General features: G+C 45.5%; 2 protein-coding genes across 2 annotated transcripts; one reads left to right on the top strand and one right to left on the bottom strand.

Moving 5' to 3' along the window:
* Window positions 1–31,406: 31,406 nt before the first annotated feature.
* LOC140471302 (keratin, type II cytoskeletal 8-like) lies at window positions 31,407–51,304 on the bottom strand. The gene is made up of 9 exons (XM_072567295.1): window positions 50,882–51,304; window positions 50,117–50,325; window positions 40,708–40,768; window positions 40,452–40,547; window positions 39,850–40,014; window positions 35,932–36,057; window positions 35,552–35,772; window positions 32,679–32,722; window positions 31,407–31,745 (listed from the first exon to the last, which is right to left on the bottom strand). The coding sequence occupies exons 1-9, from the start codon at window positions 51,146–51,148 to the stop codon at window positions 31,597–31,599; spliced, it is 1,338 nt and encodes a 445-aa protein (XP_072423396.1). The 5' UTR covers window positions 51,149–51,304; the 3' UTR covers window positions 31,407–31,596.
* A 156-nt stretch (window positions 51,305–51,460) lies between these two features.
* Window positions 51,461–54,407, top strand: LOC140471303 (keratin, type I cytoskeletal 18-like). Its single transcript, XM_072567296.1, has 8 exons — window positions 51,461–51,923; window positions 52,126–52,208; window positions 52,450–52,606; window positions 52,937–53,101; window positions 53,277–53,402; window positions 53,543–53,763; window positions 53,892–53,914; window positions 54,182–54,407. The coding sequence occupies exons 1-8, from the start codon at window positions 51,552–51,554 to the stop codon at window positions 54,274–54,276; spliced, it is 1,242 nt and encodes a 413-aa protein (XP_072423397.1). The 5' UTR covers window positions 51,461–51,551; the 3' UTR covers window positions 54,277–54,407.
* Window positions 54,408–71,727: the final 17,320 nt, after the last annotated feature.

Raw genomic sequence — 71,727 nt, 5'->3', positions numbered from 1 at the left:
TGGAAGTCACTCCTGAGGACTTCAAAACAGTTAAAAGATACAATAAGGCACTTGGGATTAGCATTTTGCCTGAGAGTCAGAAAACCTCATATTTTCAAATGGGTATCTAGTAGGATGCAGGTGGAAACAGGGGACGATGAAACTGAAAGAGTCATGGTAGAGAGCACCAGAAGTTAGAATTTCAAGAGAAAGCAAAGGTAAGGGTAAAAAAGAGCAAGAGAGAATGAAGAGAGAGAGAGAGAGAGAGAGGGGCATGGGAAAGAGAGCAATGAGCAAAGAAAGAAGAAAAAGCATTTCCTGAAAAAAGTTCAGGAAAGGGAATCTGAACTAAGACAGTGTAGGAGCAAATTACTGCAGATATTGGCTTTTGTACTGAAAACAACAAATTCTGGTGATCACAGCAAGTCAGACAGCCTCCATGAGCTAAGACAGCACAAACTGAGGGCCAGGAATCCCACTGTGCCCCCTAAGAAGAGACCATTGGCTCAGATCTAAGGATGAAAGCCACTCAATGTGGTCATTTAATTCCTAAGTTTAGGGGGTAGAGGTGTATCCTTTTTGAGTAGCACACCAGTTAAAGTGGCCAATCCAGCCTTGGTCTTTATAATGGTGTAAGCTTCCAGGGAAAGAAGATGAGCTTTGCTCCCTCTTGTCTGAGAAAGCAACACTGATTATAAAGCAGTAAAAATGACTATCTTAAATGCATACCAGGTAGTGTGGGAGGTGTACTGTCAGGAACCCTGTCCCATCACGAAATGGCCTGACCAGACAACTGAAATTTGAAAGGTTTAGGCAGCCTGCTTATGACCAGTGTCTATGGACACTTAAGAAAGAAGTTACTAATGGAAACCTCTGCGAAAAAATTCTGCTGGAGGAGTTGAACAATGACCTCTCCTTCCCAACAGGAAGATCCCTGGAGGAACATTGAGGAACTGGCGCAGGGCAAGCTGCCACACTGGCGGATGCTGATGGGGTATCCTGTCTGGAGCTGCAATACATGGTGAATTTCACTGGGTTCCGTTAGTAACGCAGATGACACTCCAATGCTGTGGGGAGATAGTGCTGCACTGTCAGAGGAGCCATTCAATGTACAACTAGAATAAAAGCTCAGGAGATTTTTCTGATGTCCTGACTAACGTTTATTGAGCGAGAGGGGAGCCAATCTGTGGAATCCTTTGCTGCAGATGGCTGTCGAGATTGAGTCAATAAGTATATTCAAGGCTGAGATCGATTTTTAATCAGGAAGGGAGTCAAGGGTAATGGGGAAAAGGTAGGAAAGTGATCAGATCAGCTATGACCTCATGACATGGTGGAGCAATGGATTGAATGGCCAATGTCTTGAAATCTTAACTCTCAAGTGACATCATTAAACAGACATTATTTCTTTCTATCGCAAGAACACTGTGTAGCAAATATCATAAACAGCAATGTATAATTCTTTTTAATTCAGATCTGGGGGATAATCTTTAAAATGTAAATAAACTTTAATGCAAGAGGTGGAATGAATTGGTAGATATCATAACCAAGTTGCTGTTCATTGAAAGGTAAACCCTGCCACCTGCAGGCCAATAGTGAATCTAACAATCACTGAGTCTCACAATCCCTGTCTCGTTGCTGGAACAAGCAATTGCAGTTGGTTAATGTCTTACTAATTTCTTTTGATTGCAAATATATGAGTTGAGGAAGAAGCCTCACAGTCTGCAGACTTTGGAAAAGGTGACTGAAAATCAAGGAAAAATGTTTTACATTAATACAGCAGATCTCTCAAAGCACTTCACAGGCTATGAAGTAATATGTATCATAATAGCTAACGTCTGCACAGCAAGCTCTCATCATTGCCTGGCATTTGTATGGCATACATGTTACTTGTTACGTATTGGCATAAATCTGGATATCGTTCAGGGTTTACTGCATTTGAACATGGACTGCTTCAGTATCTGAGAAGTCGTGAATGATACTGGGGACATTGTGTAATCATTGGTGAACATCCCCCACTTCTGACCTTGTGATGGAGGGAAGGTCATTGATGAAGCAGCTGAAGATGGTTGCCTCTAGAATACTACCCTGAGGAACTCCTGCAGAAATGTCCTGGAGCTGAAATGACTGACCTCCAGCAACCATGACCATCTTCTTATGAGTCACGTATGACTCCAACCAGAGGAGAGTTTTTCCCTGATTCCCAGTGATTTCAGGTTTGCCAGGGCTCCTTGATGTCACACTTAGTCGAATGCCGCCTTGATGTCAAGGGCTGTCCCTCTCCCCTCCCCTCTGGAATTCAGCTCTTTTGTCCATGTTTGAACCAAGGCTGTAATGAGGTCAGGAGCTGAGTGGCCCTGGTGGAACCCAAACTGGGAGTCACTGAACAGGTTATTGCTGAGCAGGTGCTGCTTGATAGCACAGTGGATGACACCTTCCATCACTTTACTGATGATCGAGAGTAGACTGATGTGGTGGTAATTGATCAGGTTGGGTTTGTGTACCGGACATACCTGGGCAATTTTCCACATTGTCGGTTGGATGTCAGTGTTGTAACTGTACTGGACCAGCTTGGCTAGGGGAGCGGCAAGGTTGGGAGCACAAGCCTTCAGTACACTTGCTGGAATGTGGTCAGGGCCCTTAGCCTTTGCAGTATCCAGTGTCTCCAACTGTTTCTTGGTATCATGTGGAGTGAATCCGATTGGCTGAAGATTGGTTTCTGTGATGTTGGGGACCACTGGAGGGGGCTGAGATGGATCATCAATTCAGCACTTCTGGCTGAAGATTGGACGAAATGGTTTAGCTTTGATGTGGCAGGACTGCAGATCTTAGATCTGATCCATTGGTTGTGGGATCGCTTATTTCTGTCTGTCTTATGCTGTTTTGTCTTTTGCAACTTCACCAGGTTGACACCTCATCTTCAGGTATGGCTGGTGCTGCTCCTGGCATGCCCTCCCGCACTCTCCATTGAACCAGGGTTGATCCCCTGGCTTTGATGGTCATGGTGGAGTGGGGGATATACCAGGTCATGTGGTTACAGATTGTACTGGAGTACAATTCTGCTGCTGTTAATGGCCCGCAGTGCCTCATGGGATGTCCAGCCTTGAGTTGCTAGATTTGTTTGCAGTTTTTTTTCTTTAGGAACCTTCCAATGTGATGCGTTTTTGCTGGTGTGAACCTATGATCCCTCCACAGAATATTCTGGATCAATTTTTCCATCCCGCTTATGTTCTTGTCAGAGTTCTGTAATATCCTGTCTTTCCGTGGCCTGCCACCATTTCCTATATTTGCACATTGCTTTAATATTGTTCGAGGATTGGTGCATCATGTTGGACACCTACGTGCTTTGGCTAAATACATAAACAAAGAAACAAGTTCAAATTGTGTAATAAGCGAAATCAAAAGGTTGTGACTTCCTCAGTCAGCGCAGTGTTAAATAAACATGTCTCATTTATGCTAGAGGATGGAAAGAAAGCGCCCAGTCATTTTGCTCAATGGTGAGATGCACATGAAGTTTTAACCAAAGAGTTTTTTTAAAAAAAATCAAATGAAATCTGCTAAAAAGAACGTCAAATGCAGTTAAAATGATCTTTAGCTGTTGATTTGTGCAAACCCTTACATTTTCATGAACTGCTTCGTGAATGCAAAGTCTCTGTCACATGATTGAATTGACAAATAGCAGCTCGTCATGATTAGCTGGGTGTTGGAAACGCCCCACCCCTCCCCCCACTGTCTGCATGCAAATTCTGGGTGAGGCACCTATCTCCTTTGCCTGTCAGCTCGGTTTGGCATGAGCTGAACGTTGTGCACTCCAAGGGCGAATTCAGATTGCAATCAGCCTTAACCCTGCCCTAGGTGGTCTGTGTGCTGCCCTACTCTAAACTGGGTCGAAAACATCACTTTGGTCGGAGTGGGATCTTTTCAGTTTGTGCTGAGAGTTGGGTTCTAATCCATTGGAGAGTCTGGTATTCAATATCAAGTTGATACAAAAATTCACGTCAAAGGAGCAAAGGTTCAACTGGCAAGCTCCTTCTCCTTCTGAGGCAATCCTTGGGATTAGGGGTGACTTGGTTCTGCAGTATTGCAGTATGATGGGTTCTGAGGTGCCTGATGAGTACAATCTTCTCAAACAAATGGGAAGCAGTGTTCGAAGAGCTTGGTAGATGGGTTGTCCCCTCAAGTGAACCTTGGTTGGTCAGTCTCTCAGTCTCTGACCTCTTGAGTGGTCCTTTGAGAATCTCCCTTCTGTGGGTTCCACTTTCCTCCTGGGAATGTCCTGCTTTGTTTTGCAGTGCCTGTTGTTCACATTTCGGAGCACAGGGAACCCTATTTCCCAGTAAACCATTTCCATCGTCTGTGTAAACAATGCAGTGTCATCTTTCTTCATAAAGATTCAAGTTTAATCCAGATTGGCAGCATGTATGGAGAGAGAGAAACAGAGTTAACGCTTTGATGGTTTTATGACTGAAGAGTTTCTGAAGATGAGTCATAACAGATCTGAAAAGTTTGCTCTGATTTTCTCTCTCACACACAGATGCAGCCAGACCTGCTGAGTTCCTCCAGCATTCTGCATGTTTCTTTCAGATTTCCCAGCACCCGCAGGACTTGCTTTTATTCCAGTCTTGTAGTGATAGTTATGATATGTCACTTCAATCAAAGATGTTGTTTTTGCCACAGAGAGGCAGTATTGCTTAAGAAAACAGGGATATCAAATTGCTTTCCATTAATAGTTGTAGAGTCACACAGCACGGAAACAGACCCTTCGGCTCAACCAGTCCATGCCGACCATGTTCCCAAACTAAACTCGTCCCATCTGCCTGCTCCTAACCCACATCCCTCCAAGCCTTTCTTATTCATGTACATATCCAAACTGTACCCACGTCCACCACTTCCTCAGAAAATTCATTCCACACGCGAACCACCCTCTGTGTAAAAAGGTTGTCCCTCATGTCTTTTTAAAATCTCTCTCCTCTCACCTTAACAATGTGCCCCCTAGTCTTTCAATCCCCCATCCTGGGGAAAAGACACCAACCATTAACCCTATCTATACCTCTCATGATTTTATAGATCTCTATATGGTCACCTCTCAACCTCCTACGCTCCAGTCAAATACATTCCAACATGGACAGCCTTTCTCTATAACTCAAACCTTCCATACCTGGCAACAGCCTGGTAATTCTCTTCTGAACCCTCTCCAGGTTAATAATATCCTTCCTATAACAGGGTGACCAGAACTGGGCACAGTATTCCAGAAAAGGCCTCCCCCACGTTCTGTACAACCTCATGTTTTTACCACTGAAGTAACTGCCGAGAGGGCAGTATCCCGTCACCAGATCCCCCTTTATTTACATGTGGAGAGTCCTGATCCAGCTCCCTCAGAGCCAGCTCTCAGAGTGAACAGAACCTCTGACCCTGCTGTTTATTGTTTTTTTCCCTGATTTTTAAAAATTTTATTAAACAATGCACAGTTTACAAAAAAAAAGTGAACATTAACAGCTGTAGACAGAGAAACAGCAATTTTACAAGGGAGAGGGGCAGCAAAGCCAGACCCCAAACCCTACTGTTCAACCAGTTTACAGGGAAATGAGGACAAATCTCAAATCCCACTTTCCACAACACAGCAATAATTTGTACATATAAGACAGTCCAATGACATAAACAAACAGTACATACAATACAGACCTCCAGCAAGCCTGCTGTTCCCCCCCCCCCCCCCACTCCTGTTTCTATCTGTCAGCCAGAGCTCCCTGAGTAGACCAGGTTAACAGCCCCAATCAGGGAACTCACCGTCAATGAGGTCCATCGGTTAACCCCATTACAATCATGACATCCCTCCCCCCTCTAAGTCCGGGCACATAGGCCTGTTCTTTTTCGTATAGCCTCTCCTGGGGCGTTTTTGCAGCACATCTGGTTCCTCTGACTCAGACTCGGATACAGATGGTGAGTACTGGACTATAGCCCGCCTCTTGTGCTTGAAGCATCTCGGAAGAAATTCATCCTCTTTTTCAGGTGGTAAACTGGTCCAGGCAGTGGCATCTTCTGTGTCCACCTCAGATTCTGAGGTTTCTTTGGTACGAGAGAGAACCCATCCAATCCTTACAGTGTGGAAACAGGCCCTTCAGCCCAACAAGTCCACACTGACCCTCCAGAGAGTAACCCACCCAGACCCATTCCTCTACCCTATTACTCTACGTTTACCCCTGACTAATACATTTAACCTACATAGCCCTGGACACTATGGGCAATTTATCTTGGCCAATCCACCCTAACTTGCACATCTTTGGACTGCGGGAGGAAACCTACACAGACACGGGGAGAATGTGCAAACTCCACACAGACAGTCGCCCAGGGAGGGAATCGAACCTGAGTCCCTGGCGCTGTGAGGCAGCAGTGCTAACCACTGAGCCACGATTTCTGACAGTCTTTCCTCTGTTCTGAGGGGCCAGGTATGTTTTGCTCTCGCACCATTTGCAAGGTTGGACCTTTCATGTGGTCCATGTGGTTGATCAGGACTGCCTCACCTGCCCAAGGTTTGTACATCACAGGACCTGGCCTCTCAATGATCATGCCTCTCAGCCATTCAAGGCCATTTCCATGGTCCCTGCACCAAACATCATCCCCTGAAGTAAATTGTCTCTCTCACTTTGTGGAAACTTGTTTCTGGCCTTGGCATTCCTGATGCCATTTAATCCTCCCATGCCCAAGGTCTGGAAAGATCAGGTTTAACCTGATGTGAAGTCTTCTTCCCATTAGCAGCTCTGCTGGAGCTCTCCCTGTAGTTACATGGCAGATGGTCCGATAATCAACTTGGAACTGGGACAGCTTGGCATTGAGAGAAGCTGTAGGCTGTTCCTTCACAACTGCCTTCAAAGTTTGGAATGTTCTTTTGATGGATGGTATATGATGAATAGAGACAAAAGCAGAACTGCAGATGGATGGTATCCATGGTAGACTGGCAAGGAGGCTGGAAGAACACAGCAAGCCAGGTAGCATCAGGAGGTGGAGAAGTCAACATTTCGGGTGTAACCCTTCTTCAGGACCCGAAACGCCGACTTCTCCACCTCCTGTTGCTACCTGGCTTGCTGTGCTCTTCCAGCCTCCTGCCTGTCCACTTCTATGACGACTTTAGGAAATACTCAAATTCCCTGCTGGTAAGTGACGGCTGGCTATCTGTGAGCAACACTTCTGGGAGTCTGTGTATGGCAAAAGACGCCCGTAGTGTTTTTCTATCGTTGTCCTCGTGTATGACAAATGAACTCTATGTCCAACCACTTTGAGTGGGCTTCCACAATACCAAGAACATGGAACCCACAAAAGGGCTGGCATAGTCAATGTGTAACTGAGGTAAGGTTTACTTGGCCATTGCCAGGAATATGGAGACTTTGTCGGCACTCTGGGCAGTGCCCCACCAATGCAGCCACGTCTGCATCTAATCCTGGCCACTGGGCATAACCTCTCACCAATCTCTTCATTTCAGACAACCCTGGATGATCCTGCTGGAGTTCAGCCAGTATCTGGCAGTGACCTTTACTTGGGATAATCACTCTTGCTCTCTACAGTGACCTGGTCTCACCGTGTCCAAAAAGGTTTCATTTCTGGTTGTGATGGTCCTTTTATTTCCCCCATCACCACCAGTTTCATCAGGACCGGACCCTTTTGCACCCACAGGCAGATAGTGTCAGCGGTGACCAGAAGGATGTCCAGAAAATTGAAAAGCAGAATGGGGGGGTGGTGGAGGGTTGTTTTTTTAGATTGGAGGCCTGTGACCAGTGGAGTGCCACAAGGATCGGTGCTGGGTCCACTGCTTTTCATCATTTATATAAATGATTTGGATGTGAACACAGGAGGTATGGTTAGTAAGTGTGCAGATGAGACCAACATTGGAGGTGTAGTGGACAATGAAGAAGGTTACCCCAGGGTACAACAGGATCTGGACCAGATGGGCCAATGGGCTGAGAAGTGGCAGATGGAGTTTAATTTAGATAAATGTGAGGTGCTGCATTTTGGGAAAGCAAATCTTAGCAGGACTTATGCACTTAATGGTAAGGTCCTAGGGAGTGTTGCTGAACAAAGAGACCTTGGAGTGCAGGTTCATAGCTCCTTGAAAGTGGAGTCGCAGGTAGATAGGATAGTGAAGAAGGCGTTTGGTATGGTTTCCTTTATTGGCCAGAGTATTGAGTACAGGAGTTGGGAGGTCATGTTGCAGCTGTACAGGATATTGGTTAGGCCACTTTTGGAATATTGCATGCAATTCTGGTCTCCCTCCTATCGGAAAGATGTTGTGAAACTTGAGAGGGTTCAGAAAAGATTGACAAGGATGTTGCCAGGGTTCGAGTATTTGAGCAATAGGGAGAGGCTGGATAGACTGGGGCTGTTTTCCCTGGAGCGTCGGAGGCTGAGGGGTGACCTTATAGTAGTTTATAAAATCATGACGGGCATGGATAAGGTAAATAGGCATGGTCTTTTTCCTGGGGTGGGGGAGTCCAGAACTAGAGGGCATAGGTTTAGGGTGTGTGGGGAATAATTTAAAAGGACCTTAAGGGGCAACTTTTTCACACAGAGGGTGGTGCGTGTATGGAGTGAGCTGCCAGAGGAAGTGGTGGAGGCTGGTACAATTACAGCATTTAAAAGGCATCTAGATGGGTATATGAATAGGAAGGGTTTGGAGGGATATGGGCCGGGTGCTGGCAAATGGGACTAGATTAGGTTAGGATATCTGGTCAGCATGGACGGGTTGTACCCAAGGGTCTGTTTCCCGTGCTGTACATCTCTATGACTCTTCCAGTGGCAGCACTACTGGTGGAGTATCTCCCAATAGCACATGTAAGAGTGCCAGGGTGGAGGCCAGGTTATGTATGAACTCTCTGTAATAATTCGCCAATCCTAGGAAAGATCTAAGCTCCGGTACAGCCGTGAGAGAGCCGGGGCTCATTTGATTGCCCTCACTTTATCTTCCAAAGGGTGTAGCCTGGTTTTGTCAACTCTGTAACCCAAGCAGGTCACTTGGTGTGCCTGGAACACATATATTTCCCTTTTAATGTGTATACCCGGCTTGGAGAAAGTTTTAAGGATCATGTCCAAGTTCTCTAAGTGTTCCTTATTGGTCTTCCCTGTTATTTGCACGTCATCTAGAGAAATGGCAACCTGGGGTAGCCCTTGTAAAATATTCTCCATCGTCCGCTGAAAAATTGCCCTTCCCCTGCCAGCTTTGCATATAAACCCTCTATGTGAGAGATTGGGTATTTATCCTGTTTGTATAAGATCCTCACAAAGGTGAACCAACCCATCGGGCTTCACCATCAGTACACCCGGTGCTGCCCATTCCATAACCTGGACCGGTTTGATGATTCCTTCCCTTTCCAGTCTCCCTGATTTCTGCCTCTGTTTTTGCCCATAAGGCAAATGGCACTGGGTGGGCCTTAGAGAATCGTGGAACTGTGTCCTGGTCAACATGCAAGGTAGCCTTGGCTCCTTTAACAATCCCGAGACCTTCCTGAAAATCTTCTGGGTATTTAATTAGGAGCTGACTCAGGCAGCCATTTTCTAATTGGAAAATGTTGAGCCAATCACGGTGAATCAGCTTCACCCACCAAGCTTGGGCCTGAGCCTTTTACTATACTCAGTGGGAACTGAACCAACTGCTTCTCATAAGAGACCGGAACAGAAACTGTACCATTTATCTGGTATAGGTTCTCAGTCTAGCCAAGGTCTTATGCAAACTTAAGGGTTGGAGTCCAGACTGAATCTCGTTTTAGACTGGTTTCACAAACCCTGATACAGCCACGCTGGTATCAACCTCCATTAGAACTGGGTGACCATTTAACCAGGTGTGTATTTTGATTGGTTCTGATCTGGATGTTGCTAAGCAGTCTAACTGTTCCAAACCAGATGTAGATGGGTTTTCCAGGGTGCGCATTCTCCTGGTTACCAGCCTATGGGTTCTCTTACTCCATTTAGACCTCATGGCACTCTCTTGCTGTTTCAAGTCCGCATACTGGCAGTAACTACAATGGTTTGTCAGCCTGGATCCTGAAGAAACATTTTACCATTTGGCCGAGGCTTGGCTTTATTTTGGGGCTTTGCTGTGGGCTGGCCTAGAGTCCCTCTGTTCAGGATATATCCTGAGCGAGGCTACACAATTGCCTTCACTCAAGTGGTGTTCCCCAAGTTCAGTCAGTGTGGTGAGGGTGCCCACTTCCATCGGAATAGCCTATAACTCATATACACCACTTGCTGCATTTTCTAATGACAAAGCCAGTTTGAAGTCCAGTTGGGCTTCAGCTAGTAGGGTGCTTTTGCATGGTTACATCATTAATCCCACATACCAAACGGTCTCTCAGCATCTCATTCAGGGTTAAACCAAAGTCACATGCCTCTGCCAGGCGTCTTAACTTGGTCAAAAATCCACAACACAGATTCCCCCGGTTCTCGAACTGCTGAGTAAAACTGATAGTGTCTCAGAATTACAGGAGGCCTGGGGTTGTAATATGCCTTAACTAAATCTGTCGACCCTTGAAAGGTGTTTGTATCTGGTGCCTCAGGGGAAGTTAGGCTCTGAACAAGTGATAAAGCTATGGGTTCCTCAAGCTGTCGAGAGAATTACTCATTACTTTTCAATCTGCCCCAATGTCATTTGCCCAAAAAGAAATAACACATTCTTTCCACGCAGTGGGCCCAGTCACTGATAGCAGGATCGAATGAGCCAAGTTTCCCAAGTAATAACATGATGTCAGAAATGTTTACCCCAACTCAAAGATGACTGTTGCGAGTGATTTTCTTCAGGAGTGTATTTTCTTCTCTTGTCGCTGCAGAAATAACTCCATAGTGGCCTATGTCCCGTCACCAAGTCCCCCTTTATTTCGACGCTGATCCAGCTCCCTCAGAGTCAGCTCTCAGAGTGAACAGAACCTTTGACCCTCCTGTTTTATTTTTCTTTTTTTTAAGGATGTCTGATCCTCCAGTTCTTTTTTTTGCCCTTTGTGTGTGTGTGCAGGTGTGAGACACAGTGAAAGACACAAGGTGTACGAATCGTTATTCAATTCCCACCACCAGGAAGAAAGGAAACACCCGAGTGGCCAGGGACAAGCAATGCCCTTCACATCAAAGGGCAATGGTGTGTGATCAAAACAGGGAAGGGGAGAGTAGGGACTAAATCAGAATAGAGTTGGAGAGGGAAATAATGCACTCCACTCCCTGCGGCGCCCACCTCTCCCTGAACAACTCCAGGGTGTTGGTGGACACCGCGTGCTCCTTCTCCAAGGACACCCGGGCTCTAACGTAACCCCGGAAGAGGGGCAGGCAGTCGGCCCTAACGACCCCCTCCACGGCCCACTGCCTGGACCTGTTGATGGCCAGTTTGGCCAGACCCAGGAGCAGACCCACGAGGAGGTCCTCGGACCTGCCCTCCCTCCTCCGTACCGGGTGCCCGAAGATCAGGAGCGTGGGACTGAAGTGCAGCCAGAAACAGAGGAGAAGGTTTTTGAGAAAATCAAAAAGGGAGTGCAGACGCCCACACCCAATATATACATGGTCCACGGACTCCACAGCACCACAGAACAGGCAGTTGGGCTGGGAGTCCGTGAACCACCGCAATCTGCGGTTGCAGGGGACCGCTGCATGCAGCAACCCCCACCCCAGATCCCCAAGAGAAAAGGGGAGGACTCCCGCGTAGAGAGCCCTCCACTGGGGATCCCCACCGCCCGGTACTTTCCTGTTTTTTTTTCCAGCACCCATGGTGTGTGTGTGCAGGTGTGAGACACAGTGAGAGACACAAGGTGCATGAATCTTTATTCAATTTCCACCACCAGGAAGATACGAAAACATCCGAGTGGCCAGTGACAAGCAGTGCCCTTCACAAAAGGGCAATGCTGTGTGATCAAAACAGTGAAGGGGAGGGTAGGGACTAAATCAAAATAGAGTTGGAGGGAGAAATGATGCACTCCACTCCCTGCGGCACCCACCTCTCCCTGAACAACTCCAGGGTGTTGGTGGACACCGCGTGCTCCTTCTCCAAGGACACCCGGGCTCTGACGTAACCCCGGAAGAGGGGCAGGCAGTTGGCCCTAACGACCCCCTCCATGGCCCGCTGCCTGGACCTGTTGATGGCCAGTTTGGCCAGGCCCAGGAGCAGACCCACAAGGAGGTCTTCAGACCTGCCCTCCCTCCTCCGTACTGGGTGCCCGCAGATCAGGAGCGTGGGACTGAAGTGTAACCAAAAGCAGAGGAGGAGGTTTTTGAGAAAATCAAAAAGGGAGTGCAAACCCAATATATACATGGTCCACGGACTCCACAGCGCCACAGAACAAGCAGTTGGGCTGGGAGTCCGTGAACCACCGCAATCTGCGGTTACAGGGGACTGCTGCGTGCAGCAACCCCCACCCCAGATCCCCAAGAGAAAAGGGGAGGACTCCCGCGTAGAGAGCCCTCCACTGGGGATCCCCACCGCCCGGTACTTTCCTGTTTCTATCTGTCAGCCAGAGCTCCCTGATTGGACCAGGTTAACAGCCCCAATCAGGGAACTCAGATTCTGACTGACCTCATTACAATCAGTACAATCACCTTCAAAAAACAGAGTTCCGCCAAAGATGTCCCAAGGCTCTTCATGTGCAGTCACTTGTTGTTATGTTGTCAAACACAACAGCCATTTTCCACATAGCTTGTGCCCCGCTTACAACCAGACAATTGTGGCAGTCTTCACAGCAATATTGACCAGGTCACTGGGCAAACTCACCTCTAGTCTTCAGATAACACTCTGAGATTCCTGAGAATGTGAGAACTGGGAGGTGAGGTAGACCATTCCAGTCCCTCAAGCCTGTTCTGTCTTCCAATATGATCACGGGTCAATCTCCATCTCAGAGTTCCATTTCCCCTCCTGCTAACCCGTATCCCTTGAGTCACTGAGAAAAAAATCTGAATTTCTGAATTCAAAAATCGGTCTATCCCACTGTTATGATCCCAGCTGATGCTCTTACCAGGCAAATCAGATCCCAGACTAATGCTTAACAGTTTATATCGTGTTTATTTCTATTTGAAAAGGTGACTTTTCACTGAAATACAAGCGTGCAATGTTGCAGATTTGATTTCAACAATAAAACCAAAGTTTATTACACAAAGGAAGCAAAGATAACAGAATAAAATGAGCTATTTATATAAAACACAAGTTTATTATTCCACCTATCCCATTTATCTTTGCAGCACACCAACACTGGAGACTATTTTTTTCTCTATCACATCTATCGGGGTCGACAACTACCTGTTTCCAATTTTTGGTCTTGACAGTCTAATAGCTTCTTACTTGAGTAGTCACACAACTGTTTCAAATAACCCCTTCAGGGTTCAAAACAAATTTCTGGTCTGGAACTTTCAAACTAAGCTTGTTACACTGAGGTAATCTTTTTCTTCCTCCTTCTAAACTATCGCCCTTCTTTCGAAGAAACTGTTTAAACTATCCACCAGGGCGCCTACAAACTGAAACCAATAGGTTTTCCAAGCTATGGGTGTTCTCCAGAAGCAACAGAAAAAATTCTGGATCCAAAAACCTCAAACTCTTCAATGTTTACTTTGTCCACTTGTAACTATTTCAGCATAAAAACAAGGAGCAAAGGGAGGCCGATCGGCCCTTCCAGCCTGTTCTGCCATTCTATAAGATCACGGCTGATCTGATTTCAACCTCATCTCTACATTCCTGCCTATCCCCTGATAATCTTTCATCCCCCTTGGTCATCAAGAATCTATCTCCCTCTGCCTTAAACACATTGAAAGATTCTGCATCCACTGCCTTTTGAGGAAGGGAATTCCAAAGACTCTCATCCCTCAGAGACAAAAAAATGTTTCCTCAAATCCATCTTAAATGGACGACCCCTTATTTTTAAATAATGACCCCTCATTTTCCCTGGAGCATCGGAGGCTGAGGGGTGACCTTATAGAGGTTTATAAAATCATGAGGGGCATGGATAGGGTAAATAGACAAAGTCTTTTCCCTGGGGTGGGGGAGTCCAGAAATAGAGGGCATAGGTTTAGGGTGAGAGGGGAAAGATATAAAAGGGACCTAAGGGGCAACTTTTTCTCGCAGAGGGTGGTGCGTGTATGGAATGAGCTGCCAGAGGAAGTGGTGGAGGCTGGTACAATTACAGCATTTAAAAGGCATGTGGATGGGTATATGAATAGGAAGGGTTTGGAGGGATATGGGACGGGTGCTGGCAGGTGGGACTAGATTGAGTTGGGATATCTGGTCAGCATGGACGGGTTGGACCGAAGGGTCTGTTTCTGTGCTGTACATCTCTATGACTGCATGACTCTAGTTCTAGATTCGCCCACAAGAATTTGAATTAATTCTAATTAATTCCAATGAGTAATTCACCCCCATCCTTTTCACATCCACCCAGTCAAGTCCCCCTCAGGATTTTATATGTTTCAATTAATTCATCTCTGACTCCTTGAAACTCCAGAGGATACAGGCCCAACCTGTCCAGCCTTTCCTCACAGGTAGTCCGTTCATTTTGGGTACAAACCACCCACTGGAACCTCTTTATCTGCCACAGAAGTTATATAGTGTCATAGAGTCATACAGCATGGAAACCGACCCTTCGCTCCAACCAGTCTTCAAAGAACTCCGATAAATTATTTAAACACGTTATCTCTTCGACAAAGCCAAGTTGGTTCTGCCTGATTGCCTCGAACTTATCCAAGTGTCCTGTTATAATGTCTCTGATAATAGCTTCTAACATTTTCCCTCTGATAGATGTTAAGCTAACAGACCATCTCAGCTCTCCCAAAACAAACAGATTCTCACTCGTACCCCAAAAACCATTTCTCTAATATATTTTTCTTAAAACATTGCCTCAGAAAGCTTGATAAGTTAATCACTAAACTCCTTAATACGTACAGATGAAATTGCACATGCCACTAGTTAAAAGTCCAAATTCTAACATAAATTGTATTAAAATATAGATAAATCACATACCTTACATCACCCACCCTTAAACATATTCAATGATGAAGCATCTGCAATTCTCTAGGGTAAAAGAATCCAAACATTCACACCTTTCTGAGTCAAAAAAGATACTTTCATCTCAGTCCTACCTGATCACCTCCTTACTTTAATGCTGTGGCCTTGTGTTCTAGGTTCCATCCCAGTATTTACCCTGTCAAGCCCCTTCAGAATCTAAACTCCTTACATGTCTCAATGTGACCACCTCGTGTTCTGCTAAGTGCCAGAGAATATCAAGACACTTAAGGGGAGGCAATGGTATTATTGCAGGACTGTTAATCCAGAGACCCAGCTAATGTTCCGGAGATCCGGGCTTGAATCCCACCACAGCAGATGGTGGAATGGTGGAATTTGAATTGAATAAATATCTGGGGTTAAGACTCTCATGATAACCATGAATGCATTGTCAATTGTGAGGAACACTCCATCTGGTTCACCAATGTCCTTCAGGGAAGGAAGCTGCTGGCCTTACCTGGTCTGGCCTACATGTGACTCCTGACCCACAGCTATGGGGTTGACTCTTAACTGCCCTGTGGGATGGGTAAGACATGCTGGCCTAGCCAATGACACCCTCACCTTGTGAATGAATAAAAGACGAATTTGCTTAATCTCTCATGATGGGACATCATCACAAGGTGCCAATCTGGTGAAAGTTTGTAGGACTGCCTGTCAGATAAGTACATCCAAAACTAAACACTCCAGAAATGTGAAATCAAAATAATCTCCTGGTCATGACCATTCACCTCTTGGTCTCACAATCACCTCTGATCTCAAATGGAATGACTACAGCCTTCCCATTGCTTAAGGTCCCTCCAAGAAGCTCAGTTATTCCTTTTGTGTAAAACACTTCACTCTCCCCTCGGCAATTCATAACTTTATGGTCAGTGCCCATCCAAATCTCAGTCCTTCTCCTTCTTAGGCAGTCTCTTGGGATTGAGAAAGGCTTGCTGCAACCAGTTTTGATGGGTACGTCCAAGCTGAAGGCACTGCCACACGTCGGGCAGCTGGTACCTGGAGGGTCAGGGAGCTGGTTTGTTTGGAAGTTTCTGTGCTTCTTCCAACAGCAGGATATTGTCTCTGCCCTTCCACTATGAAGTCTCTATGATGTCCAATGCCTTCCCAAGTGACCCTTTCTGATTTAGGGTTGGTGTGATGAAAGGTGTGTGATTTATCAATATTAATATCATTTTTTTTAGAGATTGGACTTCAAATCATACGGGTGCTAGTTTATTTTTGTGAAGGGTTTAAAACTTACTTATGTCAGTCAGCCTTTCTAGAACCATGTTCCATACGTCAGAGAGCAGGTAACTGCTGTCCCCCTGAAGTGTTAATGGAAGATTGCTGATCAGGAGAAACAAGCATTGAGGGCCATTAGTTTGTTTTGGTTTGGGATAACCAAGGGTTGATTTCACCTACGCAACCCCAGAGACTGGAAGTTTTTGAGCAGTTATTGGAGGAGACAGGACTGGTCTCAGAAGCTAGTATAATTTCTCTCCTAGAAAAACATGTGAACAAACCAAACTAGTCCCGCTTGTTTTCTGAGATTACAAAGGGATCTTGATCAAACGGGACAATGGGCTGAAAATGGCAGCTGGAGCTCAATCGAGAGAAATGCGAGGTATTGCCTTTTGGTTCAACAAACAGGGGCAGGACTTATACAATTAATTATAGGGCCATGGGTAGTGTTGTAGGACAGAGGGACCTCAGAGTGCAGGTACACAATTGCTTGAAGTTTCCATCACATATGGACAGGGTGGTTAGTAATGCATTTGGCACGCTTGCCTTTGTTGCTCTTCCCATTGAGTGTAGGTGTTGATATGTTATGTTGAGGCTATACAGGAGTTTGGTGAGGCCTCCTTTTTTTCATAAAGTCCCTAGTGTGGAAGCCCATCAGCCCATTCAGCCCATCAAGTCCACACGGACCCTTCAAAGAGCATCCCACCTCCTTACCCTATCCCTGTAACCCTGCATTTCTCATGGCTGACCCACTTAGCCTGCACACAATGGGCAAAATAGCATGGTCAATCCACCTTAACCTGCACATCTTTGGACTGTGGGAGGAAACCCACACAGACACGGGGAGAATATGCCAACTCCACTACTTGAGGCTGGAATCAAACCTGGTTCCTGGTGCTGTGAGGCAGCAGTGCTAACCACTGAGCCATCGTGCCCCCCTCTCTTCTGGAGTACTGTGTCCAGTTCTGGTCACCCAGTCATATGAAGAATATTATTAACCTGGAGAGGGCTCAGGATGTTGCCGGATATGGAAGGTTTGAGTTATAAAGAGAGGCTGGATAGGCTGGGAATTTTTTCACTGAAGCATAGGAGGTTGAGAGGCAACCTGATAGAAGTTTATAAAATACTGAGTGGTAAAGGTAGAGTTAATGGAAGGTGTCTTTTCCCTAGGATGGGGGATTTCAAGACTAGAGGGCACATTTTTAAGGTGAGAGGAGAGAGATTTTTAAAAAGACATAAGGGGCAGTGTTTTTACACAGAGGGTGGTTCGCGCGTGGAATGAACTTCCTGAGGAAGTGATGGATGTGGGTACAGTTACAACATTTAAAAGACATTTGGATGAGTACATGAACAGGAAAGGTTTGGAGGGACATGGGCCAGGAGCAGGCAGCTGGGACTAGTTTAGTTTGGGATTATGAGTCGGCATAGGCTGGATGGACCGAAGGGACTGTTTCCGTGCTATGTGACTCTGTAACAGTGGTCCAGTATGGGACCAGTACATTCCTTTCCAAGTATTACTGTTTTCTTGTTACTGGTATTTACCTCTAGCAGATAGGAGAGTTCAGAGAAGCTCAGTTACAGTGGTGTAAAGGTTTAGCATGTGAGACCTTCCAGAAGAGTATGATTGGTTAAGAATCTGCAGATATTTGAGAGCTCAGGAAAAAAGACCTCACAGTTCACAAAAAAGAACTGGGAAGCATCATTTGAGTTGAACTTAAAAGTTTTGCGTTCAAGGGGCAAGCTGTCAGGATTTGATGCTGTCGGGTGATCGTGTCAGGAAGTGACTGGTGCTTTGCCTTCTTATGAGCTTTAACGATCTTTCAAATGGCGTTCTACACTGAGATAGCTTGTTTGCTTTTCTTTCATGTAATAAACATCTGCGTTACTGTTAAAGAAACTCTGCAGCTTTGTGCACTGAGGAGTCCAGAACAGATTCAAAGTCGAAGGACGTGGGGTAGGACTGAGGTGAGGAGAGAGGTCTTCACCCAGAGGGCGGGGAGCCTGTGGAATTCTTCACTAGAGGAACCAGTTGAGGCCAAACCATTGAATGTTTTCGAGAAGGAGTGAGATATAGCTCTTAGTGTTAAAGGGATCGAAGACGATGGGGGAGAAAGCAGGAACAGGAGACTGAGATGCATGATCAGCCATGATCCAAATGGCCTACTCCTGCTCCTGTGTTTATGTGTGTCTATAAGCATTGAAACAAGGTGGCGTATCTATTCATATCTGCACCTGTCATTTAGGTCCAACTGTCTTAAGGCTGCTTCAATATAGCAGCTTATCTTTCAACTCCATCCACTGCAACTGTAGCCACGGAACACAGCAACGCTCCCATGGCAACATCTCCTTAGCCTGAGTTAAACACTCCTTCCTGTGAGGGTAAAAGTAAATGAAGAGACAATTTTGAAGTCTCGTCTTAGGAATAAACAGGTTCACTGGAGTGATACCTGGGATTGAAGGGCGTGTCTTCTGAGGAGACGTACGACATTCTGTGAGGGTTGGCAGGGTGGATGCTGTGAGGTTTGTTTTTCATTTGAGGGGAGATTCCCCAACAAGGGGGTCACAATTTCTATGTCGGGAGGCACAGAGCACAATGGTTAGCACTGCTGCCTCACAGCACCAGGGACTCAGGTTTGATTCCAGCCTCGGGCGTCTGACTGTGTGGAGTTTGCACATTGTCCCCGTGTCTGCGTGGGTTTCCTCTGGGTGCTCCCATTTCCTCCCACAGTCCAAAGATGTGCAGGTCAGGGTGAATTGGCCATGCTAAATTGCCCATAGTGTTCGATGCATAACTCAGAGGGAAATGGGTGTAGGTGGGTTACTCTTTGGAGGGTCGGTGTGGACTTGTTGGGTTGAAGGGCCTGTTTCTACACTGTAGGGAATCTAATCTAAGGGAGCCTCCCAGTCAAGGCAGAGATGAGGAAGATCACTAGATGAGGAGGATCACGAGAGTTTGGAATTCTCTTCCCCAAGCTGGTCAGTAAACACATGCAAGACTCAGTTTGATCATCTGGGGAGTCGAGGATTATTGATGGCAGACAGGAAAGTGGAGTCGTGGCCACACTGAGAGCTCACTAAGTGGAAGAGCAGGTTCAACGGGATCCTAAAGGCAAAAATGGGTCAGCAGCAAATCCTGGCCTTGCCTGTGATGCTCACTTCCAATGAAAAAGAAAATGCCGCAGGTAAACATCATTAATAATAGCTCATAACTGGGACTCAATTTGTGATGATGGCACATGGAGTGGAGTGGCTCAACTTGGCTGTGATGGTGACTTAGTTTTAAATGAGTCTCCCCCACCCAAACTTACAGTCACAGAGCTGTACTGCACGGAAACAGACTCTTCGGTCCAACTCTTCCATGCTGACCAGATATCCCAACCTAATCTAGTCCCACTTGCTAGTACTTGGCCCATATCCCTCTGAACCCTTCCTCTTCATATTCCCATCCAGATGCCTTTTAAATATTGTAGTTGTACCAGCCTCCACCACTTCCTCTGGCAACTCATTCCACACACGGACCACCCTCTGTGTGAAAAAAGTTACCACCAGGTCCCTTTTCCCTTTCCCCTCTCACCTTTAACCCATGCCCTCTAGTTCTGGACTCTGCTACTTTGGGGAAAAGCCATTCACCCGATTTATATCCCTTGTGGTTCTATAATGTCACCCCTCAGCCTCCGACATTCCAGGGAAAATAGTCCCATTCTATTCAGGCTCTCCCGATAGCTCAAACCTTCCAAACCTGGCAACATCCTTCCAAACCTTTTCAGAACACTTTCAAGTTTCGCAACATTCTACCAATGGGAAGGAAACCAGAATTGAACACAGTATTTCAAAAGTGGCTATTGAACTGAACGAAGAAAGTCTCTATTCCTTCCTCTATCATGTGTTTATCTAGCTTCCCCTCAAATACATCAGTGTGACTTGCCTCAACCACTCATTGCAGCAGTGATTTCCACCTCCTATATACCTTGATGATACAGTCTGGCGAGGGAAATGTAACTTTTTATTTTTAACATAGACTGTGTATGAGCTCCAGAGAATTCCTACAGTGGGGAAGCAAGCCATTCAACCCACCGAGTCCACACTGCCCCACCAAAGAGCATCCCACCGAAACCCACCCCTTACCCCACATTTCCCATGGCTAACCCACCGAGCCTCCATATCCCTAACACTATGGGGCAATTCAGCATGGCCAATCCACCCTAACCTGCACATCCCTGGGCACTATGGGGCAATTCAGCATGGCCAATCCACCCTAACCTGCACATCCCTGGGCACTATGGAACAATTTAGCACGGCCAATCCACCCTAACCTGCACATCCCTGGGCACTATGGGGCAATTCAGCATGGCCAATCCACCCTAACCTGCACATCCCTGGGCATGTTGGGGCAATTCAGCATGGCCAATCCACCATAACCTACACATCCCCGGGCACTATGGAACAATTTAGCATGGCCAATCCACCCTAACCTACACATTCCTGGACACTGTGGGACAATTTAGCATGGCCAATCCACCCTAACATACACATCCCTGGACACTACGGGACAATTTAGCATGGCCACTCCACCCTAACCTGTACATCCCTGGACACTACGGGACAATTTAGCATGGCCACTCCACCCTAACCTGTACATCCCTGGGCACTTTAGGACAATTTAGCATAGCCAATCCACCCTAACCTACACATCCCTGGGCACTATGGGACAATTTAGCATGGCCAATCCACCCTAACCTGTACACCCCTGGGCACTATGGGACAATTTAGCATGGCCAATCCACCCTAACCTGCACGTCTTTGACTGTGAGAGGATACCCACACAGACATGAGGAGAATGTGCAAACTGCACATAAACAGTCATCCGAGGCTGGAATTGAACCGAGGTCCCCAGAGTTGTGAGGTAGTAGTGCTAACCACTGAGCCACCATGCCACCCAGAAGTACAAAGAGAATAAAGCCACAAGATTCTGTGGTTTTGAACAAACAACAATAGTAAACACTATGATGCAGCATTAGATCTACAATTCTGTTTGACAATATATAGACAACATATATTCTATCACCCAGAATTCATGTGGTAAATATGAAAGTAGATAGAGATCAAACACTCTACAGCGCACATCAAATTGTAAATACAATCAAAACAGATCCCACAGATTTCTCAGCAACTCCTCCCAGACATTAATGACACAGAGGGTACTGAAACCTCATTAAACCTCACAAGTAATCACAATTTTTTATTGTTGCCAATCTAGCCTTAAAACCCCCTCTCAAGCGATATTTAATCTTGAACTACCTCAACGACTGCTCCCTTTCTGGTTGACCTCCCCTCCTTTCCTGGATCCACACTCCCCTGGACTCTAAAACCACACTTTCATCCACATACATCAGCTTGACTTCGACAACCAAACTCACCGAGTCAGTTCTGGCCCTAACTCTTTCACAAGCCTCCAATTTTGCCTGGTCATATCAAGCAAATCCTGCTTGTGAGGTTTTTACACCACCTTAGCTGCACTGGAGTATTGATGATTTGTCTAAGCCCCTCACAGTTTCTTCCAGCACTGAGTCAGCAACCTTCCTACTTTGCCAGTCCCTCATGACTTCTTCTGAATCCTAATTCCAACACTTCGCTGCCTACTAACAGCTGGAAGCTCTCCTGAGTTTGTTCTAACAGCACAGCACCATCGAACTCTTCTTAACCTCTCATTGAGTTACCATGTAGTTCAGTTGCCTTCCCAACAGCACAGATTTTTAAAAATGTTACACCAAACATGGAAACTATTCTCAGTCTTCTTCTTTCTCTTCATCTTTTTGAATTTATTGATTTTTCTCCAAAAAATGACAGCAGAACGAGGTGCAATCACAAGCAATAAACACCTGTAAACAAAACCCCGCCTCACCCTCCCCACAACATACACCTCCCCCAAAATATAAAGGAATAAAATGACAAACACCCCTAATAAATACAAGCGTACACAACGCACAAGACCATAATAAATTGGAGCAACAGAAAGATAACTGCATTAGCAAAAGAAGAAGAAAAATACAAGAAATACAGAAGATACCTCAGTCTGGTGCAGTTAAAAAGGCAACACCCTTAACATATGAATAAAATGGGTTCCAGATTTTTGTAAATTTGTTAGAGGAGCCAGATAAGGATAATATAATAGAGTCATAGAGTCATACAGATGTACAACACGGAGACAGACCCTCCAACTCGTCAATGCCGACCAGCTATCCCAACCGAATCTAGCACCCGGCCCATATCCCTCCAAACCCTTCCTATTCATGTACCCATCCAGATGCCATTTAAATGGTGTAATTGTACCAGCCTCCACCACTTCCACTGGCAGCTCATTCCATATATGTACCACCCTCTGCATGAAATCGTTGCCTCTTACGTCTCTTTTATATCTTTCCTCTCTCATCCTAAACCTCTGCCCTCTAGTTCTGGACTCCCCCACCCCAGGGAAAAGACCTTGTCTATTTATCCTATCCATGCCCTTCATGATTTTATAAACCTCAAAAAGGTCACCCCTCAGCTTCCGATGCTCCAGGGAAAACAGCCCCCGCTTGTTCAGCCTCTCCCTGTAGCTCAGATCTTCCAACCCTGGCAACATCCTTGTAAATCTTTTCTGAACCCTTTCAAGTTTCACAACATCCTTCCAATAGGAAGGAGACTAGAATTGCACGCAATATTCCAACAGTGGCCTAACCAATGTACTGTACAGCCGTAACATGACCTCCCAACCCCTGTACTCAATACTCTGACCAATAAAGGAAAGCATACCAAATGCCTTCTTCACTATCCTATCTACCTGCGACTCCACTTTCAAGGAGCTATGAACCTGCACTCCAAGGTCTCTTTGTTCAACAACATTCCCTCGGACCTTACCATTAAGGGTATAAGTTCTACTCTGATTTGTTTTCCCAAAATGCAGCACCTTGCATTTATTTAAATTAAACTCCAACTGCCACTTCTCAACCCATTGGCCCATCTGATCAAGATCCTGTTGATTGGAAAGATGTTTCCGTGCTGTACATCTCTATGACTCTAAGTGGCTTTTAGGAACTGAAAACGTATCAACTAATTGTTGAAAGGATGCAAAAAAAAACACCATCAGTATATGAATTTTTCACATTAATTATTCCTAACTTAGCCCAACCACTGCCCACTAAAGAGGGGGGAGAAATATGATTTGCTGTCAACAGTGCATTTGTAAAAAAAGTGACTGAAAGCCAAAGTGTCGTCTAAATTGAAAATCCAAATTTTAAGACAGGATAAATTGGGGTTGAAGAAAGGAGAGGTGAATGCAATAAAGCCTTCAATGATACTGGGTGGGTGGAATTTGTCTCAATAGTCAACCATATTGGAAGAGCATCAAGGTTCTTATATTGGAGCCAATCGTTCAAATTTCTAATGTTTGCTGCCCAATAATAAAACAAAATATTCAGCAACACCATTCCATCTTCGACCTTTGTCACAACTGTTTTCATAACCTAGGATTTTTTTTATTCCAAATAAATTCAAGAATGAGACTATCCACTTTACAGAAAAACTAAAGAGGGGGAAAAATTGGAATGCATTGAAATAAATAAGACAATCGTGGAAAAATATTCATTTCAATGGAATTAATTCTAGCAGCAACAAACAAATTAAGGAGAGACCGTCGTTTGAAGTCTCATCTAATTTGTACCGTAGAGTTATAGAGAAGCAGACCCTTCAGTCCAACTCGTCCATAACGGTTTAAAACATTTCCTGTACAAATTACCTAGCGTACACCAAGATAAGCAAAACCAGAGTTGGAAGTTTTAAATGGTAAATTATCTAGTGGGTATTCCCTGGTAGACTTTATTGATGGCAAGTATCTCACTTGTTCTTAAATTCAATTTATACCCAGGAATCTTACTGAAAAATTATAAAACTGAAAGTGCGGCGGGAATGGAGAGAGCTAAGTTTGAGACAAATAGCAAAAGATCATCTAGGTAGTGGCCAGCCTTTAACTCCAAAGAGAAAGTGAGGACTACAGATGCTGGAGACCAGAGGTGAAAAATGTGTTGCTGGAAAAGCACAGCAGGTCAGTCAGCATCCGAGGAGCAGGAGAATCGACGTTTCGGGCATAAGCCCTTCTTCAGGAATGAAGCTGGTGGTGTAATCTAGGTATCTGTGGGAGTCGGTCGGTTTATAGTAAATGTCTGTGTTGATTCGGTCGCCCGAGATAGAAATGGAGAGGTCTAGGAAGGGGAGGGAGGAGTCTGAGATGGTCCAGGTAAATTTGAGGTTGGGGTGGAAGGTGTTAGTAAAGTGGATGAACTGTTCAACCTCCTCATGGGAGCACGAGGTAGCACCAATACAGTCACCGAGGTAGCGGAGGAAAAGGTGGTGCCAATACAATCATCGATGTAGCGGAGAAAAAGTTGGGTTCAATTACCGCTTCTTCCTCTCCCGCCGACCCAACCAGTACCCTTCCACTGACACCCTCCTTCGACGGACTGAACTGGTCCTCACTCTTAACAACTTCTCCTTCCAATCCTCCCACTTCCTCCAAACCAAAGGAGTAGCCATGGGCACCCCCATGGGCCCCAGCTATGCCTGCCTCTTCATAGGATATGTGGAACAGTCCATCTTCCGCAGCTACACTGGCACCACCTCCCACCTTTTCCTCTGCTACATCGATGACTGTATCGGCGCTGCCTCGTGCTCCCACGAGGAGGTTGAACAGTTCATCCACTTTACTAAAATCTTCCACCCTGACCTTAAATTTACCTGGACCGTCTCAGACTCCTCCCCCGCCTTCCTAGACCTCTCCATTTCTATCTCGGGCGACCGAATCAACACGGACATTTACTATAAACCGACCAACTCCACAGCTACCTAGATTACACCTCCTCCCACTCTGCCCCCTGTAAAAACGCCATCCCATGTTCCCAATTCCTTCGCCTCTGCCGCATCTGCTCCCAGGAGGACCAGTTCCAATACCGAACAACCCAAATGGCCTCCTTCTTCAAAGATTGCAATTTCCCCTCTGATGTGGTTGACAATGCTCTCCACCACATCTCCTCCACTTCCCGCTCCTCCGCCCTTGAGCCCCGCCCCTCCAATCGCTACCAGGACAGAACCCCACTGGTCCTCACCTTCCACCCCACCAACCATACATCGTGTCATCCTCCGTCATTTCCGCCACCTCCAAACAGACCCCACCACCAGGGATATATTTCCCTCCCCACCCCTATCAGTGTTCTGGAGAGACCACTCCCTCCACGACTCCCTCGTCAGATCCACACCCCCCACCAACCCAACCTCCACTCCCGGCACCTTCCCCTGCAGCCGCAAGAAGTGCAAAACTTGCGCCCACACCTCCCCCCTCACCTCCCTCCAAGGCCCCAATGGGATCCTTCCATATCCGTCACAAATTCACCTGCACCTCCATACACATCATTTACTGTATCAGCTGTACCCAATGTGGTCTCCCCTATATTGGGAGACAGGCCGCCTGCTTGCAGAACGTTTCAGGGAACACCTCTGGGACACCCGGACCAACCAACCCAACCGCCCCGTGGCTGAACACTTTAACTCCCCCTCCCACTCCACCAAGGACATGCAGGTCCTTGGCCTCTTCCATCGCCAGACCCTGGCCACACGACGCCTGGAGGAAGAGCGCCTCATCTTCCGCCTCGGAACCCTCCAACCACACGGGATGAATGTAGATTTCTCCAGCTTCCTCATTTCCCCTCCCCCCACCTTATCTCAGTCCCATCCCTCGGATTCAGCACCGCCCTCTTGCCCCGCAATCTTCTTCCCGACCTCTCCGCCCCCACCCCCTCTCCGGCCTATCACCCTCGCCCTCACCTCCTTCCACCTATCATATTCACAGCGCCCCTCCCCCAAATTCCCCCCACCCCCCCCCCCCCCACCTTTTATCTCAGCCCACTTGGCACAACAGCCTCATTCCTGAAGAAGGGCTTATGCCCGAAACGTCGATTCTCCTGCTCCTCGGATGCTGACTGACCTGCTGCGCTTTTCCAGCACCACATTTTTCAAACCTTTAACTCCACACCATTTCGAATAATGCCAAAGAAATCAGGATGAGTCTGTAGAGCAATAGACAGAGGTTCAATTACAATGGCAAACATCACTGGACTCAAAGGATAGCCTTGTCTAGAAATAATCAAAATTCATGTTATTGGGCCTAACTGAGGACTGCGGTGATGCAGTTTGATCCTTGAAATACATTTTTCCCCAAAGCCAAATTCCTCCAAAATAAAATAAACGATTCCACTCTATCAAAGGCTTTTTCAGCATCTAAAGATATCAAAGCCTCAGGAAGAGTGGATGGGGGAAAATTGTAAACAACGTTAAAGTCCCGCGTAGGATTAAAAAAGGAGTGCCTGTTGCAAATGGATCCAGTTTGATCCAAGGACATGATAGTTGGAAGGATGGTTTCCAAACGTCGGGCCAATAGCTTTGACAATCATTTAAAGTCAACATTTCACAAACTTATAGGACAATATGAACCACACAGTAAGGAATCTTTGCCTTTCTTTAAAAGCAAAGAAATTGATGTCCGAGTTAAACTTTGAGGAAGAGAGCCAGAATTAAACGCTTCAACAAACACATCTGCCAAAAGCAGCGCCAGCGTTTTCCAAAATGTTTTATGAAACTCAGCTGGAAAACCATCGGCTCCAGGACTTTTACCACGATGTAGTGATCCAGCCGCAGCCTCCAGTTCTATTGCGGTGACTGGTTTTTCCAATTCCTTTGCCACATTTGGATCAATAGTAGGAACATTATTTTTATCAAGAAAGGTCTCAAAATCTGCTGCAGCAGAAGAGCATTCAGATGAATAAAGTGGAATGTAAAATTCTTAATAAGTCTTGTTGATTTCTACTGGGTCTGACGTGACACCTGAATTAGCCTTAATTTGTGGGATTGATTGAGATGAAGACATTTGGCACATCTCATGTGCCAACAGTTTGCTAGTTCTACCTCCTCGTTCATAAAATTTTGACTTAGAGTGAAGTAAAAGCTTGGTGGTGGATTGTGACATTACCACACCATACTCGGCCTGTAGGGATATTCATTCTTTATATACTTCTGGGGACTTAGAGATTGCATAAACAGAGTCTAATTGAGACAAACGTTGTGTGAACCATGTCAATTTCTTTCTCCTAAGCCTATTCTAATGTGCTGCATAAGAAATTATTTCCTTCCTGATGAATGCCTTCAGGGGTTCCCACAGCAAGGAAGTTGCAATGTCTAGGGTTTTGTTAAACTTTCTTTAAAAATCTATTAATAAATTAACAAAACCTTCCTCTAAGAGTAAGTGTGCATTGAGACACTAAGGTGGATGTGTATTAAGAATGGTCGGAAAGCGAACATTCACAGAGACAGATGCATGGTCTGATAAAACAACTGAATCATACTTGCGACCAGAAATGGATGCAAGCAGTCTGTTACCCACCAAAAAGAAATCAGTACGTGTAAAAGTGTGATGGACGTGCAAAACAAAAAAATATTCTTTATTAGAGGGATGAACGAACTGCCAAGGATCAACAATATTAAACTCTTCCATAAAAATGTTAATTATTTTGGACTGGGCACTTGGAACAGAGGAAGAATGGTCTAAGTGAGGATTCAACCAACAGTTAAAATCTCCTCCCGAGATTAGCTGGTGTGAAGATAAATCCGGTTACATTGAAAGGGACCGTTTGAAAAAAACCTCTTCGTCCCATTTGGGAGCATCAACATTAGCCAAGATTAGGTCAATATCAAAAATCTGTCCAGTAAACATAATAAATCTGGCAGTAGAGTCAGAGATAGTTTTAGCATAGATGAGAGGAATAGATTTATGTAAAAAAAAGCAACTCCTCTAGCTCTGCTAGAAAAGGAGGAAATATACACTTGTCCAATTCAACCTTGTTTCAACTTAAGACTGTCTATATTTGTCACATTGGCTTCTTGTGAAAAGATTATATTAAGATGGCGTAAATAATGTGAAATCTTATTGTGTTTAATTGGGTTGTTCAGGCCTTTGCAGTTCAGACTGGCAAATTTAATGTCCCCACTTACCAAGGGTGGTGAAGCATTAACCTGTGTTATATGTAATAATCACACGTAAAATTCCAAATGTGCAATAATAGATAACCAAATGTAAACCTTGTAAAAGTGAGGTATGTGCTGCCCCACCCCCATCCCCATCAGAACAAAACAAACTCCACCACCTGCCATATCAGTATCTCCCCCCATAATGGAATTCCTGCCCATCAACTCCTCTCCCAACCAGCAGAACCCCCTCCACATGGGTGTGTGCTCTCTTCCCCCATAGTTAAAAAAAACTGTCCTCTTTTGTAGCTCAAGCAAACTACATGGTGACCTCAGGAAATATAGAAGTTAACTGTACAAAAACTACGAAGCAAAAATGAGTAAAAATGTAAATGCAATACAAAATACTGTACATAGTTAAACAATTAAACTCTACATTCTTTGGTACATCTGGACAAGTGCTAAGGGAGGTGGAGTGGAGTCAGGGGACCACTGGGCTCCAATGACTGAAGCATTAAGCTGCTTGAGGTGCTTTCGACAAAATAAAGTCTTGAATAAAAAAACATGCACTTCTTGGCGAATGAAGAATACCAAATCCAAGTCTCTAAACACAGCATACCATCCACCTTCATCTCTTCAGAGGGAAATGTAGTCTTTGTCCATGGTAGTGTAAAGCTAATGGCTAGTCGGCCTAGTTAGGCCCAACCATCAATTCGGCTCTGGAACCGCGAGCTTTTTAAGGTTTATATTCACAAAGTCCATAGCCCCTCCCGGGTCATCAAACCTATGAGTTAGGCCACTCGGCAAAATGATATGTAATATCGCCGGATAACAAAGGCCAAATTTAATGCTAGGACATGAGGGTAGCTCCTTCTTTACCTTGGTAAAAGCTGCATGCTGCTTAGCCAAAGTTGGGGGGAAATCCAGAAAAACATATACACTTTTTCCATTATATACAAGAGCAGAAGCATCTCCAGCACAACATAGAATGTGATTTCTCACTTGAAACTGGTTCACCCTGACAACCATCGGGCGATATAACTCGCCTTCTTTCAGTTTAGCACGCAGCGTGTGATGAGCCCTGTCCAACACGGGTTTAGCCTCAAGTCTGAGCAAGTCCTGGAAAAGTTGGGCCATAAATTCTGTGGGGCGAGGACCCTCCAATCCCTTCGGGTAAACCCACAAGTCGAATATTATTCCACCTGGAGTGGGCTTCCAAGTCTTTTATTTATATTATTTCTTAGAGACTCAATCGTCTGTTTTCCAGACTGTTAAGTTCAGCAATTCTAATTGTGAAAATTCTCACTTTGCCCTCTCTGGCCTTTAGCAAGCACCTCAAGCAGCTTAATGCTTCAGTCATTGGAGCCCAGTGGTCCCCTGACTCCACTCCACCTCCCTTAGCACTTGTCCAGATGTGTCTGAATACCATTTAATATATTTACACTATCTTAAAAACCTAATAGGTTATGAAACATCAGATCTCTGCCTTAAACCATGTTGACTCTGCATAATCACATTATAATCTCAAGTGATTTCTGACAGATATCTTAATAATGGGTTCCATAATTTTACCAACATTTTCTTAACCAGGTTAGAGTTCCTTCTTTTCTCGATCATCTTTTCTCAAAAGGGGTGTTGTTTCTGCTACCTTCCAATTTACTGGGACTGTTCCAGAATTGTGGGAATGTTGGAAGAACACAACCAATGCATTTCCCATCTCTGCAGCCCCCTCTTTTAGAACCCTAGACTGCAGACCTTTGGTGTAGTAGATTTGTCAGCTTCTAGTCAAATTAATTTCTCCATTTTTAAAAGAAATTACTAATGTCAGTTCCTCATTCTCATTAGTCCCTTAGCTCCCAACTATTTCTGGTATTTTTCTGTTTTCTGCTATGAAGACAAATGCAAAATATTCTTTTAAAATCTCACTCATTGCTTTGTCCCCAGTATAACTTCACCTCGCTCAGCTTTTAAGGGACTCCTGCTGACTTTTGCTATTCGCTTCCTTTTTATTGGTGTTTATCCCAACTTTTACAAACATTTTTATATTTATTGCTACTTCCTCACTATCAACATTTTAGTCAACATTTGATGATTTCGAAAATTTTCCCAAACTGCCATTTTATTACTCTGCTTGACATCATTACAAGTCTCTCTTTATCTAACCCTATCCTTAATCTTTCATCAGTCATAGATGGATCTGCCTTCCAGTGGAATCTTTCTCAATAAATCTATATTCCTTGAAAAGCACAAACTATTTCTCTAAATTTTCATGATCTATTGTCATATCTTTTAATCTAATTTTTCAACCTACCTTAGTCAACTCATGTTTCAAACCTATATAATTAGTTTTACATCTAAGGATGTGTTTTTGAACCCTTGCGCCTACTGAGCGTCAGTGGTGGAGGGAGTGAATGTTGAACATGGTGAATGTGGTGTCATTCAAGTAGGGGCTGCTTTGTCCTGGGTGGGGTCGAGCTTCTTGAGAGTTGTTGGAGCTGCACCCTTCCGAAAGGCAAGTGGGGGAGTATTCCACCGCACTCCTGACTCGTGCCTTGTCGATGGCGGACAGGCTTTGGGGAGTCAGGTGGGGAGTTACTTGCCGCAGTATTCCCAGCCTCTGACCTGCTCTTGGAGCCACTGTGTTTATGTGGCAAGTACAGTTCAGTTTGTGGTCAATGGTAACCCCCAGGATGTTGATCGTGGGAAGACTCAGTTTTAGTAATGCCATTGAATGGTCAAGGGCAGATGGTTAGATTCTCTCTTCTTGGAGGTGGTCATTGCCTGGCAGTTACGGTGTTATAAAGGCAATAAAACATTATTTCACATTGCTCCACTCTCCACAGAGCACCCCCTAGAATTTTGAAACAATGCAATCTGATTACATTCGATGAGATCTTTTGTAACTAATCTCTTAGACCTGGTTCTTCCCTTCTGAATCATTTTTTCAAACAACTTCCCCAGGACATCCCTGTGTTTTTATAACATGGAGGAGACAAGAGCTAGGTCACTTGGGAATTGAAGCAAATTCCCGAAGGGAATTCCTAAGTGATTGTCTATGATTCTGCACACCTACTATTTTTCAAAATGCGAGGGAAGACATTGTCCCTCTGATGGGAGTTAATTGCAAAACAATTCCCGATGATAGTAAACACACATAAAATGTTTCATCAAATTTTATTTCACGTTTGGTACCAGGAATGGTACAAAATCCTTCATTCTTCCTTATTCAAGGTCCTTTAAAGGACATTTGATGATGACTTAAGATACATTTTAACCAAGAACGGTTGAAATTCAAGAAATTGAAAATGATTGAAATGATAAGACATATTTTTCTCTAAAACACAAAGCTTTCATTTTCTTGGATAAAAGGGGGACTCAGAAAGTGTTCTTCCATCCTTGGTTTCGATGGTCTTGACAATGAGGGATTTGCTCACTCCACTTGTTTCCAGCCCACCACGGTTCAAGCTCTCGAGCTGGAGTTGTGGATGTCCATAACTTGCTGGATGGGGACGGATTTAAACACATGAGCAAAGAGAAAGAGCAACATTTGCATTGAACACATAACTTGCCTAAGCCACCCATTCATTATACTGAGCCTCTCAGCAGTTCCTGCGGTTGCAGATGTCTGCAGTGTTGCTAAGGGTTGGGGGACATAAATTGCGACTTTTTGTGTGGTCCATCAGATTGACAGATTCCGTCCCACACCTGACCAATCTTTGTTTGTGAGCCCTGGCAGTATCTGCAAAGAAGGCCTTTTGCTGTGGGATTAGATGAGGGCTGGAGGACAGGGTGTGTCGATTGGACCAAGCTCTCTGGCTCAATGGGGAGGGGGGAAAAGAGTGTGAAGAGTGTGTGTCTGTCTGTGTGTTACTGTGTGTATGTCTGTGTGTTACTGTGTGTATGTCTGTGTGTTACTGTGTGTATGTGTGCTAGTCTGTCTCTGTCTCTGTCCATGTGTGTGTCTGTCTGTGTGTATATGTGTCTGTGTGTATGCATCTGTGTGTGTATGTGTGTTACTATGTCTGTGTCAGTGTGTGTGCATCTATATCCGTGTGTGTGTGTGTATGTGCGTGTGTGTTACTATGTGTATGTGTCTATATATCTGTGTTTTAATTTTATCTTTGATCTGCAATTACCTGTTTGGCAGGAAATGTTGAGTGGATTTGGTATGACTTCAATATAAAATTATCCACTGTTTCTGGACTTGAGCACTGTATACAAATTTGGGAGTCACTAATCAATAAGGGAAAATGATTTTGCACTCTCCCCCCCTCAAACTCTCTATGCTTGCCACCCACCACTAAGCATATAACAACTTAACCCAGTCCCACTCTCAGCTCTTGACAGCGTCTGCCATGCACGGCAAAATGGATCGTGCTCTGCTCAAAGTGATTAGATTTTGGTAATAAAAATAACTTAACAGTTCTCTTACTTTTGACTGAATGATGATAGGTGACATTCACTGGGGTTGACAGCCTGAAATCAGAGACAAAAGAGTAACTGTTACTGGAATGAACACACAGGAACACCCAAGGCTGGCTTAAGGTAGCTCACGTCTAATCCTGCTGCTGGTGGATTCAACTGCACTTTGAAAAACTTTAAACTCCGAGGTGGGAAATTCCCTTGGAGCTTCCCCATGCTTAGTGTGTCTTAACTCTGCCAGAACAGCAGTGACCAATGCACTCCTGGTGTGGGTGAAGGGGGAATGCCTCGGAGTGCTCTCCCTGCCAAGTGCGTCAAACTCCAAATCATTTTAAGGTCGGGGTACCAGCATCAAATTTGTAATGGGCTGGCAGGTATGAGCCATGACTAACATATAGTGCCCACTTGCTCCGTGCAATCTGAAGAATCAGAAGAAGGCTGCTCAGCATTCTTACCAACAAGATCTTCAACCAGAGTCTGGCCCAAAAAAAAAAATTTGCCCCATTATTTTGTTCCAAAATTAGACAAAGTTTTTGGAATAAAGTGAAAAAAAAAACACATTTCAAAATGCGGTCACTTGAAAACTACAGAAGTTACTATTAAATTCAACCTCTCTCCATTCTGTTTCAAAATGCTTCATATTTACAATATATTTTCCATGTTAGGCATACAGCCCGAGGACAAAACATTTTAAGTTGCAAATTTCAGGAAGTATGATTGAAATAAGCTTATCTCTGTACACCATGTCCCACTCCAAGACGCCCCAGTCCAGTTCCAACACACTGGAATGTTCACAATACACACTCCCAGTCAGGTGTACAGTCCAAGGGGATTCAATGGTGTCAAGCCTGTCAGTGTGCTATGGATGGGAACCCCCTTCCCCACAGCTTGAGCATCCAGGGCCTTCCTTCTTCCTGGTGGATCCCACCCCCCCTCCCCCCCACACAGCCAACCGGAGTCGACAGCGTCTTGTTTTATTCAAGATAAGCATCTTCAGCCCAATGCTGGGTCCCAACTGAGCCAGGGGAGTGGGATCTCTTGGCATGGACTGGCACTAGCATTGGCTCTGCCTTCTGAGAGCTACCATGCTCTTGGCCATACTGTACAAAGCTCTGGTGTAGCCGCACTTGGAGTATTACGTACAGTTCTGGTTGCCACATTATTGGAAGGATGTGGAAGTGTTGGAAAGGGTTCAGAGGAGACTTACTAGGATGTTGCCTGGTATGGAGGAAAGGGTGTTAGAGGAAAGGCTGAAGGACTTGAGGTTGTTTTTGTTAGAGAGAAGAAGGTTAAGAGGTGACTTAGAGGCACACAAGATAATCACTTAGATGAGGGAGTCGAAGGGTGGGTCAGTAAATTTGCAGATGATACAAAGATAGGTGGAGTTGTGGACAGTGAGGAGGGCTGTTGTCGGCTGCAGAGGGACTTAGATAGGATGCAGAGCTGGGCTGAGGAGTGGCAGATGGAGTTCAACCCTGCCAAGTGTGAGGTTGTCCATTTTGGAAGAACAAATCAGAATGCGGAATACAGGGTTAATGGTAGGGTTCTTGGTCAGGTGGAGGAACAGAGGGATCTTGGGGTCTATGTACATAGATCTTTGAAGGTTGCCACTCAGGTGGATAGAGTTTGTAAGAAGGCCTATGGAGTATTATCGTTCATTAGCAGAGGGATTGAATTCAAGAGTCGTGAGGTGATGTTGCAGCTGTACAGGACTTTGGTTAGGCCACATTTGGAGTACTGTGTGCAGTTCTGGTCGCCTCACTTTAGGAAAGATGTGGAAGCTTTGGAGAGGGTGCAGAGAAGATTTACCAGGATGTTGCCTGGAATGGAGAGTAGGTCGTACGAGGATAGGTTGAGAGTTCTCGGCCTTTTCTCGTTGGAACGGCGAAGGATGAGGGGTGACTTGATCGAGGTTTATAAGATGATCAGAGGAATAGATAGAGTAGACAGTCAGAAACTTTTTCCCCGGGTACAACAGAGTGTTACAAGGGGACATAAATTTAAGGTGAAGGGTGGAAGGTATAGGGGAGATGTCAGGGGTGGGTTCTTTACCCAGAGAGTGGTGGGGGCATGGAATGCGCTGCCCGAGGGAGTGGTAGAGTCAGATTCATTGGCGACCTTTAAGCGGCATTTGGATAGGTACATGGATGGGTGCTTAATCTAGGATAGAAGTTCGGCACAACATCGTGGGCCGAAGGGCCTGTTCTGTGCTGTATTGTTCTATGTTCTATGTTCTATAATCAGAGGGTTAGATAAGGTGGACAGTGAGAGCCTTTTTCCTCAGATGGTGATGGCTAGCACAAGGGGGCATAGCTTTAAATTGAGGAGTGATAGATATAGGACAGTCGTGAGAGGTAGGTTCTTTACTCAGAGTGCAGTAAAAGCGTGGAATTCCCTGCCTGCAACAGGAGTAGACATGCTAACTTTAAGGGCATATAAATGGGCATTGAATAAACATATGGATGAAAATGGAATACTGTAGGTTAGATGGGCCTCAGGTTGGTTCTACAGGTCAGCAAAACAACGAGGGCCAAAGGACCTGTACTGTGCTGGGATGTTCTATGCTCTGTGGTGTCGTTTGGCTTGTGTGAGGTAGGCGGAAGCTCTGTCCCTGACAAGGCTGCCGAGGCTGAATTGGAAACGGCAGGAACCCAATGCAACTCGAACCTCGGCTGCTTCCTGCTGGGTTCCATTCGACCTACACTGGAAGCCCAACAGATATGTCTCTCTTGCTCCCTTTCTCTCTCTCTACCCAGCCCAAGGGTCATATTATGCAGTGCTCTTAAACAGGATCCATCTTTTGTGTATCCCAGAACATAGCCTTCTAGAAAAGTGCCAAACTTAGTCAACGCAACCAGATAAAGAGGTACTCAAAGCACTAACCTGTTCTCTTCGCCTTCCAGCAATTTTTTGTAAGTGGCAATTTCGATGTCCAGGGCAAGCTTAGTGTTCATCAGGTCCTGGTACTCTCGTACCTGGCAGATCATCTCCTTATTAGCGTTCCCTATGGCTTCTTGCAATTCATTGATCCTTTTCGTAGCTTCTGAAAGGGCCAGCCCTCCACGGCCCTCTGCTTCGACAATGGCTGCCTCTAGCTGGTCTTTCTGTAACACATGGGAAACTGTCAGTACTAAGTGAGCCAAACCCCAACTTACAGTAAATGGATAGGATGCACTGCACATACTGTTGGGGGGGGTAACATTTCCGTCAAACCAAAAATACAGCGGACACAGGACTTATGATTCTCTACAAATCAATCTTACTTGTTTGTTCAGAGCCTGGATTTCAGAATTAAGTCGCCCAACTTGTCTTTGCATGTCTGAAATCTCAGTCTTCATTATGCGGAGATTGTCTGCATACTTTCCAGAATTTTTCTTCATGTCACTGAACTAAAATGAAGAAGCATTATTAACATAACATTCATAATTATTCTTTAATTGCGTCCAACGCAACAATAAAAGGTGGTCGGTCAGGAGCTCCGGTGGTACAACGGTAGTGTCCCTTCTGCTAGACGGGAGACCTGAGTTCAGGTCTCACCTGCTCCAGATGTGTACAATAACATCTCTAAACAGGTCAATGAAGGAAACATCTCAAGGTGGTCAATGAGCTAACAGTTGTGATGGAGGGTCTGCATCTAAACATCACCATATTTTGTTCTTTGTTGGTTATGGTGGATCTGCATTATCTGTGCTGCTTCGAATTGCAAATATGCCTTTCCTTTTCATTCATCCTAATGATTTTCTTAATTACTTTCTTTATTGAATGGCCATGGACAATAGAGCAGGAGGTCATTAGGGCTGCTTCCACACAAAAAAAAACAAGGCAAGGGAAATCAAAGGTTTTGCTTTTGGAATGTCAGAGGACAATAAAATGTAGGAAAGCACAGAGTTCTGGTTGTGGGAGGTAACTTACAAACTGAAAGTTAGTAGACAGTGAAGGACACTTTCTAAGATGACAACGGGATCTTGATCAAATGGGTCAATGGGCTGAGAAATGGCAGATGGAGTTCAATCTGGAGATTTATGAGGCATTGCAGTTTAGGGGGTAGGGCTTATACAATTAATGGATGGGCCTTGGGTAGTGTTGTAGAACAGAGGGACCTCGGGGTGCAGGTACATAATGCTTTGATGCTTGTGTCACATATAGACAGGGCAGTAAAGAAGGCGTTTGGCACTTGCCTTCATTGTTCAGACCGTTGAGTGTAGGAGTTGGGATGTTATGTTGAGGTTGTACAGGACATTGGTGAGGCCTCTTCTGGAATACTGTGTCCAGTTCTGGTCGCCCTGCTATAGGAAGGATGTTATTCAGCTGGAGAGGGTTCAGAAGAGAAGGATGTTGGAAGGTTTGAGTTATAAAGAAAGGCGGGATAGGCTGGGATGTTTTTCACTGGAGCGTAGGAGAATGAGGATAGAAGTTTATAAAATCATGAGGGGTATAGATAGAGTTAATAGTTGGTGTCTTTTCTCCAGGATTTCAAGACTAGGGAGCACATTGTTAAGGTGAGAGGTGAGACATTTAAAAAAGACATGAGGGGCCAAGTTTTTACAAAGAACGGGGCTCATGTGTGAAATGAACTTCCTGAGGAAGTGGTGGACGTGGGTGTGAAGAAGCTGCTCCTTTAACAAGGTTACATTGTCCTTGGCTTTTGTTTCCAGCGAGGTCGTAAAAGCAGCGATTCCAAAACGTCCAGGTTTGAAAGGTTTTAGGGCCAGTTAGCTAATAGATGCTGCTTCAAGCAAAAGGCTTTTAAGTTTAAAATAAAACATGTACAATGAAAGGGGAGTGGCCAGCTCTCCCAGCTCAGCTTTCCTCTGGATTGATTTGGTTTTTGGATTGCTGCCTGTTTTCACTGAAAGCAGTCAGGCAGTCAGTGAGGCTACTGATCCAAGACACAGCTCCATGGAAGAGGGTGTCCCATGCTGCCATCTCTCTCTCTCTCTCTCTCTCTCTCTCTCCTGTCAGACCCAGTGTTTGATTTTACCTTTTTTTGCCAAGGAGCGTTTATGGGGATTGTTGCAGGAATTTGGAACAACATCATTAAGTTGGGATAATTTGTTGGGTTTTCAGAAAGGTTACGTTATTCCATATTCTGTTCTCTTTTGTTGATGTTTCATTCGGTAATCTTGTAAATAAACTCTTTTATTTAAAACTGAGTGGTCTGACCAGCTGCATCCCTCCTGGAAGATCCACATTACCCCTGCCTAAAGCGACCAGCAAAGTTAAGGTCTGGGCTACTTTCTTGAAATGTTTTGAGGGGGGCTGGCCTGGTCCAGAACATGGGTACAATTACAACATTTGGATAAGTACATGAATAAAACAGGTTTGGAGGGATATGGGCCAGGAGCAGGCAGGTTGGACCAGCTTAGTCAGGGATTATGCTTGGGCTGAAGGGTCTGTTTCCATGCTGTATGACTCTATGTTGTTGTGTCACCACAGTCCTACCAGACCATAGGGGCTGCTCTCTCATTAGAGAGAGAGAGAGAAGGGACTGGTGGTGATTTAACCCAAGGGCCACCAGACCTCAGACAAGGGAAGAGGTTGAGAAGGAGAGTCCTTCATGATAACCTCAAACTAGTGATGGGAATTGAACCCGTGCTGTTAGTGTCACACTGCTCTGTAAACCAACAATCCAGCCAACTGAGCTAAACTGATTCCCTGTTTGACTTGATTTTAAAAAAAAGGCACATTTTGTTGAAGCTTTTTGTCTTACACTCATCAGGACAATTTCCAAGGATATCAATCCCGGGGAAAAGCAGCATTTTTACTGAATGAGGGGAGAGTGCCTATTCATTGGTAAGTGATAGAGGCATTGCCATGGAGAATACTCCCATTAATACTGATTAACAGTTAACAGCCAGAGTCTGTTTGACATTTTGAACCAGGCACGCTGAGTCGAATTAGTCAGGGATATGCCCTGAGTAATGAACCGATGACTGGCCATCACCTATTTTGTTGAGTCGAAACAAGCATGGTATATGTACATGTTCTCTGTGTCTTCAAAGACAGGGCCTTGTGTATTAATATGTGTAGTTTCCAGTACACACTAGTGGGCCACTTTGTGAGCCCGAATGACAATCGTAATTTTTTTCTTCTTTATTCATTCATGGGATGTGGGCGTCACTGGTTAGGCCAGCATTTAGAGCAGCATGGAAACAGACACTTGGTCAAACCTGTCCATGCTGACCAGACATTCTAACCTAATCCAATCCCATTTGCCAGCACTTGGCCCATATCCCTCCAAACCCTTCCTAATCATGTACCCATCCAGATGCCTTTTCAATGTTGCAATTGTACCAGCCTCCACCACTTCCTCTGGCAGCTCATTCCATAACGTACCACCCTCTGTGTGAAAAAGTTGCCCCTTAGGTCCCTTTTATATCTTTCCCCTCTCACCCTAAACCTATGCCCTCTAGTTCTGGACTCTCCCACACCAGGGAAAAGACTTTGCCTATTTATCCTATCTATGTCCCTCATGATTTTGTAAACCTCTATAAGGTCACCCCTCAGCCTCCGACGCTCCAGGGAAAACAGCCGCAGCCTATTCAGCCTCTCCCTATAGCTCAAACCCTCCAACCCTGGCAACATCCTTGTAAATCTTTCTTGAACCCTTTCAAGTTTCACCATATCCTTCTTATACTGCCCATCCCTAACTGCCTAGAGGACAGTTAAGAGTCAACCACATTGCTGCAGGTCTGGAGTCACATGTAGGCCAGACCATGGAAGGACGGCAGTTTCTTTCCCTGAAGGACATTAATGAACCTTTGGTTGTCAGTGTAATTCTTCATGCACTTGAGATTTTCCAGCAAATGTTGTGCAATTGCAAAACCACATCCGATGATAGACGCTGTTTTGCAAGGCAAGGTGCGTTGGGTATATTCAGGACCCCTGCTGGCTTATCATATTAATCTTCATTATAATTATCGTAAACTGAAAAACATTAGCAAAGATTGAATAGGCTGGGGTGCTTGGTTGAAATTCCACTCTGAGACAGCAACAAAAAAAAACACAAATGTGTCTGAAGGAGACTCTCCCCATATTATTCATTGCGCAAGCTGCAAAGAGTAGTATTGTCTCTTTCTCAATCACAGTATCTTAGAAGGCTATCCACTTGTGCCAGTGCTGGTGCCTGCTGTCTTAACAATGGATAGATCTAGCCTTTAACAGAGTTTGTCATGCATTACCTTGTTTTCCCATGAGGTCACAGTATCTTGGCGCATTTTAACCACCATTCCTTCATATTGAGAGCGGACATCATTGAGGATACTGGAGAGGTCCAGTTTACGGCTAGTGTCAACCTCCAGAGTAACAGCAGTGTTCTTGATCTGGGCCTGCAGATCATGGATCTCCTGGGCAGGAAAGAAAGATGGACTTGCGTTTAACAATGCCCATGTCCCAATTAACAGTTCCAACTCTTGTTTCAACCAAAAACAGAAAGACAGATCGTATTTGTATTGTACACCCAGGTGAAGGTTGTGTCAACAGGGCTAATTGGAAAATATGGTTAGAAAGGTCACTCGTGTTGGGAGTGTTATTTGGATAGCGACCTGGGAAATGACAGCAAAAGCTCCACATTACACAGGAGTTCTTCACACAGCCTAATCCCCTTCTGGGTTTCTGAACTCTTTTCTCTTAAATCCTCTGCCCACCAGCGCCACGATCTCAGCCGTGGTTAGGGCTCAGCAAGTTCCTGAATCCACCTCAGCTGGCATGGGGATCAAACCCTGTGCGGTCAGCGCCAGTCTGAACTACACCCATGCCGTCCGCAAAACAACTTGTTCTTTACCTCGTCGAATATATCCTTCAGGAAATTGATTTCATCGGTAAGGCTCTCCAGCTTAGCCTCCAGTTCCACCTTGTTGAGATAGCTTTCATCGACATCCTGCAAGACAATTCAAAAATAAAGAGACTAGCTCAAAAAACCTCAGAGTTTTACATTGAATTATTGTGTAGAAAGGAGGGGGGTTGGAGAAGATTTTGAACAGTACGGGGTGGGGCATCTTTGCAGAGATGGTTTGTATCAGCATTTAGCTTGAACCCACCTTCTTGATCATTACAAATTCATTCTCCCTTTCTGTACGCAAATTGATTTCGTCTTCATACCTTGGGAAGAGAGAGAAACACATCATCATCAATAGCTGTTGAGATGAGCTGTCTGTAGAATTACCAGAATTACTATCGAGCCATAGAATGGTCACAGCACAGAAGGTGGCCATCTGGTCCATTGTGCTCTGCAGGAACAGAACAGCTTGTCCCCTTTCCACTCCCACACCATTGCCCCATCGCCCTGGACACATTCTCTTTGAGTAATTAGCCCTTTCTCTTTTGAAAGCCTTGATTGAATCTGCCTCCGTTGCACACTCAGACAGAGTATTGCTCAATAAATATACAGTTAACAGATTGCTAGCACTCTCTCCCCAATGTCAGGGCTTTAAAACCCAAGCCAATGTGGGTCAGACACAGTCAAACTTCACCGGCACCCTCCATTTGAGCTGCAGCCCTCCACATTTCCTTTCCACAGGCGGTTTGCAGTGTAGAACTGTCTGGTAATGATGGGCCATCACACATTATATTAAAGGCAAGTCATTGTTAGTATCATCAAACTGAGAGGAACCCAAGTAACAGATTTGGAGATGACATGGTTAACTCTAACAAGACATCAAGTCATTCCCCACAAAAAGTGTTAAATTTTTCATACACTTCAGGATACAAATGGATTTTATGCTTGCATTTTCCTATCTACCTGGCATTCCACACTTTTTCTTAAAATACGATGCCACTGGTAACAAAGTTATGTGCAACTGATCATGAATGCTGTAAATTGTAAATGCCCTAAGTCCCAATCACATGTCACCCCAAACCTGCACTGGCATCCAGTCTTAAAACGATCATCTTTGCTTTTAAATCCCTCCATGGCCTTGCCCCTTTCCCATCTCTCTAATCTCCTCCAGCTCTGTAATCTCTAAGTCTGGCCTCTTGAGCAAGATCCTAATCTTAACTGCTTCAACACTGTGCCTTCAACTGCCTGGGTCCCAGGTTCTGGAATTCTCCGCCTAAGGGTCTCTACCTGACTTTCCCCTTTTAAAAGACATCCCTTAAACTTGACCGCTTTTGCTCATCTGAGCTCAGATCTCCTTCTTTGGCTTCTTATTCGATAGTTTTATAACATTCCTTTCAAGCACCTTGAAACATTTTATTAGGTTTAAGACATTATGCAGATATAAACTCTTGTAAGTAGTTTAACTTCAAACCTTTTTCACTCTGCTTATTCACAATGGTCAAAGAATTTGTTTTTAAACTTTGAATGCCAGTTCCCCGACAGCACCATCGAGGGACGAAGTGAGCTACACTCACCAGGAAGGTCCCAAGATTCAATCCCAGATTTCAGCTGAACTGCCTAATCTCCCCTAGAGGTTCAGCCGTTGTCTTCAGCATCTCAGGATAAGGGAAGAGAGGGAATAACAAAGTAGATCACAGATCCTGCCCCTGATCTCTGCCTCCTGATCACTGCAGGACAAAAACTGTCAAAGGGATGCCCACTTTGCAGCTGAGTGACCAGCCAGCACCCACTGGCTGAACTCACATGGCCACTTGGGTGATGGGCTAGAGGGTCATTTGATGCTTTCTGTTCTTGTGTAATTGCAGTTGAAACTAATTCCACAAGGAACAGTCCATTTGGGCCCCTCAAACCCGTTCCACCATTCAAGAAGATCACGGCTGACCTTTGACCTCACGTCCACTTGCCCCACTCTCTCCCTCAGAGTCTGAAAACCTATCGCTATTGTTCTGAAATATCAATGGAGCTTCTGCAGCCTGCGATCCTTTACCCTATACTGCCTCTCCAGACAAGAACAAATAGCATTTTATCAGTCAAGTCCTGTCGGTCTGTGCCTTTACATCAGCACTTGTTAGGGCTAGTTAATAATAAATGAATATTGCCAGTTCGGAGTCACCTGGTCTTTGGATTTTGGAGTTTACAATGTTCAGAAAGCTGTGTAGATGACATCACAACAGCCAAGTGATACTAAACTCCAAACCATGAGCCATCCATTACAAGGTCCATTCACTGGTGCTTTATTACACAAGCATTTTGGTGATTATTTGTCCATCTTGGGACTTTTGAATTCTGTTATCCGAGTAAAGTGTAACATACTCATGTAAAATTCCTTGGTGCACAGTCTTAATGCAGTTGTTCAGTTCAATGTGATTGGGGTCAACTAATCCAGGGCAAAGGCAAATTAAACCTCGAATGTGGCTTTGAGACTTGTTTGGTGATGTATCAGCTACAGCTTACCCTCTGAGGCAGAAGATAGTCAGCTCAAGTTCCACACCATAGACTCCGGCTCCAGGCTAGCACTCATCCTTTTTTGCTTCAGGTCCAGGTTAAAAAAAAAAGCCCTACGCTCAGCATAATTCCAAGACATGGCCAACAGCAGCAGCAGTGGATTTCCAGTGGTGATGGTGCAAGCACGAGAACCTCAGGCATCAGTGGCCCTTCAGGATGAGGGACTTTGTTTCATTTCAGTAAACATGAGGAAGGAAAGATGACATTACCCTACCTCCTGTGTTCTTTTCCCCTAAATAGATTGTTCATTGGGAGGGTGTACAATCAACTGAAGAGGAAAAGGCAAGCAAGCATATGAGCATGTGACCTGATGTTCTTACAACCGTGAATTGCAGCGAAAAGTGCAGAGGACCCTCCCCAAAGATCATTGTTAGAAAACAACAAAGAACATTTTATGCAAAACCCATTAACCTGTCTGCTTCCAGGGAGAACTAATCTACTTGATGCCTGTAACTGGGGCTAACATAAGTAAACAGCTTTGTGCATAACATCCTATTGAGGGGAACAATTTCAATCTCAGGTGACCCAGATCTTAACGCTAATCCAAGCTCGTGGATGAATTCAGTCTTAAAGCACCCTTTCCTTATGATAGAACTTACTGACTGAACAGTGACACAGCTCACACCTCACCCCTCAGTAACAGCTGCTCTCCCTGGTGGGATAGGTCATGTCCCACCACCTGGGCAGGTGAAACATGAACCCAAACTCTCTGGTCCAGAGGTAGGGACACTACCACTGAGCCTTGAGATCCCAACAACTCACCCATTACATTTACACAGTAATTCAGTCAATTAGCTGCAGCTAATACTGATGCAGGTGTGCATACGGAGACTGGCGTGTCAGTTAGCTCAGCTGGCTGGTCAGTGACACAATCGTGTAGAGTCAGTTCCTGCACTGGCTGAGGTTACCAGGAAGGACTCTCCTTCTCAACCTCTCCCCTCATCCAAGGTGTGGTGGTCCTCAGGTTAAACAGCACGGTGGCACAGTGGTTAGCACTGCTGCCTGACAGTGCCAGGGTCCCGGGTTCAATTCCTGCCTCAGGCAACTGTCTGTGTGGGGTTTGCACATTCTGCCTGTGTCTGCGTGGGTATCCTCTGGTTTCCTCCCACAGTCCAAAGACGTGCAGGTTAGGTGAATTGGCCATGCTAAATTGCCTGTAGTGTAGGGGAATGGGTCTGGGTGGGTTGCTCTTTGGAGGGTCAGTGTGGACTTGTTGGGCCGAAGGGCCTGTTTCCACACTAAGTAATCTAATCTAAACCTCACTCTGAGTAGAGTGCTGATTTGGGGGTGCCAGTGTTGGACTGGATCGGACAAAGTTAAAAATTACTCAACACCAGGTTATAGTCCAACCAGTTTATTTGGAGGCACTAGCTTTCAGAGTGCTGCTCCTTCATCAAGAGGTTGTTGTGCAGCCCTGTTGTCCAGGAGGACTACTGTGACTTTATCTTTAAAGGTAACCATTCAAATTAACTTTATCTTCTGGCTGGTTCTATTACTCCTTTGAGGTATATTGACACAAGGAGTAATACTAAGAGAAATGATATAACTTCTCTTAAATACAAAAAAAATTACAAGCTGTGCATTCGGCCAAGACAGAAGAAGAAAATACAATGTTTAGATTAGATTCCCTACAGTGTGGAAACAGGCCCTTTGGCCCAACAGGCCCTTCGGTCCAAAAAGCAACCCACCCAGATGCATTCCCCTACTCTCACCCCTGACTACTGCACCTAACACTACGAGCAATTTACCTGACCTGCACATCTTTGGACTGTGGGAGGAAACCGGAGCACCAAAAGAAACCCATGCAGATACAGGGAGAACGCGCAAACTCCACACAGACAGTCGCCCAAGGCTGGAATTGAACCCAGGTCCCTGGTGCTGTGAGGCAGCAGTGCTAACCACTGAGCCACCGTGCTGCCATTTGTTGGCTAACTCAGCTCAATGGATAAAAGGACTGTGTCACAATGTGCCTCAGGAGACCTGGATGAAGGACCAGAAATAGGGTAACCAAACCAAAGTTAAAAATCACACAACACCAGGCTATAGTCCAAGGGATTAATTTGGAAATACTAGTTTTTGGAGTGCTGCTCCTTCATCAGGTGGTTGTCTGGTGATGAGGACGCTAGTGCTTCCAAATAAACCTGTTGGACTATAACCTGGTGCTGTGCGAGTTTTAACTTTGTCCACCCCAGTCCACCTCCCCATCTTCACCAAAACAGTTTCCCCGCCTGATTAGCTTATAATGGATGCTGGTGGAAACCGCGTGGGTCCAAAGGGAAGAGATCTGATCCAACAGTACCAATGCTCTTCCCCAGGCAATCTGCCAGTCGATACTCAGCTAGGGTCATGTATGAGGAATGATCGATGGAGATCATGGTTGAGACGCTTTGCTGGTTTTTGGTCAACCTTCCCTGACCCATGCTTTTCATGCCAGCACATTCAGCATCCTGCCTGATGAGACCAGCACAAGCTGTGGATTGAATCTGATAGCCTTGGGCATTTTACTTAGATGACTGAAGAATCAAGAGAGACTTACCTCTTTAGAGCATTGCTGGTCCATAGTCAAATTGGACGTTTTTAGTTATGGAGGTTGCTGCATCTCCCTACTTGACAATAGGGACTACATCTCCATGAAGCACTTCATTTGTGAGGATGCATTCTCATACATCTCTGAGACACAAAGGGTGGTACATAACTGCATGCCCTTTCGTCCTTTCAATGGTTGGAATGGTAGAATCCAATCATAAGTCCGGAGAAACGGTACACCAAGTGAAACATAAAAAGGGTCCACAAGCCTAAGCTTTGTTGCTGCCTTTCCCCAAAGCCCTGGTCAATTTTTTATCCCTCAAAATAAAAACCACAAAAACACATTAATCAATTGTCTCATTGCTGTTGGTGGAATCAACAGGCTGCCACCACCCCAACACTCCAAGAACGACTGGTAATGCAGTGGTTAGCACTGCTGCCTCACACCACTGGGGACCTGGGTTCAAGCCCACCCTCGGGCAACTGTTTGTGTGGCGTTTGCATATTTGCCCTGTGTCTGCGTGGGCTTGTTCCGGTTTCCTCCTACAGTCCAAAGATGTGCAGGTTAGGGAGGATCGGCCATGCTAAATTGTCCCATAGTGTCCAGGGCTGTGCAGGTTAGGGAGGATCGGCCGTGCTAAATTGTCCCATAGTGTCCAGGGCTGTGCAGGTTAGGGTGGATCGGCCGTGCTAAATTGTCCCATAGTGTCCAGGGCTGTGCAGGTTAGGGTGGATCGGCCGTGCTAAATTGTCCCGTAGTGTCCAGGGCTGTGCAGGTTAGGGTGGATCGGCCGTGCTAAATTGTCCCATAGTGTCCAGGGATGTGCAGGTTAGGGAGGATCGGCCGTGCTAAATTGTCCCGTAGTGTCCAGGGCTGTGCAGGTTAGGGTGGATCGGCCGTGCTAAATTGTCCTGTAGTGTCCAGAGATGTGCAGGTTAGGGTGGATCGGCCGTGCTAAATTGTCCCATAGTGCCCAGGGATGTGCAGGTTAGGGTGGATCGGCCATGTTAAATTGTACCATAGTGTCCAGGGATGTGCAGGTTAGGGTGGATCGGCCATGCTAAATTGTCCCATAGTGTCCAGGGATGTGCAGGTTAGGGTGGATCGGCCATGCTAAATTGTCCCATAGTGTCCAGGGATGTGCAGGTTAGGGTGGATCGGCCGTGCTAAATTGTCCCATAGTGTCCAGGGATTTGTACGTTAGGGTGGAATGGCCATGCTAAATTACCCATAGTGTTCAGGGATGTGCAGGCTGGGTGGGTTAGCCATGGGAAATATGGGGTGGGGGGGATGCCCTTTGGAGGGAGAGTGTGGACTCAATGCGCTGAACGATCTGCTCCCATACTGTCGGGATTCTATGACTGGACTTCCAAAGTGGCTGGGAGGTGTTTTGGGAATCTGAGGCTGTGATAGGAGCTCCCTATCATTTGGTAACAATGCTGTTAGCGGATCTGCCTATCCGTGGTGTGCTACACTGTGGCGTGTGCTAATTCAGGTATCCCACATGACATTCCTGAGTTACTTCCTAGGGAAAAAAGTGACGGAGATGATTTCCTGCTGCCTTTTCAGTTTCTGAAGTATTGCCTTCTAGGTGGGCTGCGAAGAAGACTAAGGAGCCTGTCCAACCACATACCCGGTCTCCATTTATCAGGGCAGTCCAGCACCTACTACCCATAACCATGGTCCACAACACTAGTGGGCGCTTCCGAGATTTTAACTCCATTTTAACAGAGAACATTCCAATCCTCACCCACCAGAGCTGTCAGGCTTGGGAGTCACATAAATGGTCCCTTTAAAATTTAGTTGCCTTTCCCTCTGTGGGACCTTTCTATCTTTTGTTGCCTGTATAGTTCCTTGTATGCTGTTACATTGCTGTCTGTACACCAGCTTAACAGAAACAATGCATTGTGGACTCAGCAGGCTGTTGGCAGCGATGGTGCTCCGATATCTTTCAGGACAATACCTAGCTCATGTAATGTTCTCAATATTCTATTTACAGTTTCTCTGGACTTCAGCTCCATTCACTCCCCATAAATGAGGATCTAAGATTAGTTTAATCTGGTTTCATACAGACGTTCTGAATTAATAGATTTTTTTTAAAAAAAGGATAGGCTAAATTGCTTGAGCTTACTGTTCAAAGAATATTGTCCAAGTCTTCAGCTCAAAAAGAATCCCTCAGCCAAGCTGCTTAGAAACTGATTTAAAGAGGCATCATAGAATCCCGACAATGTGAAAGCAAACCGTTCTGCCCATCAAGTACACGCCACCCTGCCAAAGAATTCCCACCAAGACCCACCCCATCCCTGTAACACTATGTTCACCATGGCCAACCCACCAAACCTGTATATTTTTAGACTGTGGAAGGAAACTGGGACCCTTGCAGACACAGGGAGAATAGATCAGTGGTTAACACTGCTGCCTCACAGTGCCAGGGACCTGGGTTCGATTCCAGCCTCAGACGACTGTGTGTAGAGTTTGCACGTTCTCCCCGTGTCTACATGGGTTTCCTCTGGGTGCTCCAGTTTCCTCCAACAATCCAAAGATGTGCAGGTTAGGTGAATTGATGGTGCTAGATTGCCCATAGTGTTCAGGGATATATAGGCTGGGTGCATTAGTCAAGGGTAAATATAGGGTAGGGGAATGGGTCTGTGTGGGTTACTCTTCGGACAGTCAGTATGAACTTGTTGTATCAAAGGGTCTGTTTCCACATTGTAGGGATTCTAAAAGAAAACATACTGGGATCGAACCTGGGTCCCTGGCGCTGTGGGGCAGCAGCGCTAACCACGGAGTCACCGTGTGGCCCTGTGAATGAAGTCATGCTATCATTTATTAAAGGTAAAGTCACTGGTTCTATTAGATTGGAGAGTCGCTCCCTTATTGGACAGAGGCAACTGGTAGTGATTTAACCTGAGGGTAACCACGCCTCAGGCGAGGGGAGAGGTTGAGGAGGAAAACCCATCAGAGTAGTGGGAATTGAACCCAACATGCTGGCGTGACCCTGCCTTGCAAACCAGCCCCCTCTTCAGCTGTATAAGGCAGTTTGATGAGCCCTATTTCTCATACTGCTATGTGGGCGGCACGGTGGCACAGTGGTTAGCACTGCTGCCTCGCAGCGCCGGAGACCCGGGTTCAATTCTCGCCTCAGGCGACTGACTGTGTGGAGTTTGCACGTTCTCCCCGTGTCTGCGTGGGTTTCCTCCGGGTGCTCCGGTTTCCTCCCACAGTCCAAAGATGTGCAGGTCAGGTGAATTGGCCATTCTAAATTCCCCGTAGTGTTAGGTAAGGGGTAGATGTAGATGTAGGGGTATGGGTGGGTTACGCTTCAGCGGGGTGGTGTGGACTTGTTGGGCCGGAGGGCCTGTTTCCACACTAAGTAATCCAATCTAATAAAGAATGACTCTTACAGAACAGAAGGAGGCCATTCAGCCAATTGCACCTGTACTGGTTCTTAGAAGGAGTTTTCTAATTAGTGGCCACTTCTCTACTCTTTCACCTTTTGAAAAAAAAATTACGTTTAAACCTGCTCGTGCAGGTAGCACAATCCACAAACCCAACAGCTCCCTGCTTGAAGAAAAATTCATCGCCCATCTGCACCTTTTGCCAAAAGGAAGGTGGCCAGCACATGGCGTTGGTTTGGCAATCAAGACCACTGGGCACTGGTACTGGTAAAACCGAAGCTCACATTTACTTAGAGTATCTTTGGGTTTAATTCAAGCACCTCCTCGGTTTCAGCTGCCAGTAGTATTCTGAGAGTCTCCTGTGAATGGAGCTCACAAAATGTGAATACGTCACCCTGTCCCTCTGAAACTTTAGCACGAGTCCTGGCTATTCCCGGCCCAGTGGGATTGGCACCAATTTTTCAGAAACTGCTTGGAAGAGCTCTCTAAGGAAATTCTCCATGACAATGACAGTAAATGAAGTAGTTATACCAGCCCTGAGATCAAGTTTTGTAACTAAGATTCTGTAACTAGATACCTTGGTACCTAAGATGGCGCCATAAGTGGTGACTTGTACATTTTTCACTGCACTCATGCGAGTACATGTGACAATAAACTTAATTCGGTTCAATTCACACTTTGGCTGTCCTTCTCTGACAGATTCGTGGCCAATCCACACAAATGCCTTGAAATCACCCAGAGATCCTGTGAAGGTGCGTGAGCAATTCACTTGTCCCGATTTTATAACAAGTTAAAATTAAACCAATGGGCTAGCAGCTCTGCTTAAACAACAGGTACAGGAACTTCGTGTTTATAACTTACATTACCCTTCACAATTTGCATAATGTCCAAGGTGAAATTTCTGTTTCTCTCTCCTCTACAACTCATGCAGAAATCTACTTTTTTCCAACTAAATCAATTAAACAGGTTCAAAGGCAAACTGGGGGCGGTGGTCCCTGAAAGGCACTGTAACAAAAGGTCAAACATTTCAAAAGGAAACCGACAAATTCAAAGTGAAAGGTCATTTTGAGGATTGATGGGGGTGTCCCCTGCATTTGGAAGTTTATTCTAATCCCACTAAAATCGGAATTTCACTCTCTTCCCCTCCGAAACGTAAACAGCCGGCAATTGTTAAGACTTACTTGGTCTTGTAATCTTCCACCATTCCCTGCATGCCTTCCAGTTCGGATTGCAGGCGAAGCTTTTCCTGGGCTAGGGTGTCGATCTGCTGCTTGAGGTTGTTGGAGTAAACTTGGAAGAGGCTGTCAATGTTGGAGCTACGCACACCTTTCTCATGCAGCAGTTTCCAGTGCATTTCCAACTGCTTGTTGCGGTGCTCCAGTGCCCTCACCTTGAAAACATAAGGTCACGCATACTGCTTGACTCTTTGTACAAAAAAAATGCAGAAATTGCTGGAGAAACTCAGCAGGTCTGGCAGCATCGCGAGTTTCTCCAGCAGTTTCTATTTACGTTTCAGATTTTCAGCATCCACAATTCTTTGTTTTATTTGTTTTTAGTGCACCTGTCTTCATTTTAGGGTTACGTGGGGGTCAAAGACAAAACAGCAGCTGTCTCGGGCAAAAGGTGCTTCATAACGGTAACCCATTTTTTTTCCACCACTTTCAAACTCGATAGGGCGTCACCGCGATAGAAGACGCCTCACATTATTACAGGTGCAATCGCCCGGAGGCTAGTATTTGCTTTTCCACGGTTGCAAGTTTATGCAAACGTTATCCTTGTTTTGAAAAGCATCGATTAAGTTTAAGGCTTTGAAAATGCGTTGGATTTCAGAGTCCAGCATTTTGTCACAGTTTAAGCGCGCTTCGTATGAATGTTGAATATTCTATGATCTATGATTTGAATCGAGCTTTTTTTTTAATATAAAACAAAACGATTTCTGGCTTTACCTTGTCGATGAAAGAGGCGAACTGGTTATTCAGCCCTTTGATCTGTTCCTTCTCGCGGTTACGGAGCTCCTGGAGCGCCTGGCCGCCCTCGAAGCGGGGGTTCTCGGCGGGTATTTTGCCCAGACTGGGGACGTTGCCCAGTCGCTGAGCGCTCATGCCCAGGAACGGGCCACTCCGGACCATGCTGACCCGCTGCATGGACGAGCCGGGGGTGTACGACTGGCTGCTGAAGTGGGAACGGGTACGGAGCGAGCTACGGCTGGACATAGTGGTCTCTTTTGTATCTCCCTTGTTACAAGATCGGGGTAAAAAAATCAAGAGCAAGTTTGGATTAACCGCAAGAGCGAGGAAGCGGGCAGCAAAACAAAAAAGGCCAGTATCAGAAACCCCTTTCTGATGTTTGCCCTGAAGGCAAGTGTGCTCCCGTTAGACGGCGTTGGACGGTATATAGGCAAATTCCTGGCGCTCTCATTGGCCAGAAACACTGTCTGAAATGGATCACCATGGTAATTGGACGCTACCTCAGGCCAATCGGCGGTAGCCGGAAGGTATAAAGTGTCCGGACTTGCTGTGAGTTGGTTATTGATCCCCCTCCAGGTACTCCCTGCAACAAGTGCAGCTCCAAACACAACTTTCAAACCTCGCCGCCTCTCTTTCTTCCCCCTCCAAGATGAGTTACCGAAATTATTCCTCGCTGTCCACCCACAGTGGTTCCATGTCCCTGCGGAGGTCCATGCCCCTGCAGTCCAGTGCGAGCAGCATCGCTGGCTTCGGCCACAGGATGTCGGTGAGCCGGGTCTCGATAGCCCGGCCTGTGGGCATGGCCGCCGGTGCCAACTTCAATGTCGGCGGGGTCAGCAACCAGAAGGAGGCCATGCAGAGCCTGAACGACCGGCTGGCCAGCTACCTGGAGAAAGTGCGCAGCTTGGAAACGGCCAACGCCAAGCTGGAGGTGCAGATCAAGGAGCACTTGGAGTCCAGGGGAGTCAGCGTCCGAGACTGGAGCATCTACGAGAAGCCGCTGAGTGAGCTCCGCAAAGAGGTAACGTTTAGCTGGAGGGGGGCTGCGGCTTAAAGGGCACCATGAAAGGAGTGAGGGAGGGGAGAGGAAAGAGTTTCTCTCCTCTTACACAATAGCTGAGGCAGAGGCTGCCAACCTCCCCACCACCGATTCACTCTTAAATTATAATATTTATATGTATAAACGCAACACTTTAACCGATTTATTCTGTTCGATCCTTCAGGTCTATGACATGACCATCGAAAATGCTCGTTTGGTACTTCAGATCGATAATGCTCGTCTGGCCGCTGACGATTTCAGAGTGAAGTGAGTTCTCTCTCTCTCTCTCTCTCTCATAGACACACAAAGTTTATTCACGCTGTAAGTAGTTTCTAATCAACCAGTTCAGAGATATTGTGTCAAGCAGCTGGGACTTGAACCGGGCTCAGAGGGTGGGCTGCTGTGTCATGCGAACCTCAACATGTGCAACACCTTCCCCCCCAACATATCCTCCCCGCCCCCAACCCCAGCTCCTCTGACACGGCCTGTTTGTCTTTCCCCTGGACAGGTGGGAGTCTGAGCTGAGCATCAGGCAGTCTGTGGAGAACGACATCAACGGACTGCGCAAGGTCATTGACGACACCAACATTGGGCGCCTGCAACTGGAGAGTGAGATCGAGTCTCTCAAGGAGGAGCTCATCTACATTCGGAAGAACCACGATGATGTAAGTTCCACCGAGATGTCCCTCGTTGTCCAGGAGCTATGGGATCGTAATGAGTGGGTGTAGAATTCACCGGTGCTGAAAAGTCAATAGGATCCTGTAAGAAGGGAGATTGAAGTAAAATGATTGGGAAATCAGATTATTGGTGCACAAGTAATTTCCGTGTAAGAACAATAATAGAGGTAAGCTAATACAATATAAGATAGAATGGTGTTCAGTTATTGAGATGAGCTATGAAGTTTTGTCCCCCTTTTTGACTCTCCAAACGTTTGAGTTCTCGACATTAGAGCAGTTTGGTAAGAACAGAGTGGAAACTGTCTCTTTATTCTACAGGAAGTTAAAGCTCTGCGCTCCCAGGTCACTGACTCCAGTGTGCAGGTTGAAGTAGACTCCCCTCAAGGTCCAGATCTGGCTAAGACCATCGCTGAGATCAGAAAGCAATATGAGGAGGTGGCACAGAAAAACAAGGATGATGCGGAGAACTGGTACAAGAGCCAGGTAAAGACAGGGAAAAAAAAACCCACACAGTTCCACATCTTGCTTCACTGATAACATTTGATTCAATTGATCCCTCCAAGGAAACGGAATTGTAATTTGACCACATATCCTCCAAATATAAGAGCTTGTGAATGCTGGTGAAAACTGGAAGCTTTAAATACATTTCTTATTGCAGATGGATAGCTACAAAATCGAAGTTGAACACAATGCTGAAGAACTGCAAGGTTCAAAGGCACAAGTCACTGAACTGCACCATCAGATACAGTCTCTGAATGTTGAGCTGGAGAGTCTCTTGAGCAAGGTAAGGACTCCATTGTGAACAGGTGTAACTCAAACCAAAGCCTCACCTCACATAACTGCATGCAACACCAACTGATCTAACTGAAGGATCATGTCTGTTCCTTTTTTAAAAATTCTGCCTGTATTTTTGTTTCATTTGAGAAAAACTCATTGGAAGGCACTCTCAAAGACACCGAACTGAGATTTGACATGGAGCTGCAGGGCCTAAATGGCATGATTACCAAACTGGAGGGAGATCTGTTTCAGATCCGGAGTGATATGCAGACCCAGGTCAGAGAATATGAAAACCTCTTGAACGTGAAGATGAAACTCGAGGCTGAAATAGCAACATACAAACACCTGCTGGATGGAGAAGACATCAAGTAAGTAGTGTCAGTGGAAAAAGTAATGACTATGACACAGTTGTGCATCCACAATCCACACCTATGTGTAATTGCTCTGAGCTGATTTATTTCTGTCTCACTTTTTCTTTCTCTTTTTGTTCTTACAGCACACTTGTTGAGTCAACCTCAGGTAAGACCACTTAATTCAGGAAATGTGTGCATGTAATTTTATCGTGTGCCTGTTATACACCCCATGGGATAGGTTTTCAACTGCTCCATACAGCTGGAAGTCTGCCCTGCTTCTCATTCTGTTGAAAGCTATGGTGGGGCGGGAGCAGGCCGATTCTACAAGGATGTGCGATTCATCCAGCGAGGATGGAAATCCATTGTATGTTAAGTTTCTTGTCTGCAAATGTACCTGCTCACAATTTGATTCTTTTTCCTTTTGCATGACCAGGTGCCACCTCACAAACTATCAAGAAGACTGTCATCACCACTCAGAAACTCATTGATGGCAAAGTGATATCTGACGAGACAACCCGCATTAACTAAAAAGCACCAAGCTACATCCGCCCTCCAGTCGTCATGACAGATCACTTGTAGTTGCATTGAGGAATGTAATAGTCTGGAGTTTGTTGGCTTGTTGAATATTATCAAAAATAAAGATACTCTTTGACTTTGAATCTTGACGTGTCTTTTTAAAGGGTAGCAGTAATCGTTGGTATCTTGACAAACCCAGCCAAAACATAAGTTGTGACGTAACAGCAAATAGGCAGGTGCAATGCACAGTAACAAACTACCTAAGCCACTTCCTTGATCAGAATTATCCAACCATGGGGTGTGTAGACCAAATCCAGACCTCTGTGTCTGTGCTGTGATGTTCCATATTTTGATTCAGTCCCAACAGAACGACCTAATCTTTATAGCATAAGGATGTTTGATAGACAAGGGACTCGAGGGTTATGGAGTGCAGGTGGGATCCTACTGAATGGAGCAGGCTCAAAGGGCCGAATGGCCTACTCCTACTCTTATTTTCCATGTATGTTGCTGGTAAACAGGCCTGTCAGTCTGGTGGTGCTTATGCCCTGCATGAAATCGCTTTTCATCCCAGCGTCAAGAGACATGGCTCAGTTGGCTGGACAGCTGGTTTGCGATCCGGACTCGCCTTCTCAACCTTTCACCCTTGCCTGAGACACGGTGACTCTCAGGTTAAACAACCACCACCATGTTTATTTCTCGAATGAGAGAGCAGCCCTCAGGGACAGCAACGACTTTACCTTTTGTCCTATTTTTCCAGCATTTGACCCATAGCCTTCTACTCTATGGCACTTCAGGTGTTCATTTCCATACATCTTCAATGGCAGGATGGTTCCTGCCTCTACCACCTTTTCAGGCAGTGAGTGCCACCACCCTCTGAATGGAAAAGAAATCTTCCTTAAATCCCCTCTAAACTTTCTGCCCTTTATCTTAAATCTATGTCCCTGATTATTTACCCCTCTATTGTTTTCCTTTTCTATTCTTTCTATTCCACTCAGAACTTTGTCCAGTTTAGATTATATTAGATTCCCTACAGTGTGGAAACAGGCCCTTCGGCCCAACAAGTCCACTCCGACGCTCTGAAGAGTAACCCACCCAGGCCCATTTCCCTCCGACTAATGCACCTAACACTATGGGCCATGTTAAATTGCCCATTCACCTGACCTGCACATCTTTGGACTGTGGGAGGAAACTGGAGCACCCGGATGAAACCCACGCAGACATGGGGAGAATGTGCAAACTCCACACAGACAGTCACCCGAGGCTGGAATCAAACCCGGGTCCCTGGTGCTGTGAGGCTGCAGTGCTAACCACTGAGCCACCATGCTCATTCCGGATCCTTCACAGTGTTTTCTGCTGCAACAAAACAACACCAGCCTATCCAGACTCTCTTCATAGCTGAAAAGCTCCAACCCAGGCACTATCCTGGTGAATCTCTGCAGTGCAATCACATCCTTCCAAAATGTTTGGTCAAAGAGGTAGATTTGATGAAGCATTTTCAAGGGAGAGAGGGTCGAGGTCGAGGGAAGGGAACTCAAAACTTAGTGTCTAGACCGCTGATGACATGGCCGCTAACGGAATGAAGGAAATGAGGGATGCACTAGAGACCGGAATCAGAAGAATGCAGGAGGATGAAGGAGGCTTCTCCAAAAAGAAGGAAGCGAGCACAGTGGAATTGGAAGACATGAGCATTTAAAGATTGAGCCAGTGCTGGGACTGGTTAGCAAGCACAGGAGTGATGGATGAATGGCACTTGGTGCCAGTTAGGAGAAGAGCAGCAGTACTTGAGTTTATAAAATTCATTTCCGTCTCTGTCTTTACACTACTTTGTCTCTGCCTGTCAGGTCTTTGATTTGTTTTCTTTGCTTCCTGTTCTTCTTCATCTGTTTTTATCTTTCTTTCACTTCTGCAACTGTGGACAGTTACAGTGCTGTTTGCCTACTACGTGGCCTGTTGAGTTTACATCCTGTACAGTTAATGCTAGCAAACACCATTAACTGGATTGCATCCTGTATCATGAAATTCCAACTAACTAGTTCACGAACAGATTTTAAAGATACAATCTGAATGATGCTTTTCATCAAGTATTTTACAAATAGATTTTAATAAAAGCCAGTTTTTGCAAGTCTTTGTATCATTTATAATCATTCACCTCTTATTCAATTGTGTGGCAGGGAGGAGGGCTACTTTAATTATATTTGTAAATATATTGCACCTTTCATAATGAAATGTCCTGAAGGGCTCCATCACTAGGCTCTTAAGCAGACCTTATTCCTTTCGCCCATTCTGGCAACCAGCTCTTCAATTAGCTGCTACACTGCAAGCTCTGGAAATCCCTCCTGTAAGCCTCTTCATAACGTCGCCTATCTCGCAACCTTAAAATGGACCACTCTGATGAAGTATTTGGTTCCCCGGTGACTCCATCCCATTCTCCCAGTTCCTCCATCTCCACCGCACCTGTTGTGATGATGCCACCTTCCACAGGGGAGGCCTCAGAAAGGTCCACCTTTCTCCTAAACCGAGGATTCCCTGCTACTGTGGTGGACAGGGCCCTCAGCCGGGTCCGACCCATCTTCCACACATTCTGGCAAGGGTGAAAATAGATAAGTCCCCTGGGCCTGATTGCATTTATCCTAGGATTCTCTGGGAAGCAAGGGAGGAGATTGCAGAGCCATTGGCCTTGATTTTTGTGTCCTCTTTGTCTACAGGAGTAGTGCCAGAGGACTGGAGGCTAGCAAACGTGGTTCCCTTGTTCAAGAAGGGGAGTAGGGATAATCCTAGTAACTATAGGCCAGTGAGTCTCACTTCTGTTGTGGGCAAAGTCTTAGAGAGAATTATAAGGGATAGGATTTATGCACATCTGGATAAGAATGATGTGATCAAGGATAGTCAGCATGGTTTTGTGAAGGGCAGGTCGTGCCTCACAAACCTTATTGAATTCTTTGAGAAGGTGACGAAGGAGGTAGATGAGGGGAAAGCGGTAGATGTAGTATATATGGATTTTAGTAAGGCGTTTGATAAGGTCCCCCATGGTAGGCTACTGCAGAAAATACAGAGATATGGCATTGAGGGTGAGTTGGAGGTTTGGATTAGGAATTGGCTCTCTGGAAGAAGACAGAGGGTAGTAGTTGATGGCAAAGATTCATCTTGGAGTGCCGTCACTAGTGGTGTTCCGCAAGGATCTGTTTTGGGACCATTGCTGTTTGTCATTTTTATAAATGACCTGGAGGAAGGGTTAGAAGGTTGGGTGAGCAAGTTTGCGGATGATACGAAAGTCGGAGGAGTTGTAGACAGTGAGGAAGGATATGGCAGGTTACAGCGGGATATAGAGAAGCTGCAGAGCTGGGCAGAAAGGTGGCAAATGGAGTTCAATGTAGCTAAGTGTGAAGTGATTCACTTTGGTAAGAGTAATAAAAAGATGGATTACTGGGCTAATGGTAGACTACTTGGTAGTGTGGAAGAGCAGAGGGATCTTGGTGTCCATGTACACAGATCTCTGAAAGTTGCCACCCAGGTAAATAGTGCAGTGAAGAAGGCATATGGCGTACTGGCTTTTATTGGTAGAGGAATTGAGTTCCGGAGTCCTGAGGTCATGCTGCAGTTGTATAAGACTCTGGTGCGGCCGCATCTGGAATATTGTGTGCAGTTTTGGTCGCCATACTATAGGAAGGATGTGGAGGCACTGGAACGGGTGCAGAGGAAGTTTACCAGGATGTTGCCTGGTATGGTAGGAAGATCCTATGAGGAAAGGCTGAGGCACTTGGGGTTGTTTTCTTTGGAGAAAAGAAGGTTTAGGGGTGATTTGATAGAGGTGTACAAGATGATTAGGGGGTTAGATAGGGTTGACAGTGAGAACCTTTTTCCGCGTATGGAGTCAGCTATTACAAGGGGGCATAGCTTTAAATTAAGGGGGGGTAGATATAGGACTGATGTTAGGGGTAGGTTCTTCACTCAGCGAGTCGTAAGATCATGGAATGCCCTGCCAGTAGCAGTAGTGGACTCTCCCTCTTTATGGGTATTTAAGCGGGCATTGGATAGGTATATGGAGGATAGTGGGTTAGTGTAGGTTAGGTGGGCTTTGATCGGCGCAACATCGAGGGCCGAAGGGCCTGTACTGCGCTGTATTGTTCTATGTTCTATGTTCTATCTGCCCTCATCCCTTCCCTTCCCTGCCGCAACAATGATAGGGTCCCCTGGTCCTCACTTACCACCCCACCAGCTTCCACATCCAAAGGATTAAGCCATCATTTCTAACAGGATGCTACCACCAGACACTTATTCCCCTCCCCTCCCTCCTTAGCCCTCCCACAGAGACCATTTCCTCCAGGACACCCTGGTCCACCCTTCCTATATTCCCAACATCACCCCACACCCCCACAGCACTTCCCATGTAATCGCAGAAGGTATAACGTCTGCCAGTTTACTTCCTCCCTCCTCAGTATCCCAGGCCCCAGGCACATCTTTCAGGTGAAGCAGTGATTTGTCATTCAACCAAGTCTTTGATTTGATTTATTATTATCACATACAGCAAAAAGTATTGTTTTGCAAGCTATCCAAACAAATCACACCTTCCATAAGTACATCAGGGTAATCAAACATAATGCAGAATATTGTCTTCCAGCTACAGACAAGGTGCAGAGAAAGATGAACTCTAATATACGAAAAGTCTGTTCAGAAGCCTGATAACAGCGGGGAAGAAGCTTTTCTTGAATCTGTTGGTTCATGTGCATATAAACTGCCCTTAATGAAATGAATAATGACTCAATGATTGTCTCAAAGGCTTGTAGGGTCCAGAAGGTTGGACTTGTGGCTTTGGTAACTCTGGTTATACAGTCAGGAGTCAAGCAGTTAACAGAAACCCTTAAGTCCTGCTTTTTGGTAGTTTCTAAAAGATTATGATGGCCGTCTCACATTTGGAGCGACTACCTCTACTAATAGTGAAATGCTAGATTTTATCTATTTTAAAATCACCTTGCTGCCTTTAGGCTTGTTTTATTTTCAATCTTTTAGCAAGTTTTGAGAAGATTTGTAGCTCAGGTTGAAGTTTTGGATGTAGGTTTGCTCGCTGAGCTGGAAGGTTCATTTCCAGACGTTTCATCACCCTACTAGGTAACATCTTCAGTGAGCCTCCAAGAGAAGCACTGCTGATAATTCCTCCTTTCTATTTATATGCATGGGTTTCCTCCGGGTGCTCCAGTTTCCTCCCACAGTCCAAAGATGTGCAGGCTAAGTGAATTGGCCATGTCAAATTGCCCATAGTGTGAGGTGCATTAGTTAGAGGGAAATGGGTCTGGGTGGGTTACTCTTCAGAGGGTCAGTGTGGATTGGTTGGGCCAAAGGGCCTGTTTCCATGCTGTAGGGGAATCTAATCAAATCCAATCCTGGCAGTGTGCTCCTTTCCCATCACCACCAGTGCCGTCGCTTCTGCATCAGCCGCTTCCGAGCTGGAGACCGTCACACTGCGGGGATCCCGCACCTCCTCCAATGCGGACTGATGGGTCCTTGCTCTGAGTCAACTGACAGATTCCATCTCGTTTTCTGATGCCACCACCCATGATTGAGCGGGGATGAAGATACACAGGGCTCCGGCCTCCCACAGGAGGACGCCCCAGAGCAACCAAACCAAAGTGAAATGACCGAGTTGGAAAGACGACAATGAAGCTGGTGTGGATGTGGCCGGACCTGCTACTTGAACCCATGCATGGCCGAACCCCACACTCAGGAGCAGAGTACTGCTGTCCCCACTATGCCGCCATCTTGGATTCATAATTAGCTTAATTGATGGAAGTGAGTTACACACGTTGTCACCCTGTAAAAGTATTTGCTAATTTCACTCCTGAAATTTTCAGACTCTTCTCATTTTCAGAGTATGTCCTGGAGTCTTAGCTTCAACAGAAATAATTTCTCTATCAGCCTGATCTGTTCACCTTAATATCGTGATGCCTCGAATCAAATTATCCTTTACCTTTGAATACGAAGTAACATTCATTAAGATAATTTCAAAATTATAATTTGAAATGAATCAGAAACATAACCACGAAGAACAATGTGGACCTACTCACACAGAAAACACAGAACCTTGTTGTGCAGGTACAGTGAGCAATTCGGAAGGCAGATGAAATGTCGACCTTCGTTGCAAGGCGACTGGAGGACAAGAGTGAAGGAGTTGATATGGAGAAGATGTCTCTGTTAGGACCCGAGGGCACAGTCTCAGAGTGAAGAGACAGCCCTTTAGAACTGTGATGGATTTCTTTGGCCGGAGGGTGGTGAATCTGTGGAACTGATTGCTGCAGAAGGCTGCACAGAGTGTATTTAAGACAGGGATAATAGATTCAAGGGTTATGGGGAGAAGTTAGGAGAACGGGGTTGAATAACATATCTGCCATGATCAAATAGTGGAGCAGACTCGATGGGTTGAATGACCTAATTCTGCTCCTGTATGGTCTTATACAGTCTTGGTGCAATTGTGTGGGGTTTTGGTGAGACCACATCTGAAAAGCTCTGAGCAGTTTTGGTCTCCATATTTATGGAAGGATGTCAACACAATAGTGGTGACTCGGTTGGCAAAATGGTTCGAGTGTGGTTTTGGGGAACAGCAATGGTGCAGGTTTGGATTCCCATTCCAGCTATGATACACTTGGGACCTGCATCCTCATCGTACCCGAGTAACTGCAATTGACAAATCATGCCGAGAGGTCAGCTCAGAATGAAACATCAGCAGACAATGGTGCCGAATATGCTCACCATACTGGCCTTGCATTGGAAATGATGCAATGAACAATCACAGGGATGAGGGGGTTGTCTTGTAAGGAGAGGTGAATAGATTAGCTCAATATTCTCTGGAGTTCAGAAGAGTGGTCTGGTTGGAACATAGACAATTCTGAGGTGGGGCTTGGCAGGATCGATACAGGCAGGTTGGCTGGAATTTTCCCAGACTCTGAATGACATGGGGAGCGAGAATGAAGAAAATGAGAATCTCAACATCAAGGAAAGAAAGGAGTCTGATTTTTTTGCTTACATTTTTAATGGCCAGGTGAGTCTCTTGCTAGTGAGGTCTCGTCTTGTGTCAGCATGGCGATTTTGGCCCACCTCTGCATGGTGGTTTCATAGACCAGTACAGAAATGGCCTTTCAGCCCACGCCATTGTGCCAAACATGACGACAATTTAAACTAATCCCTTCTGCCTGCCCTTGCTCCATAATCCTCCATTCCTTGCATATTCCTGCGCTTATCCAAAAGCCCCTCAAACACCTCTATCGTATCTGCCTCCAACACCACCCGTGGCAGCGCATTCCCTTCCAAAATCAAAGATTTCATATTTTCTCACCATACACTTCAATCTCCTTGAACTAAGAGCCAACATTGCATTAGCCCTTCCTGATTACCTGCTGCCCCTGTGTGCTAGCTTTCTCTGTTTCATGCACACGTCCCTTTGTGTTGCAGCTTTCTGCAGTTTTTCTCAATTTCAATAACATATTTAATAATACTCAAATAATAATTATTTGCTGACTTTTTACCCACTGACTTAACCCATCGATATCCTTGTGTGAATTGTTGGCTAAAGTACATTTGCTTCCTTACTCTAAGTCACTAATATATATTGTAAACAGTTGCGATCTCAGCACTAGTCCCTGTGGAGCCCCATTGCATACAGGTTGTCAACCTGAAAATAAACCTCTTACTACTTCCATACTTATCATCAACCTGAGCTACAAATCTTCTCAAAAATCACTAAGAACCTCTTATCCATACTCACTGTTTCTTGCCCATGAGCCAATTCTCTATCCACGCCAATATGCTACCTCTAACACAATGGGTGTTAGACGTAAGGTACCTTTGTCAAATACCTTCTGGAAGTTCAAAGACAATGCATCTACTGTTCCCCTCAATCCACTCTGGTTGAGACCTCCTCAAAAACCTCTAAAAGGTTAGTCAGCCACAGTTTCCCTTACCTGAAGTTTTGCTGACTCTGCTTGATTAGATTCCCTACATTGTGAAAACAGGCCCTTTGGCCCAACCAGTCCACACCGACCCTCTGAAGTGTAACCCAACCAGACCCATTCCCCTCTGACTAACGCACCTAACACTATGGGCAATTTAGCATGGCCAATTCACCTGACCCGTACATCTTTGGACTGTGGGAGGAAAGTGGAGCACGCGGAGGAAACCCACACAGACACGGGGAGAACGTGCAAACTCCACACAGGCAGTTGCCCGAGGCTGGAATCGAACCTGGGACCCTGGAGCTATGAGGCAGCAGTGCTAACCACTGGGCCACCGTGCCACCAGGCTTGATTGGATTATGATTTTCCAAATGGTCTGCTATTACTTCCTTAGTCATTGATTCCACCATTTTTCCAACAATGGATTTTACACTAATCAGCCGATAGTTACCCAAATGTTGCCTGCCTCTCTTTTTGGATAGGGGTGTCACATTGGAGGTTTTCCAATCCTCTGGTACTTCTCTAGAATTCAAGAATTTTTGGAAAATAGCTACTTCTTTTAGGATCCTAGGAGCAAGCCATCAGGGGCCAGAGGGCTTATCTGCCTTTAGCCTCATTCGTTTGTCTAATACTAGCGATGGTGACAATATTTGATTCTTTCCCCATATTCTTCCAAATGAGTGGGATGTTCAAAGTTTCTTCCACTGGAAAGACTGATGCAAAATACTTGTTTAACTCCTCATCCATTTCCTTGTTCCCCATAACACTCTCCCCAGATTCATTTTCTAAGGTGCTGATGACACTTGGACCTTACTCTTCATATATTTAAAAAAGTTCTTATTAACAGTTTTATAGTCTTCACTAGTTTGCCGTCATAGCTTATGTTCTAGCTCTTTATTATCTTTTTAGGGAACAGTGACCATAACGTGATAGAAGGTGCCATTAAATTTGAAAAAGATTCAATCTGCAGCCAGGGTCTTAAAGCGAATCCAGGGCTATTATGAAGGTATGAGGAGGAAGGTGGATTTGAAAAATACAATAAAAGGTTTGATGGTAGACAGTTAATGCTAATATTTTTAAAAATAATTAATGGTTGGTTTTTTAAAAATATTCATTCCTATAAGGTAAACATTTCCAGAAGGAAAAAGGCAACACAGCCATGACTAATAAGAAAAAGTGAAAGATGGTATTAGATTAAAGGAAGAGGTTCATAAAGTTACCAAAAATAGTTGTAACCCTGAGGATTGGGAGGATTTTGCAATTCAACAAAGGTGGACTGAATGGCGTACTCCTGTGCCTATGTTCATGGTTGAGGTTGATTGATTTTTGGCAATTAAGAATCATGAAGATATTGTAGGAAGTGCAGTTGAGGCATACAATTGACTGAATAGTGGAATAGGTTCAAATGACCCTATTCAAGCTTCTATTTCTTATTCTATATTCAATGAGGGATCATTATTTGTGAAATGATAGCAGAATGTCATAGCCACTTTGAAAACATGTGGCATTTCATCATAACTGTGCTTTTAAATGAAATACCTCCTGATGGGTTAAAAAAAAGGTTGATTTGAATTCATACTATTGGAATGTGTGTGGTGTTGGTCACTGTGTGTAGGTTCTGAGCGATATTTGTTTCTCTAAGGTGATACCTCATGAGATGAACTTTCGTTACTCAGAACATCTCATATTTAAAGCAGGTCTTGTGCAGTTGAGGTATACAATTGACCGAATGATGGGATAGGTTCAAGACTCTATGACCTACTCCAGCTTCTATTTCTTATTTTGTGCTACGTAGAGCATCTCATACCTAAACCAGATCTCAGGTCGTCAACACTTAGCTGAGTCAACCTCCATGTCCCAAAACATTGTGATGAGCACCAGCTCATGTTCCCACATGCACTTACTGTTACCAGTGCCTAAAAGTAACAATAGCTGTTAAAAAAAAAGTGAAAAATGAGAACACATTAAATTGCCCATCAAAGGAATTGGAGGCACAAATCCTAACTCTCCCATACCCTTGACAAGCTCATCTGATTTATGAGGTTCACTTCCAATTGCTTGATCCCATTGCCAACATTGCCTATCAAAGTGGCTCAGTGGTTAGCATTGCTGCCTAAGGACCTGGGTTTGATTCCTGCCTTGGTTGGAGTTTGCACATTCTCCTCATGTCTGTGTGGATTTGCTCCGGGTGCTCCAGTTTCCTCCCACAATCCAAAGATGTGCAGGTTAGGGTGGATTGATCATGCTAAATTGCCCATAGTGTTCAGGGATGTGTAGGTTACGTGCTTTAGTTTGGGTAATTGTAGAGTGGTAGGGGAATGGGTCTGGGTGGGTTACTCTTTGGAGGGTCAGTGTGCATAAGCTGAACTGAAGGGCCTGTAGGGATTCGGTGATTCTATGACGATTAACTCCTCTTCTGTGCACTTCTGATGGCTAATATTGCTCAGTGTTCACTCTCCTCAGGTACTGTCCCTTTCTTCATCAAATCTGCTGACATTCCCTTCCAACTTCAAAATAACGACCTCTGACCCCACTGACCTGGCAATTGACCCCCCCATCTTTGAAGCTTGCCCTTCCTGCAACTGCATACCATTGAATCATTCCAATCGGGTTTCTATGCACTGAAGGAGCCTCTGTCAAACTCACACCATGAAATGTGCTATGAGTATGACCGTGGGTACTACCCTTCCTCAGCATTCTCAAGCTCTCTGCAGCCTTTCACACTATTGGTCAAGCCAATGTCTGCTCCCAGTTTCTCCCTCTTCCCTCTGATGTCCCCCAAGGATCCAACTGGTGGCACAGGACGATGCAGACACAGCTCTGCCCCCAACCCAGGGTCTCTCGTTATGTTGGGGCTCTGGGAGGGTACAAGAAATGTCCCATGGCTCCAGTTTGGAGGTGTTGGTCGTGGGAGTGGTGATAGCGGCAGAAGCCCCTAACTGAGAGCCGGAGCCCATTGCAGAGACTCCCCGAGAGGAGCAGCAGAGGAGGAACAGGAAGGGGAAAGAAAAACAAGTTCAAGTTTAGCAATATCTTTTCATCTATTCAGTAATTCAAGTTGGCATGTGTTGACGACGAACACTGTTTATTGAATTTTTTAAGTAAATGTGACAATAAATCAGAATCTGCAGTGTGCACCCCACCCCAACTGCCATTTTTGATTTGTTGCCCACCCCTTGATATGCAGTGTCTGATTCCACAGGGACGCAGACGACACCCAACTCTCCCCTTATAAGCACCTATCCTGGTTCCTGCACTGCTTTTGATCCAATGGCTTGCTGCCAAGTCTGACATCTCATACTGGAGAAGCAGAAATATCTTTCTACTAAATATGAGATGCAGGGATAAACAAGATGAGAGTTGAGTCCTCGTGTCCTCACCCTTCTCTATCTGTTTCAACTTCTCCTGCCCCACAACCTCTCAAGAGCGTTACATTCCTCGAATTCTGGCCTCCTGTGCACTCATGATTTCCTTCACCCTTCATCAGTGGCTGTGCTTTCAGCTGCCCACCCCTACCTGCCCTTCCTAAATCTTGCCTTCCTGAAGACACAGCTTGTGTGCTACCTATCTGCTGAGGTTTTTGGGCATCTGCTCAAATATCTCAGAACAGGACTGCTGGTGTCAAATTATGTTCAATACTTGGGGCGGCGCAGTGTCTCAGTGGTTAGTACTGTTGCCTCACAGCGCCAGGGACTCGGGTTCCAATCCCTGCCTCGGGCGACTGTCTGTGTGGAGTTTGCATATTCCCCCTATGCCTACATGGGTTTCCTCCAGGTGCTCCGGTTTTCTCCCACAGTCATAGGGAGAGGCTGAACAGGCTGGGGTTGTTTCCCTGGAGCGTCGGAGGCTGAGGAGTGACCTTACAGAGGTTTACAAGATTATGAGGGGCATGGATAGGGTAAATAGACAAAGTGTTTTCTCTGGGGTGGGGGAGTCCAGAACTAGAGGGCATAAGTTTAGGGTGAGAGGGAAAAGATATATAAAAGACCTAAGGGGCAACTTTTTCACGCAGAGGATGGTACGTGTATGGAATGAGCTGCCAGAGGACGTGGTGGAGGCTGGTACAATTGCAACATTTAAGAGGCATTTGGATGGGTATATGAATAGGAAAGGTTTGGAGGGATATGGGCCGGGTACTGGCAGGTGGGACTAGATTGGGTTGGGATATCTGGTCGGCATGGACGGGTTGGACCGAAGGGTCTGTCTCCATGCTGTACATCTCTATGACTCTTTGTGCAGGTTAGATGAATTGGCCATGCAAAAATGCCCATAGTGTTCAGGGATGTGCAGGTTAGGTGTATTAGTCTGGGGTAAAGGTAGGGGAATGGGTCTGGGTGCGTTACTCTTCAGAGGGTCGGTGTGGACTTGTTGGGCTGAAGGGCCTGTTTCCACACTGTAGGGATTCTATACTTAATATTCAGAGCTACAGAGTCTTGGGGGTGTTTTGCAATGTTAAAACACGAGCAGATCTTGAGCATTGATCCTGACAGTATTGACAAAGCAGGGAGAGACAAGAAAGGTTATGATGCAGAAATGTGAGGAACTAACCCCCATCACCCTGCTCCCTCAGGTTTCAAGGATTTCTGGTCAGACTGCATTCCAGACTGATACATCATGAGTTTACCAAACATGTTATCATGCAGCAGGATGAGAGATAAGCAAACTCACCTGCCCCCAAAAAATGTCTCAGACGCTGAATCCTTATTAAAACAGCGCTGCATGACCTTGCCTCAGTAATCAGTTTTAACACAATTTAACTTTTCACGGACACAATTTGGCTCCAGCACTGAGGACTGGGGATGGATTGTTCACAGAGAAATGCTTTAAAAAGTGGAGAAAAAGCACACCATCTTGACTTTGTAAAACCCCCAGTTTAATGATTGCATCCGTGTCTTAATGAAAGAATTTGCATTTAAAAAGAGCATTTCATGACCTGAGGACACTCCAAAATATTCAGTGAACAGTTTTCTCGAAGTGCAATCACTGAACTGACGTGGAAGGCACGGTGGCCAATTTGCACAGAGCAAGATCCCACAAAATGCACTGATGACTTTTTCAGTGATGTTGACCGAGCAATAAATATTGCCCATGCTTTGAGGGAGAGCTCTGCTCTTTCTTGCCAAATACCATCATGAGATGCTTTACATTAAAGTGCAGATGGGGTCGTGGTTAACATTTCATCAAAAGACAGCAGCTTTGACTGTGCAGCACTCCCTCAGTGACTTTCTCTTGAAATACAACAAAACCAAATGCATTTCTTAATTGCATTTCTTAATGCAAAAAATGATTTACACGTATTGGAGCCACTGTGAGGTTTTGATAACTGAATGAACCCCTATTGTACTTTGGTCATAGAGTCATAGGGCGGCACGATGGCACAGTGGTTAGCACTGCTGCCTCACAGCGCCAGAGACCTGGGTTCAATTCCCGCCTCAGGCGACTGACTGTGTGGAGTTTGCACATTCTCCCCGTGTCTACGTGGGTTTCCTCCGGGTGCTCCGGTTTCCTCCCACAGTCCAAAGACGTGCAGATCAGGTGAATTGGCCATGCTAAATTGCCCGTAGTGTTAGGTAAGGGGTAGATGTAGGGGTATGGGTGGGTTGCGCTTCGGCGGGGCGGTGTGGACTTGTTGGGCCGAAGGGCCTGTTTCCACTCTGTAAGTAATCTAATCTAATCATAGAGATGTACAGCATGGAAACAGACCCTTCGGTCCAACCCGTCCATGCCGACCAGATATCCCAACCCAATCTAGTCCACCTGCCAGCACCCAGCCCATATCCCTCCAAACCCTTCCTATTCATATACCCATCCAAATGCCTCTTAAATGTTGCAAACAGCACCACATCCTCTGGCAGCTCATTCCATACACGTACCACCCTCTGTGTGAAAAGGTTGCCCCTTAGGTCTCTTTTATATTTTTCCCCTCTCACCCGAAACCTATGCCCTCTAGTTCTGGGCTCCCCAATCCCAGGGAAAAGACTTTGACTATTTATCCTATCCATGCCCCTCATAATTTTGTAAACCTCTATAAGGTCACCCCTCAGCCTCCGACGCTCCTGGGAAAACAGCCCCAGCCTGTTCGGCCTCTCCCTGTAGCTCAGATCCTCCAACCCTGGCAACATCCTTGTAAATCTTTTCTGAACCCTTTCAAGTTGCACAACATCTTTCTGATAGGAAGGAGACCAGAATTGCACGCAATATTCCAACAGTGGCCTAACCAATGTCCTGTACAGCCGCAACATGACCTCCCAATTCCTGTATTCAATACTCTGACCAATAAAGGAAAGCATACCAAATGCCTTCTTCACTATCCTATCTACCTGCGACTCCACTTTCAAGGAGCTATGAACCTGCACTCCAAGGTCTCTTTGTTCAACAACACTCCCTAGGACCTTACCATTAAGTGTATAAGTCCTGCTAAGATTTGCTTTCCCAAAATGCAGCACCTTGCATTTATCTGAATTAAACTCCATCTGCCACTTCTCAACCCATTGGCCCATCTGGTCCAGATCCTGTTGTAATCTGAGGTAACCCTCTTCGCTGTCCACTACACCTCCAATTTTGGTGTCATCTGCAAACTTACTAACTGTAGCCGAAAGGTCTTAGACAGTGGTTTTTCCCCACTGCGCCTTGGTGGCAGCTGCCCCAGACTTTACTGCATCTCTCAGCACACAGTTCTGGACCTTGGAACGTGCCAGTCTGCAACTCTCAATTGAAGTAAACTCCTTGCTCTGGAAGGCCAACAAGTTTCAGGCAAACCAAAGAGTGTCTTTCACTGCTGGTCCTCCAGGTGCGATCGATGTTTGTCTTGTTGTGTGTCCAAGGATACAGACTGTAGAGCGCAGAGTCCTGCATGATAGAGCTGTTCGGCAGAAGCCACTACATCTTTCTCTGGACTTCCTTTGTGAAGGCACATTCCAGCAGGAGATGTGTGACAGTCTCTACCCTGCTCCAAGGACAGCGTGCAGTGGCGCAGACAGACCAGGCATTCAGGAAAGATCTGACAGGTAGTGCCCTTATCGCCACCAACCAAGCGATGTCTTGGTGCTTGTTGGAAAGTTCTGGTGATGAGGCATTCTGACAAAGAACTTCAACTGTCTGCCCAGGGAACCACATGACGGGATCCACGCTCTCCTTTTCCCGCAGGGTCTCCCATAGGGAATTTGGCATGGAGGTTGCTCCCCTCTGCAGTCCTGAGCAATAGATCGTTAAGATGATTCATGGACCCCGATGTAGCCTGTAATCTCTGCGGCCTAGGCAAGTCCAGCTTTCAGCTTTACATACGGTTGGAGAACCGGTAGCCACTTTTCCATCACTTGAATAGGCAGTTCCAAGTTTCTGGTTGCACATTAGCCCTGTGCTCTTGTGATGGGGCTTGAAGCCTCTTCAACCAATGGGCACTCAGATTTCTGGAGTGCAGCGTTCAACACTGGGAATTATTTTTTAATTTAATAGATTTCCTTTAAAATTAAAATGCTCTTTACAGTGAGTTAATAGTGCCCATTTCACATGAGATGCTTAATTAGGTCCATTGGCATCAAAAGAGGCTATTCCTCGTTGATGTATTCCCTCCTCACGATAACCTGTAAATGCTTCTATACAACCACGTACCCTTTGAAGGTTTTTATATTTATGACATTCTCCTTCTCATTATCAATCTACAGCCAATCTTCAAAATCCAAACCGATCCATTTAATGAGATATTAGAGTTTATCCTAAATTAGCACAACAGCAGAAGTATTACAACGGCTATACAGTTTTGGATTGTGCCATCCATCCAAACTACTTGCTAAACTTTGAATATGTGTAATAAAATGTAAAGCAGAGGGTTTAAGATTACTAATGTACTTTGCTGTTGAGAAGTCGCAACGGTCAACCACGGAATGCCAAAGTGATGTCTCTTGAATGAGACATTGATATTACACCATGCTGTCACTACTTTGTCCAGGAAATGCACTTCCTGCATCCTTTAAATCCATTTTCATTTCAATATCAACTACCCAGTTTCCTTTCCTGGTCTCATGTTGTCTGATATTGTAAATGGTTCTCTCTCCTCAGCTACTGTTCCTCTCCCATTCAAAACCAATGTCATCAGTCCCACTCTCACCTCACAAGAACCTAGCCTTAACCCCTCTGCTTTGCAAACCAACAATCATCTCCAACTCCTGTCAAAAGTTCTTAATATGGGATCACTTTTCAAAGCTGTGTCCATTGTTCCCATAACTTTGTACTCGGATCCCTTCGATCAGGTTTCCATCCTTGTCACAGCGTTGAAAAGACCCTGAATCGAAGTCACAGATAACAATGCACTGGGATTGTGGTCAGGTTAAACTGTCCCTCCCCCATCCTTTCCAATTTGCCTTGGGTCTTTGACCTGGCTGACCTCACCATCTTCATTCAATGCCTCTTTACTATTGTCCTGTTGGACTGCCCTTACTTTGAATCATAGAATCTCCACGGTCCATTAAGTCCCCACCGACTGTCCAAAGAGCATCCCACCCATGCCCAAACCCGCAACCTATCCTTGCATTCCCCATGCTAATACACCTAGCTTGCACATCCCTGGATCCCATGGGCAAATTAGCACAGCCAATCCACCCCGACCTATATATTTGGACTGTGGGAGGAAACCAGAGCAGCCGGAGGAAACCCACACAGACACAGGGAGAATGTGCAAACTCCATACAGACAGTTGCCTGAGGCTGGAATCGAACCCAGGTCCCTGATGCTGTGAGGCAGTAGTGCTAACTACTTAGTTCCACTCTTGGCAGAATGTCTGCTTCAGTAGACTCATGACTTGAGTCTGCCCTACAGGGTACCATTTCTTGGTTTGTCTTTTCCATTTGCCTCTACTATTATAGATCCATAAAGTCATAGAGATGTACTGCACGAAAACAGACCCTTCGGTCCAACTTGTCCATGCCGACCAGATATCCCAACCCAATCTAGTCCCACCTGCCAGCACTTGGCCCATATCCCTCCAGACCCTTCCTATTCATATACCCATTCAGGTGCCTTTTAAATGTTGCAATTGTACAAGGCTACACCACTTCCTCTGGCAGCTCATTCCATACACATACCCCTCTCTACGTGAAAAAGTTGCCCCTTAGCTCTCTTTGATGATATCTTTCCCCCCTCATCTTAAACCTATGCCTTCGCGTTCTGGACTCCCCTACCCCAGGGAAAAGACTTTGTCTATTTATCCTATCTATGTCTCTCATGATTTTGTAAATCTCTATAAGGTCAGCCCTCAGCGTGCGATGCTCCAGGGAAATCAGCCCCAGCCTTTCAGCCTCTCCCTGTAGCTCAAATCGTCCAATCCTGGCAACATTCTTGTAAATCTTTTTTGAACCCTTTGAAGTTTCACAACATCCTTCTGATAGGAAGGAGACCAGAATTGCATGCAATATTCCAACAGTGGCCTAACCAATGTCCTGTACAGCCGCAACATGACCTCCCTTGCTCACTGATGCTCAATGAATCACTCTTTACAGAACACCTCCAATTCACCTTCTGCTCCACC

Source organism: Chiloscyllium punctatum, chromosome X, assembly GCF_047496795.1.
Source record: "Chiloscyllium punctatum isolate Juve2018m chromosome X, sChiPun1.3, whole genome shotgun sequence".
Taxonomy (NCBI): Eukaryota; Metazoa; Chordata; class Chondrichthyes; order Orectolobiformes; family Hemiscylliidae; genus Chiloscyllium; species Chiloscyllium punctatum.
The sequence above is the reverse complement of the archived record's forward strand: the minus strand, read 5'-3'. Positions and strand labels throughout refer to the sequence as shown.

What these genes read in the sequence shown, in the direction of transcription:
- LOC140471302 (XM_072567295.1), bottom strand. Translation starts at nt 51,148, where the DNA reads ATGTCCAGCCGTAGCTCGCTCCGTACCCGTTCCCACTTCAGCAGCCAG. An exon ending in CTGGAAGGCGAAGAGAACAG is followed by an intron (nt 32,723 to 35,551) that starts GTTAGTGCTTTG and finishes CTCTGATTTCAG; the next exon opens with GCTGTCAACCCCAGTGAATG. An exon ending in CTATCATCATTCAGTCAAAA is followed by an intron (nt 31,746 to 32,678) that starts GTAAGAGAACTG and finishes GTCCCCATCCAG; the next exon opens with CAAGTTATGGACATCCACAA.
- LOC140471303 (XM_072567296.1), top strand. Translation starts at nt 51,552, where the DNA reads ATGAGTTACCGAAATTATTCCTCGCTGTCCACCCACAGTGGTTCCATG. An exon ending in GCTGACGATTTCAGAGTGAA is followed by an intron (nt 52,209 to 52,449) that starts GTGAGTTCTCTC and finishes TCCCCTGGACAG; the next exon opens with GTGGGAGTCTGAGCTGAGCA. An exon ending in TGGAGAGTCTCTTGAGCAAG is followed by an intron (nt 53,403 to 53,542) that starts GTAAGGACTCCA and finishes GTTTCATTTGAG; the next exon opens with AAAAACTCATTGGAAGGCAC.